This window comes from Eublepharis macularius, chromosome 5 (assembly GCF_028583425.1).
Source record: "Eublepharis macularius isolate TG4126 chromosome 5, MPM_Emac_v1.0, whole genome shotgun sequence".
Taxonomy (NCBI): Eukaryota; Metazoa; Chordata; class Lepidosauria; order Squamata; family Eublepharidae; genus Eublepharis; species Eublepharis macularius.
This window is the reverse complement of record NC_072794.1, coordinates 55,568,933-55,641,021: the sequence shown is the minus strand read 5'-3', so window position 1 is coordinate 55,641,021 and position 72,089 is coordinate 55,568,933. Positions and strand designations below refer to the sequence as shown.

The following is a 72,089-nucleotide window of genomic DNA, read 5'->3' as shown; positions in this document are numbered from 1 at the left end:
CAGTGGTATCTCATCCGACACTTGCTAATACGACTAGATATATTTCCCGACACGTGCATAGGAGTAGCACACGTGTTCATCATGGGGTAGAAATGAACACAGGCTGGTATGATCATATGTGATTTATGCACTCGTTGTACTCGTATTTTTCGTATCGTGTAGTCCTGCTCTCTGTTTAGGAATTTGGCATCTGTTTCTAATCAATTCCATTTTAAACAAATAGAAATTTGAATATAGGGGTAGGAAGGGAGGCTCTGCAAAAGCTCACAGTTTCACTCTTTAGGTGCTCAGGGGCATACAACATCTTCCCAAACCTTCCTGTCTTCATGCCAGAGCACCAACCTTTTCTAGGGTTGCCAACTCCAAGTTAGGAAATTCCTAGAGATTTTGGGGTGGTGCCTGGGGACAGCATGGTTTGGGGAGGAGAGGGACCTCACCAGCGTATAATACCATAGCGTCCCCCCTCCTACTATCTGTAATTCTGTGATATCTCCAGGCTCCATCTAGTGGTTGGCAACCTTAGGTGTGTATCAAAAACAACTGCAAGGGTTAAGGTTATGAATGAGTGCATTGATTTCTCTTCAAAGAGAAATGAAAGAGAAATTCCTCTTTTAAAAGAGGAAAAAGAGACCAAAAGGAATCAATTGCTATATCTAAAAAGTGATTTTTGGAAGAAGAAATTCCCTTCCATTTATCAACACTAGTGCAAGGCTTTTCTGTGTTTGAAGTCGCATTTACTCATATGAACCAAATCTGCATTCTAAAGAGGTATAATCAATGTACAACTTTACTACCCTGCCTGTTGTTTGTGAAAGCTAGGCAGAAATGACAGATTTATTAGAAGATACCAATTGTAATATCACCATATGTGCACATTCTAAGTGAATAGTTTACTCAAAAGGAAGTAAGGTGTTCATAAACTCAATCCTGAGTGTTCATAAACTCAATATTACAAATTAAAAGACAAATGTAGTGACTAAGTGATTTTTTACCATCAGGGATATATGTGGATTCAAATCCCAGGGTAAAGATACTTGGTTAAACACTCCCAATGTAGCTTCAAAGTAGAACAACAATCTGCCCTGAGCCTGCTGGTGCGGGGAGGGCGGAATACAAATAGAATAAAATAAATAAATAAATTTCGTGAAAGCAAGGAACTGAAGAAAATGATGTGATGCAAAAGGAAGGAGAAACTCTATCACACTAAATTTCTCACAAAAACAGGTTATGAAGAAGAATGAGAAATGTAGACACACTACCAAAAGGAAAGAGAGCTGGGAACGAAACACTTTTATAACAAGATGACTTCTGACAACAGAAAGTAGGTGACAGCATTTCAAAGTCCAAACATTCTATTTGTTGATGTGTTTACTACGCAGATGAAAGAATAGTATTGAGATCTTATAAAGAAGTATCAGCTGATGACTTTGAAACTGATAAATTTACTAAAACATTTTCCTGGTTAAAACCATCAGGGTGATTGTTGTGAGGATAATAATAACATACTTTGTAAACAGCTCTGAGTTGGCATTAAGTTGTCCTAAAGGATGGTATATACTGTAAATCAAATGTTATACTTAATCTAGTGCAGTGGTTCATATTCTCTTACTTTTCTGTTCCAATTCTTATGGCATTTTTAATCCCCCCTGCATTCTCAAATATTCACTAGGATTTTAAAACAGTATTTTTGTAATATATCTGAGCCTAATATACCCTTCAACTGAGGACTTCCAAACTGAATGGCAAATTGAATCCCAAACTGAAGTTGTGAAAGTTGTGAAAAAAAATTCTATGTCCCCACATAGAAGAACAGCCAATGACTAAAATTTTGATGAAATAAAAATTTATTTCTAACTTTCTCCTACTTTAACTGTGTATTTTTGTTGGAAGCCGCCCTGAGCGGCTTTCAACAAAAGGGAGGGATGTAAGTCGAACAAAATAAAAATAAATACTTCCATATAGCAACTCCCCCTTCCTCTCCTCACTTTTGAGAGAGACTCTACTCCTTAAGTACTGGAATAATCCTACCCCTCCCATTTTCTTGACCAATTCAGAGATAGATATGACAGCCTTAATGCTCAATTCAGTTCCCTTCATTATCATTTGTAAAATATCTCTTGCTGTCCCAGTAGGGATCCCATTCCCCCGGTGGGGGCGGAGGAGTCCCACCCCTGCTCTCACCTTTTGCCCCCCCCCCCCGCCACTGCTTACCTGGTTGCAGGGGGGGGAAGGCAGGAAATGGGCCTCCTGAGCACACTCTCAGGGTCAGCACAATGACATCACTGATGTCATCACACTGTCCCAAGAGTGCTCCTGCTTTGCAGAGGGCTGATTTGGGCCCCAAATGGGCCAAATTGAGTCATTCTGGAGCCCCAACTGGCCTGCTACAAAGTGTGTGTGCGGAAGTGATGTCATCACACCAGCACGGGACCGCACACAAGAAGCATCCCAGGAGCAACACCAAGGTAAGTACTGCCCCCCCCCCCCACCAGGAGGATAAGGGAACCCAGCAACCCTATATCCCAGGTTTTCTCTGCTTTTCTTCACTGTTTCTGAAACCTGTTTCCCCCCCAATTTTTTCCTTCTGAAACACCTTGATTTCATTTTTTCACCTGTGTATAATTCCTGTCCTATTTCTCATTGCTCACCTTACCATTTTGTTTTGGTACATGGTGTATGATGAACCTTTTTAAAAATTTGCATGCTAGCACAATATAAAACCAGCAAAATATTACACAAACGCTAGACAAGCCAGCAATGGCCAATCAGAATATCAGAAACAAGCAGCAAATCCTCTCCTTGCTGCCATCTGGAACAAGCAGCCTATCCTCTCCTTGCTGCCACCTGAGTACTTTGGGCACCATTTTCAAGCTCTGTGTGCACTGTGTGCACTCCAAATATTCCAAAAAGCAAGCCTGTTGGAATATTTGGGTGCCCTGGAGAGAAAGAGAAACCACTGACTTACTGTTGATCTGGGCTGAGAAGGTTCAGGGTGCTTCTCATCACCCATGTCCCCTGTCCTGCTTCCAGAAGGACACCTAGCATGCTCTCTACAGGAACCAACAAAAGAGATACTCACCAGCAATGGCCCAGAATAGTCACTAGTCTTATCCAAAATTTACGACTAACGAATCAGAATGCAACTACAAAAGCATTTCTTGCCATTAACAATTTACTGGTGGTTAGGTGATTCTGAAGCAAGATAGGCCTCAGTACTGCCCCCCCCCCCTCACACACACACTTTCTGTGAATGAAATCTGTGCACAGTAGTAATGAATTTGGTCTTGACATAAAGAATATAAAGACAGGAAAATTATTTATTGATGAACCGAACAGGACAAGAAAACAGTGTAAGCATGCTTTAACGAACCACAACAATAAATTTCCAAAGCAATATTACCTGCAATAAACCATGATCATAGCTATGCTGAATTTTTTAGTAGCAGTCTGTAATTCAACAAGGGAAGGAAGGACAAAACAGCCAATGAAAAGAACCAATTAAAACAACAAACAAATGTAGAAAAGCAGCTAGCCAATCAAAGACTAGGCAAGTACTCAAGGTATGGTTCACTGGTGGGCTTTGGGGGCAGTAAGCAATACAGTGCATGTGCAAATGGATTGCGTTTGAGAGAGTGCACCATTGCACAAACACAGATACACAAAAAGGGGAGGGGGAACCTCCGCCATTGAACAGTCTTAGGTGGGTAGCCGTGTTGATCTGCAGTAGAACAGCAGGATTTGAGTCCAGTGGCACTTTATAGGTGTCCAAAGAAGGGAGCTCTGACTCTTGAAAACTTTTATCCTGAAAATCTTCATGGTCTCTAAGGTGCCACTGGACTCAAATCAAACTGAACAGTCTGTAAGGGAAGGGAGGACACATACAGTAAGGAATGACAGACCTGAGCCTGCTGTGATCAAAGGTGCTCCAGAAGCAAGGAAACCCCGAACAATGCTGGGATCTGAAAGACACCCAAGTACAAGAGCATGAAGCCCTCTACTGCTCCTTCTATTTGCTACTGACTACTATTTTTTTCCTCAGGTACCACAGTATCAGTGGGCCCCATTTTCTGTAGAAGAGGAGATCAACTGATATTCTGGTGCCTGCATTCTATGGAAATCTGAGAAGCAGCAGAAAGGAAAATCTGGAAGACAGCTTTAACCGTAGTTAGAGGACGCAGCATAAAAGTGAAGGCGATCAGAAAGACCCAACAGCCTTACAGAACTTTTGTTTGAGGAGACAAAGTGGACCTTGTGATTCTGAGGAGTTATTTGAGCACACGTACATAGGATTGGACTGCAAAGTTGCAGTCTGAAAAACCTGTGCAACCATTTCCATTCCATTCCATAGAGGGCTTGAGCTTCTGTTTCTTGAACAGCATGCCAAATGCCAAACTGCTATCAAAGCTGAAGGGAACATCAAAAGCAATTTATGATATGGACTGAGGGATTTGGCAAAGGCCACAGAGCTTGCTGCAATCTGTCAGACTCTATGATGTTACCTCCCAACAATGCAGAGAGATACATGGGCCAAAAAATTTAAGATCAAAATTCCCAAGTCATTATAATTATTACAGCAAAGTAAAGCACTTTCAGTGCAACCCTAAACGGAGTTACACTCTTCTACGCCCACTGAAAATCAATGGGTTGAGATGGGAGTAACTTTGCTTAGGACTGCAAAGTCTCTTTCTTGTCGTCTTTGCCATGGTTTAAACAGATGTAATGTAGTCAAAATAGAATTCCCTACACACTTTGCAGAGAGACTGCAGAAACTAATTATGACACACAATGATTTGAAAATGCAAATGCTATTAAGCGTGCTGCTTATATTATAAAGAAAATAAATGTTTCCTATGAAAACTACATGTTCCAGATGTTTAATTGTGTATATATTATTTAAATACTACTTATGAGAATTCAGTGAGTACATACATGATTCATGTCACTTTTGAGTATAGCTTCAGTTGGAACGTAAGGTCACCAACAAAACATAGATAAAACTTAGTATAAACGTCCGGTTTGTTTTCCCCAGCTGGTATGTTTCTGTGAACTTTACTTGCAAAAGCCTTTATTCCTGTCCAAGAGGCTTTTTGCTAGTGCAAAACTCTATGAAGAACAAGTGACAATTCACTTCATCAGGAGTTGCTGAAAACGACCCATGAAACTGCTTCATAGCAACAGCAAACATATTTATACAATCTGTTAAAACAGACTCAATGCAATGAAATTCAGGTAGATTCAGGAGAGGAAAACTATTGACCCAAACAAACAACATTTTGTTTTACAAATTTTAGCTACTCCAAGGCAAAATATACAACAGAAAATCAATTTCTCAAATAAGTAATGTCTTTGAGAGCAAACAAAATAACTTTTATGGCATAAAGCAAAATATTCTGAATAAAAGAGTGGCTAAGAATCTTTGGCATTCTAGCCAAAAAATATTAAATTGTTGTATATCTCACAATCAGTGAAAAGTGATTCCATTTCAATAAAATTGTGCAAACCTAAACAACCATAAGTATGTATTTAATATCTCCTATTGAAATCAGTGGGACTTAGAAACTGAACTTTGCCCCCCATTTAATTCCACCACATCTTGGGTACAACATGGAAGAAATACCATGACTAAAGCACAGCACCTCATCAGCAGGTATCCATTCTGTCTTTACTGTCTTACTGATATTAAAAAAAAATACTTATCAAAACATAAATAATCAAAATAAATAAAAATGTCTAGGGGTATGCTGACATTTCAGCGCTACAGAAAAGTGTCACACATAGGCGTGTCGTTGGCACTGAAAGAGGCAGGAGAAGATGAGACTGGGGAAGGTAACTAAGAGTCTCTCTACACAATACTTTTGACACATGTTCTTCACATGTCGGGAGAAGCAATATTAGCTGGGAAGCGTAGTTTTAAATGACAAAGCCGGCAGAGATCGCTCTGGAGGGGATGAATTCTTTCACAGCCCTCCACTGCCTCTGGTGTCTCTCCTACCGGAGACTTTGCCCTGCAAGGCTTGGTTAATTCAAAGTTTTAAGCAGTGAGGGCAGCAGGGTAAAAGGTCTGGAAGGGGAGACAGTCCAACATGCCAGAGGCGGCAGAAGGTTGCAAGAAAATCTGTCCTCTCCAGAGCAATCTCTGCTGGCTCTGTCTTTCAAAACTACACTTCCCGGCTAACATTGTGTCTCCTGACACTTGAAGGACCTGCATCTTGTGTAGAGAGACTCTAAGGGGACCATTAATGTATAACAAGCACCATTTGAAAGCTTCGTATCTGGATAACAACATTGTAAGAACAGTAACAACCATTTCAACACCTCTGTGCTTAACTAGAAAACTATTCATTAACAGAAATCATCTGGACAATCCAAGGGAAAACCTAGGAAATCAGGTGGGACCTGGAGATCTGGAATGACAACTGATTTCCAGTTTGACTGTAGAAAATGGCTACTTTGGAAGGTGGACTCTATGGCATTATACCCTGCTGAGACCCTCCCCCAATCCCATCCTCCAAATATCCAGGAATTTTCCATCCTGAATCTGGCAACGCTAGGAAAACAGGGGCGACCAGACTCACCTGGTCTCCCTGAGTGGGCCCAGCGCTGGCGGGCCAGGGGCCGTCACGGAGAGGGAGACCCCCGGGAGGTATAGGGCCCTACCAACTCCCCCCCGCCCACCTTGTCCTTCATAGACGATGAGGACCCCCCCGGTATTCACCTCCCCCGCAAGGTCCACAAGCGCATATTGGACGGCTTTTACATAGACGTCCTTTCCCTGCTAAGGCCTGAGGCGGAGGATGGTAGGTCCGCCCCCTCGTCAAAGCGGGAGAAAAAAGGGGCAAAAAAAGGATGCAGCAGAACGCACCTTCTCCAACTGGTTGGAGGGTTTTACGGTTTATTTAGGGGTAGTCCAGGCCGCCTATCCTGACGGGGGCTGACACCTCACTAATCATTTGGGGAACGTGCTCAGGGCCCGGGCTCTAGCGGGGGATCTTGCGGCTTTGGATTATGATGAGGCCTTTCGAAAACGGGCCTCCCATAACCCCCGGACGCAGTAGGACCTCATCAACCAAAAGTTATGGCTCTGGTTGGTGGGTCCCCACATGAAGGGCATAGGGGAGGGATCCCGCTCCGGCCATTGGCCCCCTCGGAGGGACAGGGGCAGAGGCTTATGCTGGGAATACAACCAGGGAAAATGCCAGCGGCCCAGGTGCCGTTTCAAGCACAACTGTGATGCCTGCGGGGGCGCCCACTCCCGCCCTGCTTGCCCCCGCGGGCCCGCCACGTCCCAGTCCTTTCGAGGCGGCCGGCCCTCCAGCAACAACGCTCGTAAGGATGGAGGGTTGGGCACCGCAGCTTCCCAGTCCGACGGCGGCGGAAACTAGCCCCTCCTGCGGGCTTCTTGGCCTTGCCCACACACCCATTAGGCTAAGAGCCATTATCCCCCTCCTAGCGCGATATCCCGATAGGCAGGCTGCTAGTTTTTTAAGGGAGGGTTTTTCACTCGGGTTCCGCATCCCCTTCACTGGTCCCCGGGTGGCCACCTCAGCGGGCAACCTAAAATCGGCCAGGGAGCTGCCCCATGTGGTGGCGGCAAAAATTGCCAAGGAGGTTGCCGCGGGCCGGGTGGCGGGGCCATTCCCCAGCCCCCCGTTGCCCAACCTCAGGGTTTCCCTGCTGGGGGTTGTTGCCAAGAAAACCCCTGGCAAGTACCGCCTCATACACCACCTCTCCTACCCGTGGGGCTCCTCAGTAAATGAGACCATCCCGCTAGAGCTGTGCTCGGTTAGGTATGCGTCTTTCGACTATGCGGTCAGGTTAGTCAAAGCCTGCGGGCAGGGTGCCCTTATGGCAAAATGTGATGTCCAGTTGGCTTTCCGTTTGCTGCCGGTCCACCCCGGCGACCAGTGTCTGTTAGGGTTCAAATTCCAGGGCATGTGGTACGTGGACAAGGCCATGCCGATGGGATGTTCCGTAGCCTGCTCAGCCTTCGAGACTTTTAGCACGTTCCTGGAATGGGCTGCCAAGGAACGCATGGGGGCCCCCTTTATCACTCATTATCTCGATGACTTTATGATCATGGCTCCACCTAACAGCTCGGCATGCGCTGATCGCCTGCATATCTTTCAGGTGCTGGCTGCAGAATTGGGGGTCCCCGTGGCCCAGGAAAAAACAGAGGGCCCGGCATCTCGCCTTACTTATCTGGGCATCGAGCTGGATTCAGTAGCAGGGCTCTCTCGGCTTCCTTCACACAAGCTCAGGCACCTTCAGGAGCTAATCGTGGGGACACTGGCCTGGGAGAAATGTACCCTTAGGGAGCTACAGTCCATCATTGGTCACCTCAATTTTGCCTGCAGGGTCGTTTCCTCGGGACGGGCCTTCTGCGCGCGGCTCTCTTGGGCCTGCCAGGGGGTGGTCACCCCCCATCACCACATTCGCCTCACCAGGGGGATCAAAGCGGATCTTGAGGTCTGGCTTCGATTCTTGTCCACCTTCAATGGGGTTTCCCTCTGGCAGGACCCCCTTGACCTGGGCTCCGCGCTCCAGGTCCATTCTGATGCAGCCGGCAGTCTGGGGTTTGGGGTTTACTTCAAGGGGCGTTGGTGCGCCCAACGATAGCCACCCTCATGGGAAGGGTTGGGGATCCTTCGGGACCTCACATTCCTCGAGTTTTTCCCCATCCTGGTGGCGGTTTCCATTTGGGGGGAGGTGCTGCGGGACAGGCGGGTCGTGTTCTGGTGCGACAACCAGGCTACTGTCCGAGTCATCAACAAGCAGTCCTCTCGCTCTGAGCGGGTCATGCAGCTGGTGCGCCGTTTCGTCTTGGTCTGTCTGGCAGCTAACGTTACCTTCTCGGCCCGTCACGTAGCAGGTGTGGACAATGGCCTTGCAGATGCATTGTCTCGATTCCAGATGGAGAGGTTCTTTGCACTGGCTCCAGAGGCTCAACGCACCCCCGATCCATTTCAGGAGGAACTATGGCTGGCTGGAGAGACATTGTGATGCAGGGAGTACTTAGTTCGGTGGCTCCGACCACATTCAAGTCCTACTCGGCTGCGGTGGAGCGCTTCGGGGCATTTACTTGGGGGGCTGGGGGTGGGGCTTTACGGCCCCCCCCTCTCATGATGAGGTGCTCCGGTACCTGGCCCATCTGCGGGCCCTGGGGCGGGGGCCCTGCACCATGCGGCATGACTTAGCAGCAGTCTCCTTCTTTTGCAAAACGCTAGGTTTCCCTGACCCATGCTGCGGCTTTATCCCCCGCAGGGCCATAGAGGGCTGGGCTAGGCTGGCCCCTCCCCCTCCTGAAAAAGGCGGCCCATTTCCCTATCCATCCTGCGCTGCATATTACGGGTGCTACCTGACCTTTGCTGGTCCTCCTTTGAGGTGCTGCTATTTCACACGGCCTTCTCCTTGGCCTTTTTTGGGGCCCTCCGAGTGAGCGAGCTGGTGGCAGGTTCCCAGGCTCACACAAACGGCAGGGCCCTGTCCTTCACGGACGTGTCCTGTTCCCCCCTGCTGGTGCTCATTACTATTCGACGTTCCAAGATGGACCAACGCGGCAAGGGGGCTGCCATCTGCCTGCGGACCACCCGGCGGGGGTCAGTGTGCCCAGTGCGGGCAGTGGGGGCTTATTTGTGCGTCCGTCCTCACCAGCAGGGCCCCTTCCTCATCCACAGGGATCTCTCTCCCCTCACCCGCTATCAGTTTGCTTCCCTCCTGCGGGCCTGCCTGGAGTTGGCCAGGCTCCCCCCCTCCTAGTTCGGCACGCATTCCTTCCGCATCGGAGCCGCCACAGAGGCAGCTGGCCTTGGGCTGCCGGACAAGGCCATCATGGCCATCGGGCGCTGGAGGTCTCGGGCCTTTCATTCTTACATCCGCCCACACTGGGTAAGTGGGCACTGACGTGGTGGTTGTTTGATTGTTCTTTTCACAGGGCCAATGAAGTCAGTCTGGATTTGCGGGCACAGCATAGTCCATTGGGCTGGGAAGTATGCGGCATCATCTGGCTGGGGCTGCCACCTGGGCTTGGAAGATCGCCTGTGTATCCACTGGATGGGCGTGCAGGGCATGCTCTGGGACTCCCTTCTCCCGATGCTGGTTCGTCAGGCCCGGCGGCTGGGCCCTCCAGATGCATTGATCATCCAACTTGGGGAGAACAACTTGGGCAAGCGTGAGGGGCCGGATCTGCAGCGGGCCATGTGTGCTGACCTGGTCAATTTGCGAGGACTCTTCCCTCAGACGGCCTTGATCTGGTCGGACTTACTCCAGAGGCAGGTCTGGCGGGGGGCGCGGTGCCCCAAGAAAGTTGATGGCACAGAGGGTTGCTCGGGACATGCGTTGCCACGTCGAGGAAGCCAACGGTCGTTTCATCGCACACTGGGACATTTCTTACCGCATCGCCCCCCTCTTCTCCCCTGATGGCGTTCACCTGTCAAGTTGGGGGCAGGACATTTAGCTTGTCGCGCACAGGGCTGGGCACAGCAGGCAGGAGGCTCACTGGTACTGCAGGGCTGAACACAGCAGGCAGGAGTTCAGGATTACCAGACAGCAAACCGGGGTCCAGGAGTCAGGCCAGGTGTCAGGATCAGGCTATCAGTCAGAGAGAGAGAGGGGCAGGCAGAAGAGTAGTCAATAGGCAGGCCAAGGTCAAAGTCCAAGCAAGCAGCAGAGCAGGGTACACGAACGTCCAGGTAGCAGGGAGTGGCGAGCTGAGTTGCTTCCATGCTTCGGTCTTCCCAGCGTCTTCCTTTATTGCTGTCCTAATGAGGGGCAGCTGTTGCCTCTCCCTCGAACAGCCCAGTCCGGCGTTGTGCTAGTAGCCGGCCACTCCTCCGCCTTTCCAGGAACGCTGCCTTATCTCTAAGTTTCCTCCTTTCAGCTGGCCCCAGAGGCTCGGATTTCGCTCTTGCCCTGGGGGAGTCTTTGTCTCTTACAGCCTCTGTGGAGGTTTCTGGCTGTTCCTCGTCCCTGACAGTCTCTGCAGAAGCTCCAGGCTGTTCCTGCTGAATTCCCTCTGGAGCAGCAGCAGTAGTTTCTGGCTGCTCCTCCTCTCCCATAGCTTCTGCAGGGGCTTCCAACTCCAGAGGAGATCCTGCTGGCCCTTCCTGCTCATCTTCTGAGGAGGACTCTGAGGAGGACTCTGAGGCACTAGGTAAGGTGGCCAGTTGGGGCTGGGGCTGACTCATGACATAGCTCCAAGACCTGCGGGATGGCCCGTTGAACTGGTGTCAGCAGTAGGAGTGTTGGCGGGAGCCACAGGTGGCTCTGGTGGCGGTGGTCATTGGGTCAGATCCCTTTTGGGGGGAGCTGGGGGCCTCCGTGCCCTATGCTCCCCGTTAAGGAGATTCCCATAAGGAGTCTTGGGAGTGAGGCATGGGGATGCATGCCCAGCTCAGGGGCTGCCACGGCATCCTCACTCCCAGGTGGCAGGGGAATCACCCAGGGGTGTACACCCAGGTGATCTCCCCTTAAATGTCACTCCTTGGTTTTCCCTCCCCCAGCATGGGTCTTGGGGGGGGGGTCGAGGCTCATCGACTGGCAGACGGGTCAGCCGATGCTTTATGGGATCTGATCCACATGCGGCGCCAATACTCCTTGTTTGCTGCTGTCAATAAAGTTGTGGCCATATTTTATCCAAACCTGTGTGTGGTCTCGGTTTGTTGCGGGTCCCCCTGCTCCCTCCACTCGGCCTAGGCAGCAAACGGGGGCGACCAGACTCACCTGGCGCCCGGTTGCCGCCGGCGGGCTGGGAGGGAGACGGGGAACAGCAACGGCTGGGTGCCGGCTCGCCTGGGATGCACGGGCGGGCCGGCGCCCAATCAGATTCAAATTCCAGAGCCGGCCAATCACGGTGGCCCAGGCCGGTTCTGGGAGGGGCGGGGATTGACCACGGACCTCAGGTCCGCAGTTTCCACTCAGGTCCGGCAGCTGGGTATTTATCCAGCTGCCGTCCCTGCCCTCCTCACTTCAGCTCGGTCGGCGGTCACCCACCCACCTCTCCCTCTTCTTCTTGTTTTCTCTTTCTGTCACAACCTTGGGCGGTGGTCATTGGGTCTGATCCCTTTTGGGGGGAGCTGGAGGCCTCCGTGCCCCAGGCTCCCCGTTAAGGAGATTCCCATAAGGAGTCTTGGGAGTGAGGCATGGGGATGCATGCCCAGCTCGGGGGCTGCCACGGCATCCTCACTCCCAGGTAGCAGGGGAATCACCCAGGGGTGTACACCCAGGTGATCTCCCCTTAAATGTCACTCCTTGGTTTTCCCTCCCCCAGCATGGGTCTTGGGGGCGGGGTTGAGGCTCATCGGCTGGCAGACGGGTCAGCCAATGCTTTATGGGATCTGACCCACATGTGGCGCCAATACTCCTTTTTTGCTGCTGTCAAGAAAGTTGTGGCCATATTTTATCCAAACCTGTGTGTGGTCTCAGTTTGTTGAGAGTCCCCCTGCTCCCTCCACTCGGCCTAGGCGGCAAATATATTCTAGTGCAATCAAATAACAAAACTCCTACCTTAATCCATAACGTTTTGGTGGACTAGTTCCTCCTGTATCCTTGCAACAACAACTACTATTTGAATGTAGGATGTATATTTCCAAATCACCGTGTTGCAAAATTGTTGTCAAACTGTTTGATATCAACTGTGCCAGCAAGAAGCATTCTGCCATAAATCCTGCTGCTGAAAAATACAGTCAGACACAACATGCACCACCACTACAGATCTACATCTGTTTTTTTATAACAAAGAGGGTTTTCTAGAATTGTCTTGCAACAACTCAGGATGCCGCTTTAGCTGCAGGCCCCAGTCCACTATTTGTACCTCTGCAGCTGAAAGCAACCCCAAAGGACTAAGCTGACAGAAAGTAATGCTCACAAGGCCCTTAGCCATCGAAATGTAAAGTACTTAAAAACAATCACACAAGAAGATGATTTATTAATTACGATAGTACATTTGACTTATTTACTATCGCTGCACTTCATGTATATAACATGCCCTTGTGATCTCAAAAAGACCTTGCCTTCATAGTCTGTTAACAATACCTTTGAGAATAACTATCCTTTTCCCTTTTTTTGTCTCTTGTCATCTTTTGCTCCACTTGCTTTTCTATTATTCTCTGAATTCCTATTGTCTAAATTCTACTTTCTGTTCTTTTATCTGAAGGGTAACCTTCAGCCTATATTCTAAGTAGGTGTCGAGGCTTCTGTAGTGGAGGAATTTAAGACAGCCACATCTCCTTGGGCAACAGAAGTAGAGACAGCAGGAGAATCAAGGAAAATACACTGTTAGATTAATTCCCTTCAGAGAAATCACAATGCCAAACCATTCCTTCCAGCTACTGCGCTAGTAACAGGGAATATTTATTCATTGGTAGATGAGTTTCAGCAGACAATCCACATCAGAATTTGAATTTCCTGCTCTGACTGAGGTTTCTGAGCTCTTTGAGAGGGAGAGAGCAGGAAGTCAGTAATCTAAGTACTAAGAGCTTAATCCAAGAGTTCAGTACCTTCCAAAAGTACTTGTTATGTCATCAGTTCCCTGGGCATCTTGACCTCTCCCAAAAGCTTTTACAGAGTCTTTGGGCATGCACCAGTCTAAAACCAGTTTTACATCAGCTGTACACTTGTTATGCACATTCAATCTGCTCCATCTGCACTGTACCATGGATTGGTATATGGATTGAAATATAGAATCCATACGATAGCTTATACGATAGCTCATATGATAGCTGATTCTGTAGCTCATACAATCAATAATTTCAATAATCAGTTTGAAACATTTTATATTTAGAAATTTAACTTCTATCTCAATGGCCTTAGGCAAGTAAAGAGATTTTTAAATGGATAAGAGTTATGCTGATGTCTTCATCCACGCTTTAATAACTTCTAGGATGAATTACTAGAACACATTCTCAGTGGACCCGGCCCTGAGGACTGTCCAGTAATCAGTACAGAATGCTGTGATGAGTAGCCAGAAGCAGGTAAATCCATTACATCTGAAATTGCACCAACACCAACACCAGGATTACTGAAGTAAACACACTGTCAGGAAGGCTCTCATACTTACATCATTCTACAGAATGTGTAAAACAGAAATATTCAGGAAATCAGGTTACAGTATAATGGAATGGTTCAGAACTCTTATAAATTAAACAGGATTTCACCCTATTACATTATTGCACACGCTATTGTTTATTGTATGTATTATCTTGCTCTTACTACCTATTTTGGTAATCCATTCTCTACATTGTTTATATTAAGTCATATTTTATACTTTTTTATTTGCATTGTTTTCTGATTTTGTAATCCTAGTCCTATTGCATTGTTTATTGGATGATTTATGATGTTTGATTGCATTGTTTTTATATATTGTAATCTGCTTTGAGTTTCAGTGAGAAAGGCAAACTATAAATCAAGTAAATTAATAAAATACTATATTTCTGTTTTACACATTCTGCAGAACGATGTAAGTGTGAAAGCCTTCCTGACTACTGTTTGGGACCATTTTGTATTATTAGGAAGTGCCTTCATCATATGAACATTCTTGACTTTTTAATTTGTTGGTAAAAGCTTCATCTAAATACTAACTTGCCCATAAAGGTCTATGCAGCAGTACCAGAGCCATCTAAGCTTTAGAATATGCTTTAGAATCCAAGCTTTAGAATATTGACTTATTGATTATTTATAATGTATTTATAATTATTTATAATGTACTATTTGTTTTTGGATTGCAATTTTATACAGATTATATTAATGACTTGGTAATGGAGGATATGATTTTATCTAATTATTCTTCTTATAGCAAGCCACTTTGAAGTACATTATATACATTTTTAAAAATTATAACAGAGTGCTATAAAGTGGTAAAAGTATTAAATTATGATCTGGGAGATCCAGAGTGTTGTCAACAGTGCACTGGAAGTGAAAGCATCATGTCTCTGGTTATGTCATTTCCGTGGTGATGTCACCACATGGGAAGGAAGAGCTCCTGCTCCCCTGCCCAAAGCCGTTACCCCTGTCAAAATAGCACAGGGAGAGGGTATTTCCCTGGTTTTACTGTTCCATGTACACAGAATACTCCACATGGAACAGCAAAAGCAGAACCACATCCCTCGCCATTTTGGAAAACGGCTTGAGAGAAGGGAGGAGCTTTTCCTTCCCTCATAGTGACATTCTGAGGCTGTTTAGGCTTTATTTTTTAACAACCATTCCCCATAGCTGCTTTGTGGCTGCAGGGAACCCAGGTTGGGTTTGGGGAACCCAGAACCAACTCTATAAAAACCTGCACACATAGTTTAACCCCTAGATGCATTGCAACTGGCAGAGATGTTCTGAAGAATACCCCTCCCTTGCTTTGATATGAAGGCAGTTCATAATCTGAACTCCTTTCCCCTCTACTTGAAAGAGAAATCTGGAAGTACATAGACAAAAACTGAACAAAGAGAAATATAAGACAATTTCTGTACTAGCACTAAGGCTTTCATTAGGGAGGATTTGGGAAGCATGCAAGTGAAAAGCAGAATCTAGTGAGATTCCAGGCCCAACACCAATTCTAATCTAAATAAAGACAGACTATAAAACTCAAACTGTTTGTCTGACAGAAGAAAGCTTGGTTTACTTCCAGCCGAACAAGCTCTCTGGGTGAATATTCCTCAGGAGGGAAGAAAGACAAGATTTCACAAGCAGCAGTTCCTTTGAAATTTCAGTTACAGTCTGCATATTTTATTAAAATGTCATTTTAATAGATTTTCACGCAATATTATTTATTATGGGGGTAAATATAAGCATATGTTTTTCAGTAAGAAAACAGTATGATTTATGTATATAGAAGGTAAGCACTGCATAATTATACTGGAATATTTGTATATGTGCCCTACATTTACATTCTTAGTTGGATCAAGAAATCCTATCCATATTTTGGGAGACAGGTAAGGGAAATAAATCCAAAAATTTTAATGAGAACGGATGTGTGAACATACTAAATCTTCACCTTAAAGAGGCATTCATTGTAATCTTAGTGATAGGTTTAAACACAATGTATCATAATTAAGAAATGGCATAAACAAGACAGTGATACCAAATTAGGTAACAGTAATTTGACACTACCCTTTTAATACTCTATCAATACTTCAGGTGACAGCATACATTAAGCACATTAAAAACTCGCCTTTTTTAAATGACCCTTTCAAAACAAGTATTGGTTAATACTTCCGAGGCCATTTTACACCCAGTGCTATACAACTTTTAAACAATTGCTGGAGTATAGAACTTCAAGGGAATAAAAAGGGGCATAAGAAAGGACCAGAAGTTTTCTCTGATTTGGCAACTACTGCATTATTAGTACCTTTGAAACAGGAGAAAACTAGTTATTATATAAAATAGCTTCAGGGAGCAGCTTCAGAACACTAAGAGACAGTCCACAGGCAATTTTCTAAAAGAAAAGAACCCTTTCCTTAGTGCTGTCCTCCTTTTTAATATTTTAAGCCACATGCCTTGGGTGCTGTATGTATTACTTCTCCACTCAGTATAAAATTCTTGCCTTTGATGGGGCTGCCTTTGTTTTAGGGCCCTGATGCTGCTCTCTGCTATGGGCACCACAACTAGTTGCTCTACCCACTGGGACTTAACACACCTTGTTTAGGTAGTAGAACTGGGGGGTTGAGGGAAGAGAGATTGTTTTCCTTGTATATGTTCCTTTGTTCTTCAGTGTTGGGGTATGGAAAAGTTTTCTTGTGATATCTTGTGCTTTGTTCTCTGCTGGTTGCTCTTTACAGCTAAAAGAATGGCAGATAAACTAAGAAAAAAGACGAAGGCTGATGCGGTGCCTTTATTGCTCCCTGTCACATCTGCCTGATCGGGGGGGGGGGGGCAGGTAGCTGACTCTTCTGCCACTTACTTTGGTGTAAAAAAGGAGGAGCTCTCCTCCTGTCAGTAGAGGCAAGAAAGCTACACATTTACGCAGAAAGAGGTTCCTGCTTGGTAGCTTTAGGAACAATGGTTGAAAGTAGTACCCAGCTGTCATACAACCCCACACAAACTGTACTGGGGGGGAACTAGCATGATTAATTAATAATTAAAACTTCCTATGAAATGAAAATAACTGCCGCCAAATGCTTTGGCCTTGCCACTGGCCTCTGCTGCAGCAGGATAAGTCTGCCTCATCTCTGAATCTAATGTAACTGGATCACTCCCAAGGCAAAGACGCAGTAGAATTTCTGGTGATTCTGGGGATCAAAGGAGGCCTCATTAAGGCAAAAAAATTAAAGTCTTATGAAGAAACAGGTGGCATAACAGGTGATTCTTATTCTTACAAACCCTAATAGCAAACACTTTGGTTTAGCAGTGGGAACAAAGAAGATATTGGATTTAAAGAGTTACCTCAGGTGTTCCAAAGGTCTGAGAAATGGGCACGCTGAATGAGTTGCTTGGACTAATTCCTTTGAACAGAAGACGTGCATAACATACTATAACTTGCTTCTGACTTTCCTCTCCAGTCTGAGGGAACTGATTGCTCCTTTGATTTTATCTTATTCTAAACCAGATTCTCTCCTCCCATCTTTCTCTTGTTAATACAAACACACATACACATATATACACATACATATGTGCAACGATCTTATGGATGTACACAATACGCATCTGATGACATGAGCTCTGACTCAAAAAACTGATGCTGAAGTAAATTCTGTTAGTCTCTAAGGTGCCACACACACACATATATATACACGTACATAAGTGCAACAATCTTATGGCTGTTCACTTCATGCATCTGATGATGTAAGCTCTAAAAAAAACTGATGCTTAAGTAAATTCTGTTAATCTCTAAGGTGCCAGCGGACCCTGTTTTATTTTCCACTCAGTCCAACTCCTTCCTTACAGCACATGCAGTTGTTCAAGAAACACAAATTAAAGGCTTCCTTGGGTGTGTGGAATGTCACACAGATACTAAAACATGTTTTAAATTATATGAAATACAGAGTAGCTTTAATGAAGATGACGTTCCTAAAGATTTGTGGAGGACTGAGTGAAGTAGACTCAAGAGATGAGGGATGAGGAAACCTCAAATTATTTGCTCTTTAAGGAGAGGTCAGACTTAAATTTGGGCTGACTGCTGCACAAAGGCTATGGTGGTTAAAGTAGTGACCAGGAGTAGGCTGCAAAATCAGGCTTCAGGGCAGCAGACTAGGCCTGATATTCAAGGGGTTGCTACAGATAGCAGCTGTAGCCATCTAGCAGAATATTTGCAAACTGAGCTTAGAGGAAAAGATACAGGCAGCTTGTGTCAGGGAATCCATGCTGCAGAATTCCTCAGTGGGCAAAGGCAAGATAAAACGTTGCAAGATTTGTGGCAGAGGGCGAAAACTGGAACCACAATTAGAATATACCGTCCTTCCCAGCCCCAAGTGTGTGGCTGTAGATTTTCATTATGCAGGGCTATGAGCCCAGCATGAATCAAAATACAATCTTGAATTTGCCCAGATAAAACAAAGACAATTTTTCCATTACTCTTCCAAAATTAAAGTCCAAAGCACACATATAAAAGCTACATCTGGGCTGCGTCACTTCAGACTGCAGATGAGGGCTCATATGTTTGAACGTTCCTACCATACAGAAAACCAGCATGTTGGGGAGACAGGTAGGGTTCCCAGGTGCTTGCCGGTGGCAGGCAAATTCCTGGGGCTTTGCCCCCTCATGCAAAGATCTACATGCTGCCGGCACGAGGTATGTGTCAGGTCCCCAACCCTTCCAATGAGAGGATGAGGGACCTGGCAACTCTAGAGACAGGTCCAACTGAAATATCCTTTACAGACTATGTGCAGGGAAATGATGAAGTGTTCAGTCATATGAGTACCACCTGCATAAGGGGTATACTTTAGACACAGGGTTAGATTTCCAGCATTTTCACCCACTCACCCAATTCCCCTCTTTACCCAATACTGCGACAAAGGTTCACCCTACCTTCAAGCAACTTGAAAATAACTTACAACAAATGTTACTTAAATTAATTGGACTTAGGGTATTTTGTATTTTGATATGGAAAAGATTATTTGCTTAGGTTATTCGATTATTTCTTGCGAATATTGAGTATCAGGAATCTGAGCCACTTACCCTCAACTGTTTGATGTGTCTATACTGAATTAGAGGCAAACAAAAGGAATTATAATCTAAACATTCTGTTTAAAGTGCCTAGTTGGGAAAATTAGATAGAGAGCGAGAGCAAGCAAGAATTATATAAATTATTATGCAACATATTTTTCTCAAATGGAACTCAAACTGCACAATCTTTGTCTCATAGTTGAGGCTACTTTAATTCTTTCCATTTTACTTTCCAAAAGGTATCTCTACTAAGCAGCAAAGAGAATGGCAAAGAGATAATGCAAGGGAAACAAAATGTTTCATCTAAATAATGCATAGTTTCCATTACAACTATATAACCTACAATTATGTACTCCTTAAATCTCTGTATTTTGTTACAGCACTCATAACAACAAAGACTTGATATATAGATTCTCTCTGCCGGCCATTACCAATTGAGTGAAAAAATATGCATTTATGAAGCTTTATTAGTAAGATGTGAATAATTCAAAGAGCTACTGCCATGAAAAAACAGTAGAGTATCTTCTTATTTGCATATAAATGAAATGATGCTTTAGTGTCAGGGATGAAAATTAAATAATATAAAGTTTTACAATGCAGTCCTGACACTGTCATAAATATTAAGGTCATAAGTTGAGATTTTCTAACATCTCATCTTATCTTCGGTTGCAAAAGTGTGACTGAGAGGCCAAATCCTGCTTTGCCATATCTGTCTGACTAGTCAGAGTCCAATGCATGAATTAACATGGGTAATATAAGCGGATTCAGTGCTATATTTGATAGCAGAGAACGAAGTGCCAGATGCTAATCCATAAAAATAGGAAGATACTGAAGATATTCTTTTGGGAAAGTGACAGGTTGTATACATTGAATAGAAAAAACAACAATAAAAAACCTTTCAGCATTCTGTGGATTTAATTTAAAAAGCATTATTTAAAAAGTGAGGCAGATTTAAAGTGATCAAAGGAAGAGGAAGTCCTGATCCAAACAGGGATTTTGAACATCTATCCTGCTACATTCCATATTAACATTTTTGCAATCCCAGATTCTCAAAGAAGTTCAACAAAAAGAGTCGGGACATCTTAAAAACTAAAACTTTACGATCTCAACATCTTTTCAGTTTGTTTTTTAGCCTGCAGAAGTCTTACAGTCATCCCTCTAGTGGTTTCCAGTAAGCCTGCCTGGGTCCGCGGGGGGGGGGGGGCGCTCTGGTCACCTGCTGGTGTCAAAAGGCAAAGTTCCAAAAGGACTGGCAAGTGAAGCCTCAGTGAAAGCTACCACCAGCCTCTCTTAACTAAACCTTCAGCCATGAAACCAAGAGGCAAGTTCCCAGCCTTACCAGGTTTTAAACAGGAAGTCAGCCCTGCACTTGGCAGGTTGAGAAACACATGAACAGGGTAGCATGTAGCAAAATGGCCAAAGAACTGGATTAGGATTGAAGTACAGTTCTCAATAACTCCACACCAAATTAAAAAAGGAATTTATTTTAAAAAACTGCAAAAGCAAACAAAATAAACATAGAAATATGAGGAGAAGCACAAAACAACTGACAATTTAAACTAGATTATATTCACTAGAAGTCGCTGAACTTTTTCCAGATGTTACCTTCAGCAAGTTTCAGAGTCCAAAAGGAGACCTTAGTCCAGAGGTCCCAAAGACAAAAGTGCAAAGGTTGCTAGCACAGGAATCCACCAATGGCATAGAATTCAAGAACAGGAGCCTATGCAAGTATGGGTGCAGAAACAGGTCCCCCCACCACCACTTCCCTAGAGACTGAGACACAACTTTTTATTCAAGACCAGCCACCTGCAGCTGGCTGAAACTCTGCCAATTAGAAGGTCCAAAACCTCTGATGACAGGCTCAACCGTGGCCTGTCCTCATAGGCGGGGGGGGGGGGGACTCATCATCCCAACCCCATAAGGCTACATGCTAACAAGCCAGGGGGCTGGTGCCAGCCTCCTTCAAGCTTTGTCCTTGACAGCTGTTTCAGGTTTGTTCCTGTGGCTCAAGGCCACTTATCTGGCTGGAATAAACAGTACTGATACTGATCAGCCCCAATCTCTGAAATGGAAAAAAAAGTCTCAAAATCTTAACTCAAGATATTTTAACTTAAAAAGAAATGAATTGGATAAGTGAATTTCACTACAATCCCTCAGGGATCAATCATGCAGAAACGTTCTAATTGTCTGTTTTCAAAGTAGGATCTAACCTCCAAAGTGCTAGGGTGCAAAACCTTTAGGATCTTCACTCTTTTTTGTACCTGACAAAGTGAGCTTTGATTCATGAAAGCTTATAAACTGGAAATTTTTTGTTGATCTTTAAGGTGTGTAGACTGGAATTTTGTTCTGTCACTGCCCATCTAGAAACTAAAAGAATGGGTTTTCCTGCTGCATAGCATGTACTCACCACCATAGGCAGTCATGCAGCATACTATAGATGGGGCTCTATCAAAACAATTCTAAAACAAAGTTACACTCTTCTACATAGAAGCCAATGGCTTTGAAGCATGTATCTATATTTGTGATTGCATTGTATATCCTCCAGTACTCAGAGGATGTGCAGGTAATCTCAGGGTTGGTTTTTGTCCCGGCTTTCCATAAAACAAAAATATCAATTTACTTATTGCTTAAAATATGCTTAAGTATGTAAGTAGGTATAAACTATTTAAATCTAGAGGCAATTTAAAATAAATAAATGAAATACACTTTTAATGGGAATCAGATAATTTAGTTACAAAGACAGAAAGAATATGTTTCTATATTTTATCTGTATCTCAAGGTTCTAATAGCCAGTCTGTTTTCAAAGCTGAATCCAATCTCCAGGGACCCAATGGACAAAAGCAAGAAGGGTCAATACTATAGGAAGAATCCTATTTCAGAAGAATCACTGTATAGCCAAAAAATTCTTTAGGTAAGTCCAGCCTTGCTCCTTATTAGGAAAAGCTGTCAGGATTGGGGAAAAGGTATCACTGGCTATGCACCCCTTTGTGACATGAACCAACTGATGCCTTGCAACATATAGTGATAGTAGGAGAGAGGGCTTGTGACAAGCCAATCTGAGAAGACCAGTAGGAAGGTTATCCAATTTTCCACATTAATTCAAAATAACTACTTTAAGGCCACAATCCTATGCAAACTGATAAGGGAGTAACCCTCAATCAATTCACACTAACTTCCAAGCAAACATGCATAGATTGGGCTACAAGAGCTGAACCACCAGTGAACATAACTAGGATAGAATACCTAAGTTTCATCTTTTCTAGGGTATCTTGCCAAACAGCCAAGTGATGCCAGACAACCTTGAATGCTTAAATATCAATGGCAGCAATTAGTACAAATAGGATAAAGAGGTAGAAACTATATTTTGCTTTATAAGTAACAAGAGAGGACTTCCCGTAGTTAGGTAAATGACAGGCAAATATAATATACCCAAAGGTAACTTATATGCCATATTATTTCCATCAAACCAAGAAATAATTTTGATTTTTGTAATGTCAGCAGGCACACTGATCAGTTATACAACTCTTTTGGACCGTTCAAACCCATTACATGTTACATCAGTACAATTCAATACAGGTGATCAGCAATGTTATTCCCATGTGGGGGAGGGGATGCAGAATAGTGGTTTACCTAAAAATACCAAGTGCATTTATGACAGAGGTGAGATTCATACAAAGGACTTTCTAAACAGACTTTCCCCCTATACATTATACCAGATCTATAGTTTTACTTTTGCTTGGTTTGTATACATTCACATAGTACTAGAAATTTTAAAAGCCAGTTGGTTCAACAGCACTTCATTTGAGCAAATAGGGAGGATTAATAAAATTGATTAGAGTAAGCAATTCTTTGGTTCCATTCAAATGAATTTGGAGTGTAGGAACAGTTACAAAAACAAGATGTTCTTTTATGTTCTTACAAGCGGGGGCCTCTGAGACACTCACAGGGAAATTCCTCATTGTCCTCTAACTTCTGACACCCACCGCAGCCGCCCTTCTCTACCCTTTCCTCTGTCACCACCTCCTCCTCCCATATTTTCCCTTCCATACCCTACTTCTCCCTGCTTACCCCCTACACTGTTCCCCCCTTCTCCTTGCCCTCCTACTACCCCCTTTCCTGAGTCTGTCCTCACCACTCTACATGCCCACCCATCTCCCTCCACATTGCTTTTCCTTCCCTTTTGTTCCCCTCAACACCATTCTGACTAGCCTCCCATTATCCTCCCTATCATGCAGTTCCCCCCACCCCAGCTAGCCAGCCAACCTGTCCTGCTGCTGCCACTTGCCTTCTGTGGCAGCTTCCCTTATCCTGCTACCTCAAACAGTGGGGTAGCGGGGGAGACAGTGACAGCAGAGTGGGTACCACATCTAATAGTATGTATTATTTATGACACACAAATCTTATAGGTTGCCCAAAGAACTCTGACAGGATCTATTTTTTAACACCTCCAAAGCTGGCAGTTTGCTTTCTCAACACAGAACATGTTCCAGTCTGACGCAGTGGTTAGTGTTGGATTAATATCTTGGTAATTTTTCTGTTGCCTCCATTTGTCTTGAAGGTGTTCTTAACAAGTAGGTAAGGCTATTGTACTTTGGTCACATATGGAGAAGACAAGACTCTCTGGAAAAGCCAATAATGCTAGGAAAAGTTGAAGACTGTAGGAAAAGAGGAAGATCCAAAATAATATGTCTTGACTCAACAAAGGAAGCCACAGCCTTCAGTTTGTAAGATCTGAGCCAGTCTGTTAATGGTCTTTCATTCATAGCGTAGCCAGCTTGACAGCACACAGAACATACACAACACAACATACTTTATTTCTTTTCATAATGGATTTTTTCTATTGTTCTGAATTTTTGAAAATGAACTTCAATTAACTTTGGTTTCTTCAAAAATGTTTTTGCCGATTTTATATGCTGCAGCATTAATTATTCAAATTGTGATTTTTAATATTTTCCCCAATCTGAGACTGTGCACTCTACTGCATTTGGAGGGATTCAAAACGTCTCCCCAGATTTGTTTTCACTGAGTATCTGAAAGGGGGTGGAGCATGGAGGGGAGAAGAGGAAGGCTCAACGTAAAAGCGAACTAAGCGAATTCTCGATTTTTCAATAATAAACTGCTGGCCACAGATAACAAAGATTACAACGTCCTTCAATGGAAATAAAAAGATCGACACTACTGTTAAGAGAACACCCTAAACGCTTTTGGAGAATTACCTACATATCTCCTGTCATTCGCCCCATGTATACCCAAAACGTCTCCAACCTCGCAGAAGGGCCTACCAACAAGTCGGTGCAAGCCCCTTCCGGGGCTAGCGCCGAGCCCGCTTACAAAAGGAAACGACAGCCCTCAATTTGGGTTCAACTGTCCGCGCCCGCTCGCTGTACTTCTGGGAGAAAGTGGGCGGCAATTCGGACCAGCCTATTGCCATCCCCGTTTCTTCAGGAGCTTGCTGGATTGGGTGAGTCGGCTGCGTCAAACGGGCTCCTGGATTGGCCATCGGGGGATTGTCCGCTGAAGGCGGCATCATCAAGTCAGATAGGAGTCTGGTGGCTTAGAGGGGAGTGAACGCGCGCGAAGAAGTTTCCTCTCAGAGAGCGGCGGCGGCAGCTTTTCTTCTTTCTCAGGTAGTCCTAGAACAACCCTCTGCTGCTCTCCGTTTCCCGCCAAATTCGTGAGGCGCGTTTTCTCCAAGCTTATCTGAATGGAGCCTAGGGCGGCAGAACCCTGAATAGTGTGGCTTATAGCAGAGGCCCTTGAGTCTGACCAGGTCCCGCCCTAGTTTAACCAGGCTAGTTACTGTGGGGCTGCTGAGGGGACGCCGCCGCCTCAGTCGTAGCTCCTCCTCTTCCCCCACCCCCGCAGCAAGGTCCGTAAGTACACCAGACAAAGGTAGAGCAGCAGCTTGTATTCTTTTTGTGCTTTATAAGTGCTCTAGCCTTCCTAAAGAAATCCCGCTGACGTCACGAGTTGCTATTCCCAGGTAGAAGCGCGCATAGGATTGTAGGCAGGCTACTCTGTCATTGTTCTTGTTACTATGCTCTTGAAACTTGCTGAGTGCCTTTGGGGCAAGTTACGCTGCCTCCGTCTATCCGGAAGAACTCTGACTCTCGAAATCTCACACTCTGAAAATCTTCCAGATCTCTAAGGTGCCGCTGGACTCGGATCCTGCTGTTCTACTGAAGACCAGCACGGCTATCCGTCTAACCTGTCCCACAGCATGGTTAGGGTAAAAGTAGGGGAATGATATAGGCTATGTTGAGTTGATTGACGAAAGAGTAGGACACGAATTACTGTTAAATAAATACATTGGGTGTAGAAGGCTGTTACGGACTTTCTCAGTTTGCAGAGAATTTAGATGAGAGAACATTGAAAACATGCTCCACCAGTAGTCTGAAGTAGTAAGCTCATTCTCCATCATGTGCGTTGCAGACTTTCAGTAGGCATATTTTCTTCTTGAGGAGTCAGATGATTCTAAACTCATTGTCAATTGCTTCCAGTGTCTTAATTCAGAGTTTTCCAAGTTTTTGAGCTCGGGCCTTGCTTCAGAACTAGCTCTATCTTCTGGCTGCATGTCATGAGTTCTACTGGTTAACATGCTGATGTTTTCATGTGCAGCTGTATGCATCCTGCTGCTGCATGTGAAGACCTGTGGCACTAATGCAGTGTTAATATTATAAAAGTAGTAGAAGAGGATGTTGAAATTCCTTCCTAAAAATACTTATCAGGAACTGTCTGTAGGATAAAACTTCACTTTGTACCTGGGCTCTCATCTTCCCAAATCAGGTTAGGATGAGCCAGTTTGGTGTAGTGGTTAAAAGTGTAGGACTCTAATCTGGAGAACTGGGTTTGATCCCCCACTCCTCCCCTTGAAGCCAGCTGGGTGACCTTGCATCAGTCACAACTTCTAGGAGCTCTCTCAGCCCCTCCCACCTCACAGGGTGATTGTTGTGAGGATAATAACAACATACTTTATAAACTGCTCTGAGTGGGCATTAAGTTGTCCTGAAGGGTGGTATATAAATCAAATGTTATGATGATGATGATGATATGATCTGTGAGGTTCTTTTCCTATGTGACTCTGAACTAACTCATTTTTGGCTATTGGGAGGAAATGGCCTCTGCTTATCTCTGGTCCTCACTGTTTTTCAGAGATTACACCCACTTGGACTCTTCATAGGATTTCACTGTCAGTGGCTTATAGTGCAACCCTATGCTATAGTGCAATCCTAACTATTTAGAAAAAAACCCTACTTTGTTCAACTGAGCTTACGCTCAGGTAACTTTGTATAGAATTCCAGCCATAACTGTACCATTGATTGCCTGCAGATTTGTGTTTTTGGAAATAATAACACAAATGATATTGCCTTATTTCTCTTGAAGTAAAAGGAATAACTTTCTAGTTTTAAAAAAACGGATAGTAGTTAAATCTACAAAAGATTGGCTAGAAGGAAATCTGGCAATTACTTAGAAGGTAGTCTGACTGGTTTTTGCTTGGCCGGAGACCTGCAGGCTTTACAAAACCTTTTGTTTAGAATTGTAAACATATTCTAATTTGTAAATCTATATTGTACAGACTTTTATGATTAATGGCCACACACACCCCAGCTATGCACATGATCAGGACAACAATTTGAATTTTACAGGAGAAAAAAATGACAGAAAGCATAGTATTCTAGATATTTGGACAGCACTGTGTTCAGTGATTTTAAAAATAGTTTCACATCATGTACAAACTAAATGACAAAGTTTATGGTAACTTGTGCCTAGTTTTTTTTAATATTTATGCTTGCAAGCTTCAGTTTAAATGTAGTGGAAAGCTTGTATTTGACCAGGAGTCTTGCTACAAGGAGCTACCGTGTAAAGTTAACCTGCTCTGACAAGCCCCAGATGTTCTCTCCAGACCAGTGACTTGATGGAGCTCAAACAATGATCATGGAAGTATGATTTCCATTTTTTGAACAGTAATAGATGAGTTTATTTGTCCTGCAACAGAAGCTGAGAAGACAGACAAATTTAAGTGCAGTTACTAAATAGTTAAGAGGTAGCAGAATTGGTCCTAAAGCTGTGTCAGAGTAATATACAAGCATACATCTTAATGTTAATGTTGTTTCCTAGTGGTTTTTATATCTTGGCAATTTCCATTTCTTTCCAAAGGTAATCAAATCTCTTTTGTTTCATACAATTTTCTTGCAGTTCATTAGCGGACTGTTGGATTTTTAACATTTAAAAATGTTTAAAATTTTGTAATGTGCATTTATATGCTAGACTAATATAATTAAAATAGATCGCCTCTTGGGCATTTGTCTGTGTAAGCCGATAGTAGACCGAAATGAAGATGGTTAATCAAAATTTCAGGGTTAAACTTATTTCAATAGCTGGACATTGATTTAACCATTACTAAACTAATATGTTTGATCTGCAATACTAGTATTCTTCTGTTTAGATTTTAGATTAGATCTAATGCTCTGCATCTTTTCAAACTTCTGTTCATTTCTTCAAACTAACGTTTATTATTTTAAAATATTTGTACCCTGTATTGACCTTTACTTTCTTTAGGGTACATTTTTCTTTTAATCTGTCCCTTAACCCTCTGGGTAGTCTGCTGCCACCAGGAATATTTTATTCCGAGATTTTTTATTTAAATTTTCCCTTTGGTAACGTTCCCAAAGCGTCAGGCTCCTTCGTGGTTTTATGTGGCCCTGAGGATAGGAATGGGATATAGCAGGGGTGGCCAAACTGTGGCTCGGGAGCCACATGTGGCTCTTCTAGACATACTGTGCGGCTCCCGGAGGTCTCTGAGTATCACTGTGGCCATACATTTTATTTTAGTTTAGTTTATTTCCCTCCCTCACTTTCCTCCTTTCTTTCCATGTCTTTCCCTCCCTTTTCCTTTTTTCCTTCCTTCTTTCTTTCCATGTCTTTCATATTTTCAATAAAAATAAAAAGCAATTTCCTCATCTGAAGTCACTTCAGTGCATCATGTCTTGTGGCTCTCAAACATCTGACATTTATTCTATGCGGCTCTTACATTAAGCAAGTTTGGCCACCCCTGGGATATAGCAGTTGTAGCTACACTGGGAGATAACAAAACAAGATAAACTTTTATTTAGTCAAGCGTATCGGTTTCATAAAAGTAATTCTCGGTTCTTAAAGTTACTTCATTTACTCTCATTCGCACAGATCTCTTCTAAGGCTTCACACACAGTTAGCCTCTTTCACTAGACTCAATAGTTCTCTCACAAATACTTCAATATACTCAGGCAGCACACAGCTAGCCTCTCTTTCTCTGACTGAAACTTTTCTCTCTGCACTCCCTCTCAAACTGCCTTCGCTCTGCCCACACTCTCAGTCATCAACCAATCATATCACTCACTCATCCCTCTCTCACCCCCACTCTTCACCTAGCTCAAACCAAGCATTTAAAGACACATGCACACATTTACTTGGAATCATTACATACCCCTTTCTGTAAAACTCAGGGTAGCTTACAATAACTTTTAAAGAGATCATTAAAACAATAAAATTACACCAATATAATATCCAATACATTTTCACATACAGTTCAATATAGAACATCAAGCATAATTAATGATATCCAGCAAGAACAGAGGGAATCAGGCACATCCCCAAATTAGTAATAAGCCCTGCAAATGAACACAGCATTACATGCCTACCTAAATGTTCCAGAGAGGATGGGCAAGTCATGCTTTAGGTTAGGGGCAATTCTGTGGAAGGCTGGCAAACAAGCCACAGAGGGACACACCACCCAGCAAGAAGGAACAACTAGCAGGAACTGGTGTAGAGCACAGTTTATATGTGGGTTCATACAGAGAGAAGAGATCCTTCAGCTGTGTGTGTTTACATGAACTAGAATCTGGGAGAACCAGGTTTGAATCCCCCCTCTGCTATGAAGCTTGCTGGGTGACCTAGGACCTGTTACTCTCAGTCTAACCTACCACATAGGGTTGTTGAAAGGATAGAATGGAAAAGGGGGAGAGGACAACTAGGAGGAACTGGTGTGGAGCACAGCTTATGTGTGGGCTCATACAGAGAGAAGAGATCCTTCAGCTATGTCCCCCTGAGGTCCTTGGAGGAAGGATGGGATAAATCAGCATGACCAAACCAGCTGAGCCTAAAAAGGAAGCTGTCATAATAATGCAGATGCAAGAGAGCGTTCCTAGCAATGCCATCCACCTATTTCTCCAGGAGCATCCCCAAACTCCTCATAATGCCAATCATAATGCATCAATAATCTAGCAGATCAGCCAGCTCCAAAATGCTGGCTTTTCCAACAAAATCAGCTCCATTTTGCCTGGATTCAGTTTCATCTTGTTCCCTTCATCCATTTGACAAATCTTGACAATGACAGCTGCTTAAGGAGCTTAGTTATAGATATGTAGAGGTGAGTGTTATCATCCAGCGTACTGTTGACCCCTAAACCTTAATCTGCAGACCGTCTCATTTAACAGCCTAAAATAAACTATGAAAAGTCTGAAGGTGAAAGGTGGAGAGGTGGCATTTTATAATCCTGTGCAGAGGACTGATAGAAACTTTGAGTCTAACTGGACAAAAAATATAAAGAAAGATGCCTGTAATACTCCAATTAAATGGAATCGTACTTAGCCATTTTTCATGAACAAAAATTGTAGGGTCCTATTGCGGAAACAGCACAGATAGCAGCAAGCTATATCTCTGGCATCATTGCTCTTATTTCTTCTCAATTCCCCCCAGCCATTTTTTAAGAGTGGGGGCATTCAGACTAAGGATAGTCATAGCCCATCTTATCTGGATTTTCCCCAGTCTTGTGTTTTGACCACCAAAAGAGAAGAAGGTTACAAACCAATATGGCTTACGTATGTTGCATTAAAAGCTGTGGAATGGGATCAGCAAAAGTTGCTTAACTGGGTTATGGATAGGGTTACTCACAGTCCTGTGCTTTTATTGGATGCTAAATGTATGGAAAGGGGCAGCTGAAGCTTTTCATGTCATAGAGGTAAATAACATCCCATTAAATCTCTATTAAAAGGACATGTTACTTTTCATCCAGGGATTTGATAGCCATAGGTATGAACCGTGCTATATAAATGTTGTACAGTGTAGATCTTTGTCTTTTGTTCTGTGCTGAAAGAAAATCAAAGATAAAGCAGTACCTTTTCCCTTAAATATTTGTCATTGTGCCTACTGAAACTTAATTTGCTATCATTTGAAACTTATTTTATTACCAGACTATGTTAGACAATTCATCACTTTGCCACGAACCTCTTTTAATGATTTTGGGCTGATGACTGTCTCACAATCTAAGCTAAGTCATAGGGTTCTTGTGAGGATAACAGAAAGGGGGAAACCATGTATGCTGTGAGCTCCTTGAGTAAAAGTGTGGAATGAAAATAAAATGTGAATTTGAAAGAGGAAAAATGTTCATTCTACCAGTTATTTTTGTTTTCATCTTTAATTAATGGAAATTGACCCAAGACACTAATATTTCCCCCAAACATTTAAAAAAGGTGCTTATGTTCCAATGAAAAAATAAGGTAAATTTTAGGATACTAAAATTCCTGTAATTGAATAAAATTAAATTCCACTTGGAATAAAAGGTTTGTAGGAAACAACAAAATGAAGCATAGCCCATTAAAAGGGAGGAGAAAGCTACAATCACATCTTCCATTTCCTGCCACTTTAAAAAAAATTATATTTCAAATTCGAAGACTGTCTCTTATTATAACTTGAACTCTCTATTGAGCAAAATCTTGATTTTCCTGAAGCCACTAATCACTGAATCAACATAATCTTTGAATTACAGCACAACTTTGCCAGTACAAGCCTTGTTGAAAGTGTCCATCTAAAATTATAATCATCTATTTGTAATAGGCACACAGGGATATTTTTAGTATTCATTTCAAAAGGTAATCTTTGGGGTGATGTGATAATCAGAGGACTCCACCAAGTGTCCACAGCAGTTAAAGTAATGTAATGTCAATATAAATTACTAGCATTCCTGCACATTTAGGATATAAGACCTGGTGATACTAGCCCATTGATTTCAAAGGGCTTAGATTGGACTAACTCTGCTTAGGATTGCACATTTAGACTAGCAATTTCTATATGAACCCTAGTTCATGGGTAACTGGTATAGGAAAAGGAAAGCTTCATGCACCAAGGGTGGGAAATACTATGTTCAGTGGTAGACTATTTGTGGTTGACCTTCCTAGAGCTCTCCTAGCTCAGTCAGTTTTAATCAAAGTCTACCTTTAATCTGAATAGTAGAACTTTATTGCTTCAGCATTCACAGTCCCTACAAATGACCTTCCAGTTCTCACAAGCCTGCTCCTGGGCTGCAGTTGTCAGACCCCTTTTCTGTATTTTACCTCCCTTTATTTTGCCTCATCCACACAAGAAAAGGTAACTGTTTCTGAGGTCAGAGGCAGGGGCTGTTGGGAAAATGCAGTCCCTAATCTCAGCATTACCATTACAATAATGTCCTTTGTGATGTAATCACTTGACAATGAATGTCTCAACTGGGTCCATCTAATCATTGCACATCTTCCAAATAGCAGTTGGACAGTGATACTTCTCAAATGCTAATGAAATGGGTTGACTCTGGACTGGACCATGTAATGAAAGGTGAAGGAATATTTTTTCATTATCTGCTTCCTGAGATATCCACGGTCTAAGAGAAGTATTTTAATAGCATTTGTGTAAGTGGTTATTCATTAACATGAGAACTGAATACTTCAGTACAAGGCAAAAAGTACTTCAGCAATGTCCTATGTTCTAAGTACACATACTAAAAATATATGGAATTAGTACTTATCACAGAGAGGTTAATTGGCTAGGCAAAGTGCTGTTTTCAAGTTGATCAGATTCCTTGAAACTAAACAGACAGTTTGGTGTAGTGGTTAAGAGCAGCAGGACTCTAATTTGGAGAACTGGGTTTGATTCCCCATTCCTCATTTTGAAACCAGCTGAGTGACCTTGGGTCAGTCACAGCTTTCTAGAGCTCCCTCAGCCCCGCCCACTTCACCGGGTGATTGTCATGAGGATAATAACACACTTTGTAAACCACTCTGAATGGATGTTAAATTGTTCTGAAGTGCGGTTTATAAATTAAATGTTGTTGCTGTTAAAATGCCTTGTTCTCTGGGATGTCTCAATTATTTTTCTTCCTTGCCTGCTTGTGCTTCAAAAAAATTTTCTATTAAATAATTTAGCCTGGATTAAAAAAATCAAAATAATATAAAATATACTACTTTTCTCTAGGACAGTGGTTACCTTTGCGTGTATCCTCTCTGAAGGCATTGGATGTACTCCCACCTCCATGCCACACACATTTATATGAGAAATTTATGATTGTTGGTGATAGAGAATGTTATGTATATAAAACACCCATCTAACTTGGATCAGCACACAGACTCCATATGGATGTTCCAGGTGGCTTTCTGTGGTCTTCCCTTTCTTTTGATAGTTGTCTTAAATGGTTAGGCAAAAAGATATTCCCCTCTTGGAAGAATATGGGGGGAGGAAATGAAGACTGGCACCATAGCTAGGACAGGTGCACCAGAGTAATGATTTATATGGCTGCTTATACCATTTAATGTGTTTTTCTCAGACCAGAGAAAGTGAAGAACATCCTGAACTGAGTGCATGATTTGGACACCTTGATGTGAGGGTATATAGTTGTGAGCAATTTCTAATTATCACTGGGAATCTTGAGTAGTTGGCAATCCTATTCCTAATCATGATAATGTTTTTGAAAGAGTGATTTTTACAACATTTCCCTCTGATTTTTTTCATACTTCAGTAGAAATAGCTTGCATTTTCAGGAGCAGGTGCTGATTGCCATTATTGCTAGGTGTATTGAAGGTAGTGAGTATTTGCAAATACTGCTCAAGTAAGTGAGGTTGCATCTAACTAAGAATGTGAAATAAAATTATTTATGCAAAATAAGGATGCCCATATGGAATAATTTTGTATATATAGCTATTGCTGTATTTTGTAACTTGTCTAAATTCATTACTTAGCATTTTATACTACACTGTCAGATTTTCATTGCACTAATGTGCTTCTTAAAGTGCCTATAAAACGTGGCTTTAAGAAGAACAGGGACCACGCTAGTACTTCAAACTTGACACTTTTTATTTGCTTTTTTTATTAGTATGTTAGAAAAACATGACAAACAGGGTTTGGTGGTGATTCAGCTAACCCATAAATGGGATAAAGGCCTACTTGGGGAAAACTTCAGTGTCATTATGGTCACAGATTTGGACACTTTTTTTAAAAAAAAGATGGTACTTGTGGTATCTAATTCAATTTAAATTTGGAAAACTTTGTTCTTTCACTTACAATAACTTTAGGAGACCTATAGTGTAATCCAGGCTTATGTTTTTCCTGCTTTTGGTTGGCAACCTCCTAGCAGATGGAACTCACATCCACTTTTGTATTTGGGCCAATGAAAGGGGGGCACGGAAATGACATTGTGTCAATGTCAAATCAAGGTGAAAAACAGTATGTGGTATCAGGTAATGCCCTGGACTTCTCCATAAACTCTTAAGTTAATATCATAGAGACATTCCTTCTGCCAGTTGCCCTACATCCAACACTCCCAGGAATGCCAGACGATGGCCTGGCAACCCTAGTGTATGCAAAGTTACTCCCACTGATTTCAGTGGGCTTAGACTGAAGTAACTGTATAAGTGTGTTTCTAATGCATCAAAAACTGACTTTCCCCCTACTTTCTGAATGAAATGAGCAACTGTTGTAAAATTTAAGAAATATTTTCACAAAACATCAAAATGACAGGTTATTGTGCAGTACAAGTTTTGTTTTATTGGTAACTTGTATTAGTAGAAATTGCTGACCAAATATGAGTGGTTTGTCACTGGAAAAGCCGACTCCTTTATTGTACAACTGGTTCGATCTGGGATATAGCAATATTTTTAAAACTGATTAATATGAAAAGACCAGAGTTATTAAAGACCAGAGTTATTTATTGAATATTGAAAGCAGTGGTGGAGAATATCCTCATCCTAGATAAGATTCTATATTCATTTATTTAAAAATAAGTTTTAAGTAGATGGCATATATAACAGTTTCTTGTATAAAGTATTTCTTATGAAATTCAGTTTAAATATGAAATTTTAAATTATTCATGTCAAATTTCTCACAAGGTGATATTGCTTAAAAGTAACTAGGGGTGCCACCTGCTGGCTGGTAAAGCAACAGACTTTTCCAACAGTTTACAAAAGGAGCAGTTTCCCACTACAAATATCCATTCTAGCTTCTGCTACTTCAACATTTAGATGTTTTAGTAGTACCTAGTAATAAATCAAAATAATTTTAAAACTTTCTATTGCCAATAACAAGCCCTTTTGTTATTCTAGCAATTTGCTTTATGTTGTTACATTAAATAAGTTCTGCTGATTTTCTTTAATGCTTTTCTGCGCTACAGTGCAAAGTACTTCAAAGACCTGGTCATTTGTATACTTATTTAGAGTTAATCTCATTAAACCATGTGGGACTTCTCAGTGGACCGAATTAAGCTATGTAATGTACATAATATGTTTTAAAGGGATTGGATCCACTTGTCCTGGATTGTTTGTGTGGTGTTGGCTTTTTCAGAGCAGGTTAGTAACTTGGGGTTCTCATGGATCCATCCTTGCAGTTTGAAAAACAGGTTGGTACACTGACCAAGAGAGCCTTCTACCAGCTACGTCTGGTTTGCTAACTTTCTCTTTTCTTGGACTCAGCCAATTGATCCATGATTTTGTAATCTCATAATTGATTACTATAACATGCTTTACATTGAGTGCCCTTGAAGATAATCTAGAAAGGGCAGCTAATCCAGAACGCAGCAGCCCAATTATTGTCCGGAGATAGCTGATTGGTGCATTTTGAAAAAGCAACATCAAGTGCCAGTTTGTTTCTGACTTCAATTCCAAGTGCTGGTTATAACTTTTAAAGCCCCTCCCTGCCAGGGTTTGCATATCTAAAGTTCTGTCTTCTCAAGCTACAGTCATCTGCTAGTTGTTCCCCCACTAGGATGGTGCCTGGCTTTGGTCGCAGCCTGGGCCTTTTCCATTGTGGCCTCTACTCTGTTGAATTGGGCTCCCAGAAGACATGATGGGAGCTCCCTTTTTGGAGATTTTCAGGAGGTACTGCATGGTTTTTTCCAGGGTATTTGATGATGGTGTATGAACAGCAGGCATTGGAGTTGGGTATTTGAGCATTTTTTTATTTTATTTGGTTTTAATTTTTAATGTTTTGATTATGTTTAAGCTGCTTTTAGACAAGAGGAAAGGCATAAACGTTTAAATAAATGCATATACCATTCAATTTCCCCAAACATCTTTGTCATCTACTTCACTATTTTGTGGGGTCGCTCTTTGTGCAGAAGCTGTTGAGGAAAGGAAAAGATTTATTTGAACCTGTCTGGTCCTGGAGAGCATAGCCCTCTGATCCTGAAAAGATCTTGTCACTTACTATTCTCACAGTCTTGTTGTTGGCTTTTTGATAGCTTTGCAATGGAGGCAGCTCATGAGGATGAATCTCTCTTGCATTGTGAAGATCCATGTAAGAAATATGAACACAACAAGAAACTGACAGGTATGAATTTTAACACATTGTCTGATAAAGTGGCCTATAATTCATGAACATTTATACAATAAACCTACTAGTCTTTAAGATGCTGCAAGAATCTTTGTTTTAGCTGCAATAGATCAAGATACCTACCTCTCTAACACATCATGTTGTCCTTTTTGTTGCTCATTTCCTTAGTGCTCATTTTCTTGTCCACTTGGGTTCCTTCAGTACCAGTAGTCTGGCATACAGTGGGGATGGTTAGGTTCTTTTAACACAACTCATATAAATTTGATTGGAGCTGAGGGATAACTTTATACTATAATACAGACAAACCTGTAGAGAAAGTCAGACTTTAAAGTGTTTGACCATTTTAAATGTACCTGTTAACTTCCTTATGTTCCAAAAAATCCTTCTTATATTTAAGCTCATTCAAAATAAGTAATATGGGAGTGATAGGACAAAGTGATGAGGTCAAAGCGTTTGTACGAATATATGACTCCAATCAAAATAACTGCTTGAACTTTCAAAACTTGAAGCAATAGATTATTGGAATCTTTGGCTGTTTCCCCATTGAAGAGTTGACTCCATATGATAAACTGGTTTTGAAGCTAGCCTCAGTTTCAAAAGCCTTTTCCCCATATAATGTGGGAGACTGCTGCTAGGTAAATACAAGTTGACAGCCTTCTTGCTCTGTAGCTGGTCATGCAATATGTTTGACTTTATTTGGTCTCATACACTCTTGCTATTGCTTATAAAAATATTTGTTGTGGGAAAAACAATGCATTACAGCTTTCTAGACTTTAGAATGGAAGTAGCTGAATTAAGATATATGCCATTGGGTTCTTATGCATTTATGGGGGGTGGGTTGTTGTTAGTATCTTGGGCTAGTTAAATGCAATAATACACACCTTCCAAGTGTACATATATGAACATGAAAAAGTTTCCCAACTTGTCGCTGCTTATGACCCAGATGTTTTCACACTTGACTGTCAAATGTTCTTTATATCATATATATGTTTGTTTAAAACCTACTGAGGTGGCAAGAGCTGCCCTTTATAAAATGATAATATTGAAGCACTTAAAAGACTGTTGTTAGAGGGTTTTGTATAAGTTTCAGAACAAACAAGCTCTTGTCAGAGCTAGGGGTGTGCAAGCCAAAAATTTTCGGCTATAGCCGAAAGTAGAAAGCCGAAAGAAAATTCTCTATCGTTAAAGCTGAAAGCCGAAACAAGAATCTCTTTCGGGATTCGGGATTCGGGATTCTTTCGGCATTATTTCGGCATTCTTTCGGCTTTTTTCTATGGGAAAATGCCTCCGTCTTCCAGGACGCCTGGAGGAGGCATTTTCCCACCGAATAAGCCCAAAATTGGTGGGGACCTTCCTCTAACCCTTCTCTAACAACCACCCAAGTTTCAGACAGATTGGACTTTGGGGGGCCACGTTATGGCCCCCCAAAGCAGGTCCCCCCATCCTCCCATAAAGGAGCATCTTCTTCATTATTTCCTATGGGGAAAAAATGAAGAAGCAGGCTTCCTTTGCCAGGGGTGGCATTTTGCATGCAAAATGCCCCCTTACCCTCAGGGGCCCTTCTCCCACCCCTCCTCCCACCCCCCACCAAGGCTCAGCCTGCTCCCACTTGGGGGGGCCATTTCATGGCCTCCCCAAGTAGGTGCTCTAATCTCTACCACTGACAGCTGGGGGAGGCTTGTGTTGCCAGGGGTGGCATTTTGCATGCAAAATGCCCCCCAACCCTCTGGGGCCCTTCTCCCACCCCTCCTCCCACCCCCCACCAAGGCTCAGCCTGCTCCCACTTGGGGGGGCCATTTCATGGCCTCCCCAAGTAGGTGCTCTAATCTCTACCACTGACAGCTGGGGGAGGCTTGTGTTGCCAGGGGTGGCATTTTGCATGCAAAATGCCCCCCAGCCCTCTGGGGCCCTTCTCCCACCCTTCCTCCCACCCCACACCAAGGCTCAGACTGCTCCCACTTGGGGGGGCCATTTCATGGCCTCCCCAAGTAGGTCCTCTCAGCCCCTAAAGTCCACCCCTTACAGCCCCACACAAACCCAATTCCCCCCCAGCTGCCGCACACAGACCCAAATCCCCACATTAGCCCCTCACAGACCCAAATCCACCCCCACCTGCCCCACACCCATAACCCCAGGAACAGGCTGGCAAAGGCCAGCCCTCTCCCTTTGTTCCCTATGCTGGGAACTTCTAAACTCTCTTTCCCTGGGCAATTCTGCACAGCCCAGGGGTGCCACAATGGTGGGCACACTTCTGAGTGCCAGCTGGTCCCTGTGAAAGAACACCTGAACCACAGACACCCTCCCTCAAATTCCCCCACCACCTACAGAGATAGCTGGCCAGCCAGCCCCATTGTTCCCTATGATGGGAACCAACTGCACAACAAAGAATAAAACAAGAACAACACAAAATAAAGTTTTTAAAAAATTATTTTCTCCCTTCCAAAGTACAAGTAGGCAAAGCATTATGACACATTACACCAGCAGTCCCCCACACAGAAAAATAACACAACTCACTTAACATCAGAGAATCACAAAGCACGATTCCTGTCAAAAACACTTTATTTCTTGAACAGCTTTAGGTTACACAGCAGGGGGGAACACCAAAGGGCTTGGCAGCAGTATCTTACACAAAAATAACACAACTCACTTAACATCAGAGAATCACAAAAGCACAATTCCTGTCAAAAACACTTTATTTCTTGAACAGCTTTAGGCTACACAGCAGGGGGGGGACACCAAAGGGCATGGAAGCAGTATCTTACACAAAAATAACACAACTCACTTCACATTAAAGAATCACCCCCAAAAAATTGCTGTCAAAAGCACTTTATTTCTGTAACTGCTTTAGGTTACACAGTAGGAAGGCACCACAGAGCAGGAAAGCAGTGTACTACACAAAAATAACACAACTCACTTCACATCAGAGAATCACACAAACACAATTGCTGTCAAAAACGGTGAAGTGGGTTGTATTATTTTTTGTAGTACATTGCTATCATGCCCTTTTGTGCCCTCCTACTGTGTAACCTAAAGCTGTTCAAGAAATAAAGTGTTTTTGCCAGGAATTGTGTTTTTGTGATTCTCTGATGTTAAGTGAGTTGTGTTATTTTTGTGTAAGATACTGCTTCCATGCCCTTTGGTGTTCCCCCCCTGCTGTGTAGCCTAAAGCTGTTCAAGAAATAAAGTGTTTTTGACAGGAATTGTGCTTTTGTGATTCTCTGATGTTAAGTGAGTTGTGTTATTTTTGTGTAAGATACTGCTGCCATGCCCTTTGGTGTTCCCCCCCTGCTGTGTAGCCTAAAGCTGTTCAAGAAATAAAGTGTTTTTGACAGGAATCGTGCTTTGTGATTCTCTGATGTTAAGTGAGTTGTGTTATTTTTGTGTAAGATACTGCTGCCATGCCCTTTGGTGTTCCCCCCCTGCTGTGTAGCCTAAAGCTGTTCAAGAAATAAAGTGTTTTTGACAGGAATCGTGCTTTGTGATTCTCTGATGTTAAGTGAGTTGTGTTATTTTTCTGTGTGGGGGACTGCTGGTGTTATGTGTCATAATGCTTTGCCTACTTGTACTTTGGAAGGGAGAAAATAATTTTTAAAAAACTTTATTTTGTGTTGTTCTTGTTTTATTCTTTGTTGTGCAGTTGGTTCCCATCATAGGGAACAATGGGGCTGGCTGGCCAGCCATCTCTGTAGGTGGTGGGGGAATTTGAGGGAGGGTGTCTGTGGTTCAGGTGCTCTTTCACAGGGACCAGCTGGCACTCAGAAGTGTGCCCACCATTGTGGCACCCCTGGGCTGTGCAGAATTGCCCAGGGAAAGAGAGTTTAGAAGTTCCCAGCATAGGGAACAAAGGGAGAGGGCTGGCCTTTGCCAGCCTGTTCCTGGGGTTATGGGTGTGGGGCAGGTGGGGGTGGATTTGGGTCTGTGAGGGGCTAATGTGGGGATTTGGGTCTGTGTGTGGCAGCTGGGGGGAATTGGGTTTGTGTGGAGCTGTAAGGGGTGGACTTTAGGGGCTGAGAGGACCTACTTGGGGAGGCCATGAAATGGCCCCCCCAAGTGGGAGCAGGCTGAGCCTTGGTGTGGGGTGGGAGGAAGGGTGGGAGAAGGGCCCCAGAGGGCTGGGGGGCATTTTGCATGCAAAATGCCACCCCTGGCAACACAAGCCTCCCCCAGCTGTCAGTGGTAGAGATTAGAGCACCTACTTGGGGAGGCCATGAAATGGCCCCCCCAAGTGGGAGCAGGCTGAGCCTTGGTGGAGGGTGGGAGGAGGGGTGGGAGAAGGGCCCCAGAGGGTTGGGGGGCATTTTGCATGCAAAATGCCACCCCTGGCAACACAAGCCTCCCCCAGCTGTCAGTGGTAGAGATTAGAGCACCTACTTGGGGAGGCCATGAAATGGCCTCCCCAAGTGGGAGCAGGCTGAGCCTTGGTGGGGGGTGGGAGGAGGGGTGGGAGAAGGGCCCCTGAGGGTAAGGGGGCATTTTGCATGCAAAATGCCACCCCTGGCAAAGGAAGCCTGCTTCTTCATTTTTTCCCCATAGGAAATAATGAAGAAGATGCTCCTTTATGGGAGGATGGGGGGACCTGCTTTGGGGGGCCATAACATGGCCCCCCAAAGTCCAATCTGTCTGAAACTTGGGTGGTTGTTAGAGAAGGGTTAGAGGAAGGTCCCCACCAATTTTGGGCTTATTCGGTGGGAAGATGCCTCCCCCAGACGTCCGGGAAGACGGAGGCATTTTCCCATTGAAAAGCCGAATGAAAGACGAAAGAATCCCGAAACGTTTCGGCTTTTTTCTTTCGGCTACCCGAAACGTTTCGGGATTCCCCGAAACGTTTCGGCATTCCCTGAAAGAAGCCGAAACACTTTTGTTTCGGCATTCTTTCGGCATTCTGAATGCCGAAACGCACATCCCTAGTCAGAGCGTATTTAGACATGTAATAGCATCTATGGCTCCTGCTTATGTTACCTTGGTTTTGCAGAAAGATGTAATGTAACATCCTTGCCATGCCATCTAGTGACAGGAGCATGAAAAGCAGCAACTTTTATCAGATGTACTCCTGGAGACTCCCACAATTAAAGCATGAGTATTTTTGAAGTATTCTCCGTAATATCCTAGAATGAGAGAAATCTTTTAATGTTTTTATGTCTTAACAGGAGCAAGTACAGATATTGAGAAGCTTTATCAAGCAGTGCCACAGCTTGGAAATGTGTTCAAGATTAAGGGGAAAATTGGTGAAGGTAAATGTGGTGATGTTTGCTTTACTGTTCTTAGAAAATATAGATTAAGCTAACTTTTATGAAAATAGGGCATCTGTTCATCTGACTGCCTTTGTTGCTTTCTTGATTATGCATGCCAATATTAACTTTATGAACTGTAGAGTGCTGTTATCAAAACAAAGGTGTTTTATTAAAATATAAAATTAGCCATTTCTTTTAAACTACAGAATGCTAAATGTATATTAAATAAACTTACCTTTTTACAGGTACATTTAGTTCCGTTTACTTGGCCATAGCCCAATTACGAGGAGGCCATGAAGAAAAGGTGGCTTTGAAACACCTGGTACCTACCAGTCATCCTTTACGAATTGCTGCTGAACTTCAATGTCTTATAGTAGCTGGGTAGGTCTAGAAATGTGAAAAAAATCATCTTTCATTAGAAACTCAACAGTCTCTTCAGCGGTTGTTCTGATGTATTATTTTTTAAAATTATCCCATTTATATCCCGGTATAGATATGTTATATGTACATTGTATAGCCAGATCAGCTTGATGCAACAGGAGGTGTACAGCTCTGTTCTTAGTTAACATTTTAATGAACTACCAGTGGCATGGTAGACACACGCACACTACATCAAACATAATTCATGCTATATTTACCAGTGAAGTATGTTGATAATGTGTACTGGCAGAGCTACATGTACTATACAGGAAAATCTTTTTTTCCAATTCCATGCCAAAGTAATCAATATTCTGCATAATTTTTGCATAGTTCTTGCTTGAGCCCTTTGTGTGGATTAAATCCTCCCAGTCCATTCCATTGTTGCAAGAAATATGTTCTGCCGCCTCAGGAGCCTCCTCTAGTGGAAGAGCTTCTTGTGTCAGCAGAAGTCTCTTTCCACTGGAGGAATGTGCTGGCCTTGGAAATATGGACAGGAAGGATCCAAGCCTATTTCAGTAAGGAGCCACAATTAGTATGCTGAGGTTTTTTTCCTGGACACAACACAATGGAGTATGGGGATATCATGTTGACAACATGGACCTGGTATGTGGAGAATAACATTAGGTTTTTTCCTCATCCTTTTAGGGGACAGGATAACGTCATGGGAGTTAAATATTGCATTAGAAAAAATGATCATGTGGTTATTGTTATGCCATACCTGGAACATGAATCATTTTTGGTGAGTCTCAAACTTTTTTTTTTAAGAATTAAAATTACAAATCATGTCCTAGTTATTTATTTTACCATTCTTACAGGACATCTTGAACTCTCTCTCTTTTGAAGAAGTAAGAGAGTATATGTTCAATCTCATTAAAGCATTGAAGCGTATTCATCATTTTGGCATTGTTCACCGTGATATCAAGCCTAGTAACTTCCTATATAACAGACAACTGAAAGAGTAAGTCTATTTCACTTTGACTGTGTTATGGTCTCATATGGGGAGTATAGTTTCAGGTGCATAGCCATATTGCTCTGCAGTAGAACAGCAAGATCTAGTCCAGCAGCATCTTAAAGACCAACAAGATTTTCAAGGTATAAGCTTTCCTACTCTGAAAATCTTGTTGGTCTTTAAGCTGCACCCACTGGACTCATATGGGGAACATAGTAAACTTAGTTATTTCTGTGGTCCAGAAGCACATGTACCTAGTCAGTAAAGCTAAGGCCACCTTGAGTGTTTAGTGGCAGATGCAGGATTATGAACTGCTGCCAAACAGCTGCAAATCAGCAGGGGAGGATGTGATTTCAACAGTCAGGGGAAGGGAGTGTTTAACCCTTTGCCTGCCTGCCACTCCCTCCTGTTTTCTAAATCTGTACGTGCTACAGGGAAGGGCTTGCAGAGGAAAAATAGAGGGAGGTTAATCTTTATAGCCCTCAACCCTGGTTTATGTGCTGCAAACTCCCCCTCCCCCCACTTAGCATATCTTTGGTGGCAGCAGCTCTCAGTCATTATCTGCAACCATACTACATCCCTAAATTAATGTCTGTTATTGTCAGACAATAAACCAATCTGAAGTACTTCCCATTCTAATTGTCAGGGAACAGTCAGGTTGATATTTCATAGTCTTTATTGAGGGCTCGCTGATTCCTGCTATTCTTCAGTATTTTATCTCCTTCACCATTCATCCAAAGAGAACTGGAAATTCCCTTTAAGATTCCTCATATTATCCCATCAGAAGCTAATCTTCAGTGATATTGCACATATATTTTGAAGTAAAGAATCTTGCTTTATTCCCTCCCCCCAAATTATGGTTCAACAAGTGAGTGGAAATAACTGACTTTTCACAAAGGGCGCCAAAAGGATGCTATTTAAATCAAATATATGTATTTGGAATACAGGCTACAGCACAGTCAGGCATACAGACTTCATTTCTTTCTTCAAGACAGCAGCTAAAGTACATAAGGAGCCATCAGAAACTGCTAGTTTTTGTGGCAGAGATAAACCCAAGTACACATGAATTATAAATTTTAAATTGTTACTGGTGTGTCTCTCCTAAATTGTCTTTTAGGTATGCCTTGGTTGACTTTGGTTTGGCACAAGGAACTCCCGATACAAAAATAGATCTTCTGAAAGTTGCTCAGTCTGAAGCCCAGCAGGGAAGTTTTCCATATAAGCCTCATCTAACTTTGGGAAGTCAAGGTTCTGTCATTTCCACGGCACCTAGACAGCTACTTCATCAGCCAGCCACAAAAACGGCTACTAAAAGGCCTGGTTCCTTTTCACAAACACCTCTTAAACAAGGACACAAAAGAAAGGTTCTGTACTACTTCCTTAATTTTTGTTTGTTAATACACTTAATACATTGCTTCATCCAACAGGGGGAGATGTAATACTAGAATAAAATTTCAATCTGTGGTTCAGAATAGTTGCGCTTATATAATAAAAATTGTTTATAAAATCATGCAACTCACCAAACTGAAACTAGTTTCTCTGTAGTAATTACTCTTAGCACAGCATTTGCCTGAGGGGCTTACCAAGGTACTGTAAATTATAAAATAAATTTTTACAGAATAACAAAAAATCCTACATCTGGATCCTTCAATTGCAAATGCTTCTCTGTCCTGAGGTGTATTGCTTCAAATATTAGGCTCAGTGTACACTATCATTATAATAATAACAACAACAACATTCGATTTATATCCTGCCCTTCAGGACAGCTTAACACTCACAGCAATTTACAAAGTGTGTTGTTATTATCCTCACAACAATCATCCTGTGAGGTGGGTGGGGCTGAGAGCTCTGGAAGAGCTGTGACTAACCCAAGGTCACCCTGGCTTCAAGTGGAGGAGTGAGGAATCAAACCCAGTTATCCAGATTAGAGTCCCATCATACTTAACTAGTACACTAAACTGGCTATTATAGTTATATGCTTATTTAACCACATGTGCATATCAACAACCTGCAGTCACTTGTGTTTTATTATGTGAATGTATAGGAAGAGATGGATGTTGATGTTTCAGATGTTACTTTGTACACTTCCAATACATGACCCTAGAGAATACATTCAGTAGGTAAACAACATGCATGGATTAGTCTTTAATACCCTCCTATTCATGGAATTAATGTTATTAAAGCAAGAAAACAGTGCCTTCTGTATTTCCAAGGCATTTTTATCAGACTATATTTGCAATCTAGTGTATACTATTCCCCATGAACTAACCTGAAGTTAGAAATCACCATTCTGCTTTCTGAAGTGTTTTAGAATAATGGAAAAAATCCATATCACTGACTCCATAATATGCAAGTTATTATATGCATACCATAACTGACTTGTTTGCTTTAGCTTTCACCCCCGTCCCATCCCTGAAGTAGTAAGAGGGGGGATAAAGTGCAGTGTGGATAGAACAGCTAGAAAAAGAATGAAGTCCAGTATAAAAATATGTACTGAAGCCAGGAGTGTTTGGCCCGGATCCTACACAGCACAAGCAGAACTGTTCTGTATAAACAGAAACTCTTCTGTCTCTCCTTTCCCATTACAGTTAAGTTTGCCTACTGGAATTGTGCCCTTGTGGGCCAGTAGACCCCCTGGGAACATCATAAGAGGGGGAAGTAGGTGAAACTCACCCTTCTCCCACAAGTGGGAAGTGCCTACCACTAACAGAAAGGAAGTTTAGAATCCAAGCCTGCATGGTTGTCCACAATTTACTGATTCCTATTCTATCAAACCTGATCTTCTCAGAAGCTAAGCTGGGTCGACCTAAGTTAGTAATTAGATGGGAAACCTCCCACAAAGACTAGGGTTGCAGAGGTGGGTAATGGCAAACCACTTTATTTAGTGTCTTTCCTTGAAAACCCCATCAGGAGTTGCTATAAGTCATCTATGACTTGATGGCACTTTCCTCCACCACCATTCTGTCTATAAGGGCAATTCAACTATTTTAAAGGACCATCAGAATGCCCATGTAAGCATAATTCATATTCCAGCTATTTCATTTCCAAAATGAGTTGTTTCTTTCCTGAAACGGGGAAGTAGTAGTAAATTACAAAATTAGAATTTTAGATGTGTATCTTAGTTCCATAGTTCAGTCTTTTTAAATAGTGGTTCTCTGTATATAATTCAGCCTCATCTATCTAAATTGCCAAAGTGTATGGAAATGCTGTGTGAATTTTGAAAACATACTCTTAACTTTTGGATAGCCAAGGACCTTACAGTGAATTTTGAGGAACAGGACTCTTGTTTACATGAATTTTTATAAAGAAAATGTATAGCAGTACAAATGCTTGCCCCTTTCTGCTAAGTGAGGCATGATTCACTATGCAAGTATGCTTAGTATTTAGTCTAGACTATGTGCTCTGTACAAGAAGTTAGTTCACTGAGTTGCTTGCATGCAGCTGATTTTTGTGGTATCTCACTTAACACTTTTTAGAAGATAGATTACAGTTGACAGTGTGTTAATGATAGACTCCTTCTTGTCCACTTTCTGACATTGTAGGAGGGCTCTGAGTGCCATTCTGTTCAGCGATCTGTCTTTGGTGAGAGAAATTTCAATGTCCGAAGTTCCACATTTCACGACAACTCTACAGTTAAAGTAAACTTTGCTTTAAATTGATTAAGTGATTGATATAACACATTTACAATTAATTGTGTATTAAGACTAGATTAAGCTAATTACATGGAATGTAAACTGCATGTTAGTTACTCTTTTTCTAGCAATGTACCAGTATAACTAGAGATGGCACAAAAAAAACTGTGGTCAAGAGAGACAGAGAAGTTTTATTTTAAAAAAAATTGTTTTACTTGAATTTGCCAACTATGTCCTAGATAATAGAGAAGAAGACTGAATGCGCATGTTTTTGTCTTTACAAAACTCTTTCCCTATTGTTAAAATATTCTGGATATTAGTAGCAGTTAGTAAAATGTCTAATTTCATTTAGATCCCCTTAAAATCAGAATAGCAGCCCAAATAACCCAGTTTAGCCCAAACTTGTGAGAGCTTGGGAGCTAAGCAGGGTTGGCCATGGCCAGTACTTGGGCGGAAGACCACCAAGGAAGACAGGGGATGCTGTGCAGAGGAAGGCAGCAGCAAGCCACCTTTGCTCATTTCTTGCCTGGAACACCGCATGGATGGGGTCTCCATAAGTTAGTCGTGACTTGATGGCCCATACTCCTTATTCTTTTAAAAACAGAATTCTTGAAATACCTTGCTATGTTTAATAGCCATTGGGATTTATGCTAGCAAGTCTTATGAATTTGGCAAGTTGCCTCAATAAATGTTACTTAATGCAATTTTTATTTCTTTAAGAATAGCTATAATCAGAGTTGTGATTAAATGTGTCTTATATTAAAAATATAACTTGCAGCTCATAAAGCATCCCAGGGCGACAGATATTGCATCTAGAAAACTATCAACAAAGAAGAAAACTTCTACTCTGAACAGTGGCTTAACCAAAAAAGCTGCCAGCGCTTGTCCAGCTAATTTAACCTGTGATTGTTATGCAAAAGATAGAGTCTGCAATATTTGTCTCTCAAGGTAATTATCCTTGATATGTGAAAGCCAAACTGTGCTGTAAAGAATGTTAGAAGCGTAGAGTAACTGGACAAATATTAAGTGCAAGATAGCATAAGACCTATGCAGAAATGCATACTAAATGCTAATTTTGTCCTGACTGTTTCATACAGGTGTTCACTTTCAGTACTGCTATTCTCAGAATGCACATATTCCGATTGTTATAGTTGCTTGAATAATTTTATGTAGAAGATCTATAACATTGGTAGTATGGGAATGCCAGGTATACTTTGGCTTGTATATTTTATTTATTTATAAATTTATACCACGCCTTACTGCCATCTTCAGGGCCACCGAAACCGCTAATGGATTAAAAACATGCACAATTCAAATGTGTGTTAAAAACCATTAAAACCAAATAAAAACACAAAACCAAAGCTAAAATACCAAAACAATAATTAAAACTTAGTTGGGATCACTGAGGGAACACAAGTTGAAATAAAAAAATCCTTGCCTGCTGGTGGAAGACAGCAGCAGAAAGGGACAGACTAATTTCTCTAGGAAGAGGGTTCCAGAGTTTTGATGCAACCACTGAGGAGGCCCTCCCAGGTTGCTACCTAGAGGGCACCCAAAGTATAGTTATGAATGTCAATTTTACTGACAACATACAACAGTAAATAACACTTGTAATGTTTTGTGTCCGAGCTGTTCATTTTCTGGGGTTTGATGAATGGGATTTGCACACAAGAGCAGGCTCCTCACAACTACAGGCTAATCTGGCTGTCCTAGCTAGCAGCACAAATCTTGAGCACATGCAGTTATCTGAGTGAAGGTCTGTATTAGCGAGAGAAATGTAAATCTTCGAGCTGCATGTGAAGCTTCACTCCCAGCATTGCAGAAATCTAATACTGATGATAGAATGACTGTCTTTGAATCCAGAAGAGAGAGTGTGTTGGCTTCTTGACTGGGAGGAATAAATGAGAAACAAGGAAAGGAAACAAGGAAACTACAGACTAACACGGCTAACTCCTCTGGAAGGAAAGGTTCTGTTATCTTGCAGAATGTTCAGTAATGTTACTGCATAAAAGCATACCTTAAAGAGCACTTTGCTATCATACCACAAAAAAGCTCATATTTTCCTAAATCTGTGTTTCCTGTTTTAACTCCCAAGGCGTCAGCAGGTTGCCCCAAGGGCAGGCACACCTGGATTCAGAGCACCAGAGGTATTAACCAAGTGCCCTACTCAAACTACAGGTAAAGTAGATCCAGTAGGAACTAGATACGTCTTATCTAAAATTATTGAAATAATTTCCTCTAGATTACATATTTGCTACCTGAAATAAAAGTAAATTAGAGACGTGTGTTTTATTTGAGAAACAGTATCAGGACTTTCTCTTCTGTCTGCTATTAAATAGAGGGGAAGTTAGAAAATTCATACACATTTGGCTTGGATCCATTAAAAAATTTATAATGCATTCACTAATTTTGCTTCAGAGATTTTGAGAGATCATATTCCATTGTTATGGCTCTTAGAAAAAGCATAATTAATGTAACATGCTTACAAACAGCTTTTTAAAAATACTATAAAAACTAACATGTAATGTTTAAGTCAGTGAGTGTCAAATGAGCACCATTAGTATTACTGGTGCATAAGTATTTCCCCCTAAATTTCCATAGGGCAGCTTGTGTGCATTGGGAAGAGGCTGTCTAGCCTTCTAGATCAGTACTGCATAATACACATGAAGCAGACTGTGAGAACTGAGTATTCCTTTTGTTTTTCCTTCTGCTTGACACCAGAACAGAGACATTCAAGAATGATTGCAGGGGTGGCGAGAGTGGGAAACGTCACAATCCTTTCAGGCCAATCTCCCTTTCCTCCCACTGTGTCACTCTTTAGTGACAGCTGCCCAAAGAGAGAAGTGCCTGGAGGAAGCTGTAGTGGTGTTTTTCTTAGGATCCCACTATGTCTTGATGAAATTCCTTCGTTCTCTGCAAGGACTCCCGCTGAGCACCTGGAGCTTTCTGATAGGCCTGTCACTCTCCAGATAATCCATTATTCTATTATTATTTTTTATTCAGGGAAAGGGGGCACCAGAAATGGAAATTTGTCCAGGATGTAAGGATACATGCAGTTTCTCTCTGTAATTATTCACTAAGTTCTATTCTAAAACATACCAATGCAAGAGTACAGAGAGTAACGAACGACAATAACAAGGACAGAATCTAAGAAAATGAAACAATCAAGATAATCTAATGTACACTGGCACATTAATACATGTCCTCTTCCCTTCTGAGGGATGTGGGGGGGGAACCTGACAGGAGTCATTGTAGGAGATGCCCTTGGCAACAGCTGCTGTGCTCTCCCTCACATGCTCTTGCTTCCTAGTTTCCTTTCCTCCTTGCTCCTTCCTCACTACAGGATATTTTTAACCCCATCCTTCCCAGTTACATGGAAGGTAGAATAGCCAGTCCACATTCTGTTGCCTGCCAAACTTCATTAACCAGCCTTGAGAAATTATGCATCAGTGTGTTTAACAACTGAGGATGTGAAATCCCATTAATCTTGGCTTCCTGTGACACCCCAGATCTCTAGCTCTAAACTCTGACTGCTCCCAGCCTATTACTCAGTATATCAGTTCCACCCCACCCCCTGCTTCCACTCCATTCACTGAGTGAACAGATTTCATGTTATTGCTGGAGCTCATAGATGTGTGAGTTTCCTTAAGGGGCAAGTGGCTTTCATTTACAACAGGAAGAAGCAAGAATTTTCCCCGGCAAAAAATTACACAAGTTATCATTCCTCCATTGGGCTACAATAACAGGCAAGCTGTAGTGCGATTGCAACAGAACCTACTTTCTCTCCCTTTCCCCCATTAGTAGTTTGGAAGTTCATGCCTGTCAGAAGTAGCAACTATTTCAGTTCTCTGCTGTCTACCTATAGTGGGAGAGTAGTAAATACAATTCGGACTTTCCCTTGTCCAAGTCTGACACTGCCCAGCTTGTGATGCTGGCTTATTCTTCCTCTTCCGTCTTAGAAGTACAATGATGGTTGGCAAATGTTCTTGAATCTAAAATGTGTCAATCATGCTTGGTCTTTCCCTTCTCGCATGTCATTTATACTTCATCAAATATGAAAAACAATCACTGGTAACAGCTAGCATTGATGGAACCAAAACACAATTATGTGCAAATTCATTAAAATCAGTGTGTCTTAATTATATGGATCATGTTTCTTAATAAGCATTAGGAACTTTAGGGCACAGTCCCCCAAATTAAACATATTTAAGTCCTGCTGATTTTCAGTGGGAGTGTTCAACATATGTTTAACACTTTTCCACTGAAGTGTTCAGTCTATTGAAGTGAGGGAAGAAACCCACACGTAGGATCTTGCTGACGGCTTGTGGAGTTCTGAATTGGGACAATGCTGCAGAGTTCCCATTTAAACATTTTGACAAGCATATTGTTTTTAATATTCCATTCTAAATACTAGCCAGTATGTGTACTGGTTAGTGCGTTGGACTAGGATCTGGGTGGCCTGGATGCTATCATGACACTGGTTGCATTTGCAATAAGGCTGTAACTATTGGCTGTAACTTGTGTCACAATTATACACATGTAGCTTCGCTTAGATCAGTAGTCCTCTTTCATGTACAGCAAGATTTTTTTCTGACCTTAAAACAACATATAATAACAAATGTCTGAGCAAGTGTATTTTAAAATATACTTGTGAGCTCCATTCCTCAGTATTTTAAAAATAGGGGAGAAAAGTTTTAGGTGGGGTAGCCATGTTTGTCTGCAGTAGAACAGAACAGCAGGATTTCAGTCCAGAGGCTTGGAGACCAACAAGATCTTCAGAGTGTAAGCTTTCGAGAATCGGAGCTCTGTTCTTCAGATGCTTCATAGGGGAGAAAAGCTGAAGTTATATGTTTTTAATTGCAGCAATTGACATATGGGCTGCAGGGATCATCTTTCTTTCTTTGTTGAGTGGCCGGTATCCATTTTATAAAGCAAGTGATGATTTAACAGCTTTGGCACAGATCATGACTATTCGTGGATCCAAGGAAACTATTCAGGCTGCTAAAACATTTGGTATGCAAATTTTGTGTTCTTTTTATAGTTAAATGTATGTTCAATCTGTTTGTAGTTATTAGTTTGGTTTCTATAGAATATTTCCCCAGCTGCTGCTTTAACTTCATATAAAGTGGCATTGGAATTCTTTGTTTTAAACACCAGAGGATATATCCTACCAGCATTTTAACTGGTGAAGGGAGAAGAGATGGACCCTTGACCACTGAAAGTGCTGAAGATGGTGGGACTCGTGGGGAGGGACAAAAACCTCAGAGGAGGGATGGTTACTACAGGGATCAGGGAAATGGGAAGAGACAGAGCAGAAATCTGGTAGGCTCCAACCCCAGGCTCAGAGCTCTTTGGATTTATCTGTTTTATTTTTTCATCAAAGAAATCACAGCAGCTCAGCTAATGGTTAGTCATGTATTAAACATATTATTATACATTAAGTTCATAAATATACATTTATGCTTAGTCAGTCATGGCCAGTGACTGCATTGTTATCGTCACACATAAAGAACACCTTCATGCACCATAAAGTGTATTGGTAATCAGCCATTTGTAGTGTTTTAGAAATCAATTCCTAACTAAAGTACTTGAATAACCATTCTGCACATTATCGAACAAACAAACAGAAGATTGGTTTTGTATTTACAAATGTATTAATGAAAATAAAAGCACTTGAGTAAATTAATTTGTTTAGTATGTCGTAAAGCAGATGATGTTCCTAGAAATTCATATTTTAGAGAGGAACACAGCCTTTTTTTTTTAACCACTTCTTCTGTTTCAGTATAGGTAAGCATGCATAGAATAATGCCATCAGTATGGAGAAGCTAGGACTCCAGTCATCTGCTCTAATGTGAGGTTTTGCTGCATTAGGCCTCAGTCTGTTTCATCTGGCCTTGCCCCAATGTCGCTACCTGTTTTGTGTTTCATTGCAAAGTAGTAATGTGACAGATACATATCCTGGCCATCAAGCCTCCTGTGTAAAAGATGCTTTAGCATACGGGGAAAAAACTTGCAGAAGGAAAATGCCACATTCCTATAAAAGGGTTGGAAAGTAACAAATGAGCTACATTCGTTGGCAGCTGTGTAGCACTATTAACTTTAATGAATGTGTGTATATATCAATCTTTGTGTTATTATTAGAATTGTGTATTTTGAAAACCACAGTTGCATACTGAGTAACGAACAGTCTAACCATCATGCTTTTCACGCAGGTAAATCAATATTATGCAGCAAAGAAATCCCAGCACAGGATTTAAGAAAACTGTGTGAAAGGCTGAGAGGAAAATGTATTAACTCTGATACTTCGATAGGTGATGTACAGATTAACCTTTCTCGGGAGCATGCGTTATCAGCTGAAATAAGCAATAATTCAGAGTCTGTGTTGCAGACACCCCAAAACGACACCCACTATCAGAAGAAAAATTGTCATGGAGGTGATGGCATAGATATTAGGACTTCAGAAAAAGCAGCTGATCTAAAGGGATGGGACAATATTCCTGATGACGCCTATGATCTCCTTGATAGGCTATTAGACCTAAATCCTGCTACAAGAATAACTGCAAAGGATGCCTTGCTCCATCCTTTTTTCAAAAATATGAACCCATGAAAAGCCACAACTCATTTTCCTTCACTTACTGCATAGAGAAGTAACACTAGAAGTATTTGCCATCGACAGATCCTTTAAATCAAAGCCCCAACCAGGATCTTTTTGTCATTTGTTTGGTGTCATAACAGCATGCAGCTTGCTGTACCTATAAAGATGATCAACTATTAAATATGCTTCTGATGGAAGACTGACCACAGACAGTTTATTGTTGGATCAGATTTTTTTCATGGTAATGTACCTAATAATTTCTGATTCTGTTGCACCACTGAGATACTCCCACCAGCATGTTTCCTGTAGTCAGCACACCTTTGCACCTCAGAGCAAGGCAAGTGAGGTATGCACACTGTCAGAAACAGCCTGCCTGAAAATCTCTTGTACTGTGTTGTTTGTGACTCCAAGGAGTACACATTTCTTGTATCCCAGCTTCAGATCCCTGTTCATATGTACCTTAAATGGCTGGCCAATATCTGATTGATAAAGGAAATTTTCATTCTTTAATTGTCTGTGCTTCACTCTTGCAGATGTAAAGGATTACTTAGTGGAATAGAGAACTTGCAATATTTGGTGAATAACACATTTGCATTGTTTCTATGAAAGAAACAGTTTTGAAGTTCTAGTGATCCAAAGTATTGTGTCCTTCTGAATAATCTCATTGTGGATGATGTAAACAACTGAAAGTCATAACTACCTTAGTATATCAATGTTCAAATGTTTCCTGCTTAGGTTCCCATTGTCCTGTTCATTTAGCTATCGATGTAATTTTCATGTTCAAGCACCTAGGTAGAACATTAATGGCAATTGAAAAGGCCAAGATTTAGGGCATCTTGTAAAGCTATGCTTTGTATGAATTGTTTGGTGAAATGAGGGGGAAAAATGGTATTACCTGTATTCTTGGAACTGCTTTTCTCATAGAGAAGTGTGACACCTTTTCATCTCTGCTCCATAAACATTTGGGATGTGTACAATTGCTTTACATTATATACAATCTAAATTTGCTTATGTAAAAAGCACCTTGTATATTTTGCCAGGGTCTATCAGCCACTCACTCATTGATTCTTTCATATAGTATGTCTAATGATTGTATGTCTGAATTGTGTCAACTTTTAGTTTTGCAATAAAGGCCAAAATAAGTTTTTGTTTTTTCAATAAAGGTGAAATATATCATGTCAAAATATTAATAGGGAAGGAATTTGTCCAGTAGAAATTTAATTTTTGTGTTGCTTTGTTATACCAAAACAGAATACTGATCATTAAGGCCATGGTTTTGAACTCTCTAGTCTTTATTTATGACAAGCTTGCATAAGACTGGACTACAAATTAGTTGAAAAGAGCTCCTGTCTCAAACATTCATTGCAGGCTCTGTACTAATTGTACCTGGAGGGAAAATATCTGATCTGATTTTGGTAAAGCTGAGAGAGAAGATACTTATATGGTGACTTTCTCTGTAGTAGTTCTTCATATATGAGTAATGTATTAGTTATCATTTATCTCAAATGTTTGTTGTATTAGTTACCATTAAAACAAATATAAGCAAGCATTTCTACAAGTGCATAATTCACAAAGAACAGAAAACAAATATTAGACTAACACCTTCTTTCTCTTCTTTCACATCCTTGTTTATTCTTAATTGTCCTTTGAAATATTTTAACTGCATCTTTAAAAAAAAAACTAATAAAAACCAGCTTTTCATATGAATCCTTTCTTATCTTTCATCCTTAACCCTTAGAAAGTTATCCTAAAGCTCACCTCCCTGCTGGCTAGGCCTTTTCAGCTTCGGTATAGTTTGGTGGCTGCTGGTCACCTCCCCCTCTGAGCTGGATGAGCCTCCCACTCCTTTCTCCCCCACCTACCATATCTGGAGGATCTTTTCATTTGCAGTGAGCAGCGATTCCACCCCAGCATAGAGAAGCTGGCCAGCAGCTGCGGGAGGTCCTGAAGTGGTCACAGCATCTACCACTTGTATTCTCCCTAAACAAGGTTTGGTTGGCAACCCAGGCCACACCAGGCCGCTCAGTGCCCCCAGCATTGCTGGAGAGTCTACAGTCCTGCAACCTTCCTGAAGGGGAAGAAGAGTCATGTATGAGGAGGGCGATGGCTTTGGCCCTGCTCTAGCCATAGCTGGAGCTGCCGCTGTGGTGTGCCCATGTCCCAGTGGGGTGGCAGCGGTGGTTCTGCTGCTGCAGGTGCTACTAGCAGCCAGATGATGAGGATAATAACATTCAATTATATACTGCCCTTCAGGACAACTTAACGCCCATTCAGAGTGGTTTACAAAGTGTGTTGTTACTATCCACACAACAATCACCCTGTGAGGTGGATGGTGCTGAGAGAGCTGTGACTAATTCAGAGTCTCCCAGCTTGCTTCAAACAGAGGAGTGGGGAATCAAACTCAGTTCTCCAGATTAAAGTCCTGCTGCTGTTAACCACTACACCAAACTGGTGATGAAAGGCCTTCCTGCGGGAAATTGCTCCTCAATTGCATCTGGATGTTCTGCTGCTGCCGTGGCTGCACGGAGCTCTGATCCTGTGAGGGAGACAGTTGTGGGGTTATGTGCCTTCCAGAGGAGGGGAGTTATGAGAGCAAGCACCCAGTCACTCCAACCCACAGCCACACTCTCTCCTCTGCAGCTAGGAGCTCTTCTTTCAAAACAGCTGTGTTGAGCGTGGCTCCTTGGGCAGACGTCTTGGGCAGGCATGGGCTGTGTCGGTTTGTGGGCAGAGGCCACACCCCACCCACTGGCGAGCCTCAACCACAGAGTCAAGTATTTGAGGGTGCCACCGGTGAGGAGTGAGGGTCCCAAGCGACCTATCAGTGTACCCTTGCCCCTCCCTGAGCCAGACTCAGGACCGGTTACCTGTACAGTAACTTGAAAGGGAGTTATTAGACATTCAAGATTTAGCTCTCCTCTTGTATGTGAGTGCAAGGTACACCCCAAATTTTGTCAAGTCCCCCCTACATGTTCTTGCCCTGCCACCATGTCCACTCTCTCCTGCCTTGCACTCCAAGTCCCTGTGACAGAGGGCTCTCAAGTAGAGCCTCCACCCATATCCCTGCTTACTTGGGTTCATGGGCACACTGGCCAGAGGTATGTAGGGTGGGTGGGGTAATGATTGGGTACTGGAGAGGGGGCTCGGCCACGGTAATGGCACAAGTGGATTGGGCACTGTGGTAGTTGGTATCCTATGCTCTGCTGGGCCACGTAGGTGGGTCTGGGGCAGGGTAACTTGTCCCTTACAATGGGCTCCCATGGGCTATGCCATCTTTTTTGAGGCGTAAATTTCTGCTGCTGCTGGGGGCATTCCTTTGCCTGAAAGTTTAGGGAGTGGACTAATTCGCATCCTGTCTGCCAGCACACAGAACAAGGAATTACATCCCAGTTCCGCCTGCACCCAGCCACCTTTGCCAAGTGCAGGCTGGGGACCTGGCCAGGGCGGTACCAGACTGCTGCGCCATCATAGGAGGGGGGTTACAACAGCGTATGTGCAAGATACATCATCATAATTCCTAGTCAGCTTCCTGAGCACTTTTGCGCCCCCCCTCTACCACAGGATTGTGCTGTAAATTTCACCTTCAATTGCATCTACCATGGTCACCTTAAGCAGTGTTCAGTCAGTAATTTCCATTTTTTACATAGAAGCAATTTCAAAATTAATGTCTGGGCCACCAATTCTGTGTGTTCCTGCATTATAATTTTGTATAATCTATTAAGTTAAAGTGTATTATGGAAGGTCTTTTCCCATTACCTCTTAAATTGCTCTTATTTTTTCCCAAAAAGGAACAATTTTTGAAGACTACCAAATATGAGTATCCTCAGCAGAAAATGTTTGTCAGCACTGCTAGCATTTGCCATCGTGTATTTAAAGATATTCAATTGCAGTTATTTGATCTCTCAAACACCTATAGGCCACTTTAAATATATTTTCTGTAGAGTGAATAAATAATAGGGTGGATTCCCAACAGTTATTTTTCACTGATGAAAAAGGGAGGAGGGGGCCCTTTGGACTACCCAAAAAAGGGGTCATGGAACCTGCATGAAGAGTTATGTGAGGTGGGTGTGTGTGGTAAAGAAGATAATTGGATGTGATGGTGAGAAAAACTGGCTGAATCCTATTTAATATTTATGTAAATTCCATGTAGTTCCATGTATCTTAATGTTGATAATGAAACTTTTCCATATAAGGTGTGAAGAATTGTGCAGAGCTGCAGAGGAAAAGTAGTTTTTAATGGCGTAATACTTAATTCAAGATATTTAGAAGAGTAAAGTGATGGAGTTTCTTTTACTGCTTTTGGCATTAGCTGTTAAAGATAAATGTTTGCAGATGTCAGAATATTGATTGCAGAAAATTGTGAAACCCACAAAACCCTGGGGCCTTGGTCTTAGTAATTTCTGCTGTTTATGTAATTGTAATTTCAGCTCAGCGTGTTACAGATAACTTACTCATCTAAAAGAACTGTGGCCAAATTTGGCAGGCTTGTCTGACAGTGCTTGTAGATGTATTGTTTCTTTCTCCTTTTTCACATGTAGGCTATGGACTTACTGGGATATTAGCTGACACCAAGCAAAAATGAATTCATGATGTTCATGATGAATTCTGAAAACTTCATGATGAATTCATGATGTTTATGATGAATTCTGAAAAATTAAGCAATGAATATGTATTTCTGTGCTTTCACTTTTCTGTAATGTATGTTATCAAATCATCTGCCTGAATGTCCCCAAAGTGAATGATTGTGTGGGGTTTTATTCAGTTACAAAGGGGCCAAGTCACACACACAAACCTCATAATGGAGTACCTCTGTTTTGTTTCAGCGTTCTGAAGAAAGCATCACATATCTTTGCTAATGGCGGCATCAGGGCAAACTTATCCTTTTGCTTATCATTTCTGGGCACTGGTGCCAGTCATTCCCCTACTACACCAACCCATAACTACTTTATCTTTTAACAGTAACTTACACCACCTGACAGCTATGCAACATAACAGTGGCATAAAGATAAGTTCTCGGCTAATGGTGGATTCTTGTGCAACAGATGCAATTCCTGGTCCTCTCCCCTCTCTGGAAGTACAGGCAAGTCCTCCTCCAGTCCCTGATGCTTGCTCTGAGGAGGACAGTCAGACCCATAGGCAAAAACAGAATGAATGGACAGACAACCAGGACAGATGGCACTTAAAAGTGCCAAATTCTTTGACACAAAATGGAATCTAGCCAGCTGAAGGCTAGTCCTTGCTTCCTAAAGCTTCCTGTTAACTTCTATTCAGATAACTGCTGATTGAGGTGGCTCACTACTGTCCTTTAAAGCATCACCATTTTTCTTAAAGCATCTGCTTGTGCCTGAAGTATGGACATTTTGCTTAAACTGCCTTGGAAACAAGCTTTGGAATAACCCCAAATCTTAAAAAAAACAATAGCTATGGGTATTCTTATCTTAGGTAATTTCAGCAGCTTAGCTAAAGTCCTGACCTGACCAGGATAGCCCCATCTCATCAGATCTCAGAATCTAAGTAGAGTCAGCCTTGGTTAGTACTCAAATGGGAAACCATCAAGGAAGGGTTGCTATACAGAGCCAGGCAAAAGGCAAAACACCTCCGAACATCTCTTGCCTTGAAAACCCTATGGGGTCACCATAAGTCAGCTGCAACTTGCTAGCAACAACAACAAAATCAGAGTCCTGAACTACAGGGGGAGGAAACTGATTGTTTACGCTGAAGACACACCTACATTTCATGTATATCCACCTTGTAAATAATAAGATAGCACAGCAATTTCTCCCCAATATTTTGTTGACTTGCTGGGTCTGTTATAATTGAAGGTGAATGCTGTTTCTAGATTGATTTGTCACACTCGTAGTAGAATGTAACATATCTACAAAAGAGGACAAGCATGAGAATAGTTCATTCTCATAAATAACTCTTCTTTGGATTCTAGTCTACAGCTGGAAGCGCAGTCTATTGCTCTGAAAAGGATAGTAGTAAATTGGAAAGAAACCAAAGAGCAGCAAAAATGATCGAGGACTTGGGAAGTGTGACATAAGAATTTGGAGCTTGGGAAACAAGCTACATAATCCTGAGAAAAGACAGCTGGGGCAGCTATAAGTATATAAATAACCAAATGGCTGTAAAGGAGAGGAAAGGGTGCATTCTTTCTGTTAATAATTTAACAGTATATTGTGCCCAAATGGTCCATTCCAGACCTCCTCTCCACTAACTTCTCATTCTTAATTTATCTTTTTCCTTAATTTAATGGTCAGCAGGAAGTTGATAAAACTGCTTCCTCTAGAGCAAGAGCTTAAAATGCAAGTGAAAAAAACAAAATGATTGGTATACATAGTGACAGAGAGGAAGGAAATAGATTCAAGAAAACCATATTAAGTTATTTTTATGTTTTCCTAACCAAACTAAAGTTCAGGTTACACTGTAGTTTCTGCTCTCAACCTGTATAGTTATGGTACAACCAATAAACTCTTGATCTGCAGGTGACCACCAGGGTTACCCGTGTTGCCTTGGTAAATGCTGAGCGATTTTGAAAGCTATTCCTGGGGAGGGTGGAGTTTGGGGAGAATGTGATGTCACTTCCAGCGGATGCTCTAGGAATTCCCCTAATCTCTATGGTAAAGACTGGATAAATTCCTAAAGTGTTGCTGTAGAGGTCATTTTCCTCCCCCTTCTTAATTTCTTTAGGGCAGAGATTGGGGCCATGGGCAGGCAAACAGTAAGCATAGTGACCACATACATGTAGTTTGCATAGTTCAAGGGTAAGTAATGTGAAGAAAGACATGAACATCAGACTAAGAAAATATGAAAGTATGTTAATTTAATAATGTATCTATGGGCCAAACTACAAGTGACGCCTGACACAGGTTGGACACTTGTCAGCTTCCCTCAAGTTTTGATGGGAAATGTAGGCAGCTTGGCGGAATGTTGGACAAGTTACAGTTGAAAAGTCTATTGAACAGTAGTCGGAGAGCCAAGCTGCAAGACCAGGATGCCTACATTTCCCATCAAAATTTGAGGGAGGCTGACAAGTGTCCAACCTGTGTCATTCGTCACTTGTAGCTTGGCCCTACTTCTATTGATTGAACAGACCAAAAAGTCATGTGGTGGTGGTGGTGGTGGTGGTGGAGGAGGAGGAAAGTGCCATGAAATCATGTCAATTCAGAAATCCAAAAGCACAAAAGATGGTAAATTCAGTTGATCCTGACCCAACAGGTAGATCTGGAGTAGCCATGCTCTAGTATAGACACCACAGCACTGAAGAAGATGCTTCAACATTTCCTCAGTGCACAACTCATAAAACGAAAACGATGTTCAATCATGATGCAAAATATTCCTGCATGGGCAAGGAACAGACGCTTTCATAGATGCAGGTATCACAGCAAATATTACTGCTAAACTAATATATGGCATGCTCACTAACAAATCCACCATACATAAGATAAATATGAAGGTTCGTGCATGTGGACAATGTCAACTATTACCAATATGTGGACAATTCCAAACACAGCTTCCAGACAAAAACTACTTTCTACATTGCAGCAGATGACATTGTGAAGTATGTTATGTGGTTTTACCACACAGACATGTTTCATGTATGAAAACTAGCTGAAGAGGAATTAGAATGTTTAGAAACATGCTACAATTGAGAAGGCCCTAGCTCATGGATTTCACCCAGGGTTCCCAGCCTCCAGGTGCTGGCTGGAGACTTCCTGGAATTACAAGCGATCCCCAGAGCAATAGAGATCAGTTCCCCTGGAGTAAGTGACTGCTTTGGAATACAAACTCTATGCCATAATACTCAAATAAGGTACCTCCTCAAACTCACCCTCTCCAGGCTCCACCTCCCAAATATCCAGGAATTTCTCAGCCTGGAGCTGGCAATCCCACTTCTCACAAAGTGTAGTTGCTCCCAAACCCAAACAACCAGGACAAATTAGACTCAGTTGGATATGCAGCTGCCCAACTAAGCTATAAAGCAAGGACCTCACACGCACAGTGGATGACATTGCAAACCAGAATGGAGCAAAGGTATTCTCCAAACTTGTTTTTAAAACATTGGTGTTTGGTGCTTCATACAGCTAAGTTTTGGCTCCTGCTGCAGAAATGCTTCTGAATGTGAACCAAGAACGCTGCTCTGGACTAGCCAGGGTGCTCAGTCTCTGTTATGACATGGTTGTGTTTGGGACAGCACACAGACCTGAAGCTGTACTAGACTGACTTAAACAATGCGATCTCATATTAAATCCTGACAAATGTGAATATAATAAAGACAAACTAGACTGGGGGTGGGGAGTTTTCTTAACCAGTGAAAGAAAATGGAATCCATGCAGATCCAAATGCTTCATTTGAACCTGGGGCAAATCCACACACCCTCGGAGCGTCCCGGCATTGCGCTAAATGTTCACTAAACACCCGGAAGTATAGCATCTTTCTAGCACGATTTCTGAAATCGCGCTAGAAAGACGCTATACTTCCGGGTGTTTAGCGAACGTTTAGCGCAACACCGGGATGAGCCGAGGGCATGTGGATTTGCCCCCAGTTTTCTTGGCCTTGCTACGTGCTATGGACATTTCATCTGCAGCCTTGAAAGGGTAATATATAATAAATAAGTGTAGATCTACTTAAGCAAGCACAACTTGGGTATCACAGATCTGCAGCAACTACTTTTAATATCTTGTTCTGGGATTTTTCAGGCTAAGGGGAGATATTGTACCTTTACAAATACCAATTTCAAGTCATTCTGCGTAAACTATAATATGGTTGGTTTGCAAAAGATTTTTCTGTCTGTTCAAAGGAGCTTTTATTTATTAGCCATTACATTTTGATCTGAATTTTCATGCTCCATGTGGCATTATCCCCAACGTCTTAGATTATCTAAATCTTTAAAAAAAGTAACTGTCCCTAGTTCCAGCTACCATCATGTTTTGACTTTACATTTCCAATAATGCTGCCTGTATTCAAAAGAAAAACCCAACATCACTTTATTATACTGTGGGGAAGACCAAAAACCAGCAAATGTGGCTGAATGTCCCCAGAGCATCATTATTCTCTATGACTGGAAAGACTTGAAAGTTTGAAACTCTTTATAAAACTTCTTTGTTTTCTTGCTTTTTTACATGATATTCCTACACAAATGCTTTCAGAAGGGAAAAAAAAGACACCTGTCTTTAAAAATTAGGTTTAATTTGTATTTCTGCATTTCTATTATCTTTAGGTCTCAGATTGTTAATGTTTTTTCCTCCACTTTTTTCAGTCCATGGGAGTAAAGAGGAACTTACTGCAAATGTTCATTCTTCTTGGTGGGTGGAAAACATCTGGGAAAGTTTTTCTCAGCACATCCACCTTTAGAGGTAGGGCCAAAATTCTTCCCAATCTCAAGAAGCCAATAGGATTTTTAAAAAACTCATTTAAAACAAGAAGTAAGCCCCCTCCCCATACACACATACTACTGATATAACACATCAATCAATGGGAAAGGATCTGCAAAGAAAATAAAAAGAATATTGAGAATTTCTGAAATGAAGATGTGAAGATGTGGCAGCTCAAATAAATAAATAGATTTCCCTTTATTTTGGTACCACTATTCCTTTCTCTAACTGGAAGAAGACATCGTTTAAAGGGATGTCCAGTAGCAGTAGCCTGGGTGGAATCCCACTTGTGGTTAAAGGAACTTCTGCAAGAATGTTCTACCAAAGGCAGCTTTAGCTAAAACGAACTTCAAATTTAAAACACAATATTTAGTACTTTTCTATTTTACGCTTTGTTTGAAGTCATTCTCCCTTCCTTGATTTTATGCCCAGAATTAATCTTGTGAGGTAGGTCAGGCTGAAAGAGAGTGATGGCCCAAGGTCACCAAGCAACTTCACGCAGAGTGGGGTCTTCCAAATCCTAGTCCAACTCTCTAACCACTACCAACAAACATATATTTAACAATGATTACACATGTGCTAAATGCATGGTGGGGTGGGAGAAACCCCAACTCAACTCTCATTCAACATGTGACCATACTCATGTTCAAAATGGTGGGGGGAATGGTCTCTTGAGCACACAGAGAGGCAAGAATGGCTTTGTCAATTCCCGCTTTCCACACTGCATTCTTCTGTAGATAGAAGAGAGCTGTTGAGGAGGAGGCAGGCTGTTCATCTTATCCCTAGAAACATGTGCCTGCCTAGGAGACATGTCTCCATCAGTAAGAAAAGCAGTCCCCCCACCCACCCTCCAGGGCCCTCTTCTATCTACAAAACCACACTGGGTGGAAGGCAGGGATCAACAAAGCTGCTCCTACTTCTCTGCATGCTGCATGCCTGAGAATCCATTATCCCCCTCTCCACACACACACAGCATTTTGAAGGTAATTGCTGTCACATGTTAAATGAGGGTTGAGTTAGGGTTTCATCCAACCTACTTCACATTTAGCACACATGGAATCTGGCTCTAAGACTACGTTCTGTACAGGAAAATGACTACGACAGCACCTTAGTTTTGACACGGCTTGCACACCAATGTAACTGCAACTTTGGAATCAGTGTCAAGATGTCAGAAAAATGTCTGGCCCACAGGTCATCTTGATTAGTGCTCTGAGGACCAGTTTGAAATCCCAGTTTGGGAACCTATGCCAACTGGAAACGTTAAGGGGGTTGTTCTCCTATCATATTCTGAAATGGTAATAAACACTGGAGAGGATGGGTACCTCACCCTGAGAGCCAGTGTGGTGTAGTAGCTAGAATAGCAGACTAGGATCTGGGAGACTTTAGGATATACTTTTTAAAATTTTATAATTTATTCATGCAGAAAATTACACAAATAAAAACACAATTAGACCCCCAGAGAATGTAAAAGAATGTACTAGCTTTGGACATAAGGACAGTCAAAAAGAAAACCAAAGTCTATGTCTTTTCTCCATGCTAGGATCCCTATGAGTTCCAAATAATCAAAGACAAGATTCCAGATTTCTTCAAAACTGCTCCACTGTGCACTATGATGTGAGCTACAGAAAAAGGGATTGTGCACAATTTTCTCCAAAACACAAATCTGCCAAAGTTTCTCATGCCATCTATCCAAAGAAGGTCCAGCTGGATCTCACCAAAAGGCAACAATCGTTGCTAACTTTAGGATATACTGATATCTATTTTGCAGTTCCTGAATGGACAGTGATAAATCTCAAGAATATGACAGACATGAGAGATTTAGAATGTCTCTATCCACCCATGGTTCCCATATAAAGAGACACCAATATATTTTATGTGAAGGGTTAAGCCAAAAAGCAGGAGATTGGGTCTGTATAAGTGGACCAAATGGAAATGTACATGACTATTTTCTCCAGCCAGCTCATGCTACTACTGCTACAGTCAGCCCACTGAATTAGCCATCTACAGAACCAAAAACAGCTTAGTTGAACCACAGATAAATTAGCTTTGCATAGTACTAAGGCATGAAGTCACAGGGTTCCCATGAAAATCCCCACCCCACCCCTGTCCACCACTTTACAATTTGCCTTGCATATCATGGCCTGGGTCCACCAGAGGTTTTCCATGGGTGAAAGGATTTCTGCTCGCAGAGCATGCCTTTCTTGCCTCTCTCCACTTGCGGCAGTCAAAAATGTTCCTCCATGCTGCTTTTTCCACCAGAGCAGCATCGGAGGGAATATTGTGGGTTGCAGCAGGAGGCAAGGCTGAAAAAAATAGTGTTTCACTGGTGGAAATCCTGCCCATGGAAAAGTTATGGAAGATGCAAGCCTGTAAGTACAGCAACTTAGCATACAATAAGTACTTTAAATATTGTACAGTAGAATGTACAATAATCCAAATAAAAGTTTTCCAACTGACAAAACAGTGGGATGAAACACTCTTCAAGGTTTTTTTGATACAATTGGACCAAAACTACTTTCTCTGGCTTAGTGTCAAACAATCAGAAAAGAAAGGAGGAATACACTATTTGAAATGCTTTGCTAAAGTTTCATTCCCTATGAAATTTATATGCCCTGTAATAAAACTAGTGGATAAATCAGACTATGTCAAAAATTTTATAAGGCATGCAGAGGTGTCATGACCTACAATCCTCTAGCATATATACAACAAATGTTTCCTTTTTCCTTGAGTTTTCCAGCTACAACATGCTGATTGTTGGTGAAAAAAATGTATCCAAAACAGCAACTCTCCTCACATTTAAGAAAATATGAAAAGGCAGAGGTGTAGAATTTATAACTTGTTTTAGTAACAGCACTGCAAGAAAAATGTGCGTATTTTTAAAAGATAATCTGGACTGCCTGTCAAAAGGTGTTAAGAAATGCTGTTTTAGCTTGAAAAACTTAGGCAGACTTGCCAAACACAGAGCATTGATCTAGCTTCCTGCTGTTTTTGAATCTCATTTGGCCATACTGTATCTTGTTCTGGGAAGCGTTATATAAATATAAACTTCTATTTAATATTTATTGCTTCAGTTTTCTTACATAACAGCACTTAAGAAGCTTGGCAAAGAACTGATCATGGGCACAGGGTGACTGCCTAAGTTGGTGATGCACCAGAAATTTTTCTACTGCGTTGTGTCTCAAAAACAACAGCAAAAATGACGTACCTCCTGAGCAAAAACAACAGCAAAAACAACAGCAAAAAAACCCCGTACCTCCTGAGGAGAGGGTGCCAGTACCCATGCCTTCTGACATGGCTATCACCACAGTGAGATGCACTGAGGTTCAGGGCAGGATCTGGATGAAGAATGTGGAAATGAGCATAGCAGTAGAAATAGTAGACTAACACACACCACTTGATTTCTAGTTTGATCTTTGCCTAATAAGCTTTGGATGAGATTTGCAAGCTCAAATTTATAAGCAGTACAAAGGATGTTCTGATATTAATTGATAGTATGAAGGAGTCGAACCCTTTTTGCTTTCAGTGCATATTTAAGAACATGATCTGAGCTGTTTCCAAATGGAGATTTTTCCCAACAGAATGTCCTATTATATAAATTTGAATACTATTTGTAAAAAGCTCTTTGAATGTCCACATTATGCGTTAGTAACTTGTCTCCTCCTTGTATCTTTCATATCATTTTCTTTTTTCTCTCTTTTCTTAACTTACAGGCCAGCCTTCTGCCAGGTTTATTTGCCAATTCAAAATGTCTCTGTTTAATATAATTCAGTTTTATTTCCATTTCTCTTATTGTTAACATATAAAACTGTTATTGTAAACTTATTTGATGAGTGATTGTATTACTACTTGGACCTATGTTTAATTTCTTCCCTTTTAATTTCCTTCATAGTATTTTGTATTTTCTCTTGTCTCTTCTTCTTCACCTTGATGTTATGTTGTATTAGATAGCATCTCATAAAGGCTTTGCTTGCATCCTGAACCATTCTCATATCAATATCTTTATTTGCATTGTTCAAAGAATTCTTTTAATTTTTTCTTATAGTCTGTCACAATTGTCTCTTTTTGTAGGAAGGCTTCATTTAATCTCCATCTAAATATATTGCATTATCTTTTACAAGTCATACTTATTGGGTTATGATTAGGGTTGCCAACTCCAAGTTTGGAAATTCCCAGAGATCTGGGGGGTGAAACCTGGAGAAACCTGGAGAAAGTGGGTTTGGGGGAGGGAAAAGACCTTGGCATGGCATGTCCATAGAGTCCACCCCCAGAAGTAACCATTTTCTCCAGGTGAACTGATCTCTGTGGCCTGGAGACCAGTTATAATTCCAGGAGATCTCCAGCCACTACCTGGAGGCTGGCAACCCTAATTATGATCTGAAAAGATTCTTGGTAAAATTTCCATCTTGGAAGCCTTTGTAACTAGGTCATAAGTAGTCAAAATCAAATCTATTCATGAGAATGATCAGTGTCTCTCTAAGAAATAAGTATACTCTTTAGAAGAACCAGTTTTCAATTTCCAAATGTCTACTAGGCCTAAATTATCCATTAATAACATCCCCATCTGTGGGGAGGGCGGGGTATAAATCGAATAAAATAAATAGATAACGAAATTAATTAATTAATTAATTAAAAATTTTTAAAAGCCTTCGGTAATTTACTTCGTGTATTTCCAATGTTTTTCTCTGAAGATACATCTATTTGCAGGGAGATCACTCCATTCCAATCCCCCATGAGACACCAGCTTTCAGAAGCTGGTGTCTCACCAGCTTTCTAATAGACTTTCCATAAGTTGTTTACAAAACAAGCCCTTCTTTTCATTTAGTGCATATAAATCCAAGAGTAATACCTTTGTTCCACCTGAAGTAATTTCTATACCTACAAATCTTCCTTGCTCATCAGATATCACCAACTCTCTTTTCAATTGTGGATTTATATACAATACTGCTCCATTTTTCTTTTTAAAATCAGCTGATACAAATTCTTTCCCCAAATCTTTATATACTAAATATTTTGTATCCTTTTTCTAATATGGGTCTCTTGTAGACAAGTAATATATTTTTTTGAAATGGTGAAGTACATTATTTCTCTTTTGGGGAGCATTTACCCTTTTATATTCCATGTTATAGATTTGTAATCCATATCTACATCTTTAGAAAAGTCCATCTTTACATCTTTTTTCTGGTTTTCCAGCTCCAATTGCAGCTGTTGTGGGTCTGTTTCAGGATCTTCTGGCATCTCTGTCTCCAGATCATCTTTTGCATCTTTCAAAAAAATTCCCTTGCTTTCAAGATAGAGTTGAATCTTAATCTCTGTTGTTTGAAGGTAAAAATTACTCCTTCAAGCTTGTCCCACCTGAATGAAATCTTTTTCTGTTTTAACTTCTCAATTAAGAAGGCATAATCTTTTAGCTTGCATAAAATTCTTATGGGTATTTCTTTCATAACAATTATATCCTTGTTATTTTTTGTTGGAAATGTTGTTATAAAACTTAGTGCCTCACTCTTCTCCTCACAAAATGAACCAGGGTGTCTCTTGCAATCTTCTTTGTAGAAGCAAAATGAGAATTAATTCTGTAGACATTATCAATTTCTGAATCCATGTCCTCTTGTTCTACTTGTAGTAGTTCTGCGAAAGCTTCTACAATCTTACCTCTAATATTTTCCCCAGGATTCTCTGGTATACCTCTAAACCTCTGGCAAAACTCCTCCTTCAGTTCCAAAAGTGCCAAATTATCCTATGTTCGTGAGAATTCTTGTTTTGTCATCTGTCTTACTGTCCAAAATTTCTATTTTTTCAGTGTTTTATTTAACGTCAACAATTATACTTCTTAATGAGTCATACAATTTTCTAGTTTGTTGTGCCATTTCATCTCACAGTTTTCCAAATTTATCATTAATTTTTGAAAATCTCTGATCCATTCTGTCTTAGAAAGCTTGCAATTTAGAATTTGTCTGGTCAAACAATTTTTAGATAAACTCTGGGGTAATCATTTTCTCAGAGGGTCTATCTGTAGAGCCCATCCTTTTTCTCATAGACATTGTGAAATTATAATCCAACAACCAAACCTCTTTGTTTAAGAACTTAAGTAAAAATACTCTCTTGATTTTCTCTTTATTAAGCAGCCAGACTATAAGATTCCACAGTCTTTTGGTTCAATCTACTGTGACAAAGCCACAGTTCAGAAGTTAAATTCAAATTACCTTGTAGACGTCTAGTAGGAGCTCTTTACAAATTGTACTTGTTTATATTTCACAATCCAGTCATCACAGTGGCTACAGTCAGCCTTTTTCAGCTTAGTCCTGAGTAGAATGGGCAAAAAATGCTCCAGGAACAGACTAAGACTCACACTTACACCAGGGTATCTCCCCATGTGGGTACCCAGCTGCAGCACCACTTTGCTGTTCCCTGTTGGTATTTGGCCATGTCAGCTGGGCACAGGCACAAGTGCAACATAAATTCTTGCACCAGTGCCTGGGGGGATGGTCCAGGTGGATGGCACAAGGTAGTCAGCTCCCAAATCTGCACTGAGCCTGGGAACACCCCCCCAGTGGCGGAAAGTATCAGGCGTGGAGCAGGAAACAATGCCTGCCCACCTTCACTAGCTGGGATTAGGAGTGTAGCATGAGGCAATGCCCACGTCCTTTCATCCGGCCGGGATCAGGCATAAAGCAGGTGGCAATGCCCACCTCTGCCTTCACCCAGACAGGATCAGGTGTGGAGCAGGATACAATGCCCACTCCCCTTCACCTGCCCGGGATCAGGTGCAGAGCAGGAGGCAAGGCCTGCCCCCCTTCACTCAGCCAGGATCAGATGTAGTGCAGGCATTAATGCTCCCCCTTCACCAGGCCAGGGACAGGCCCTGAGCAGGCAGCAGTGCCCCCCTTTACCCAGCTGGGATCAGGCCTGGAGCAGGCAGCAAAGCCTGTTCCCATTCCCTTGGCCAGGATCAGGCGCAGAACAGCCAGCAATGCCGTCCCCTCTTCACCCAGCTGGGATTAGGAGGGGAGTAGGAGGCAATGCCTGCCCCCCACCTTCACCCAGCTGAGATCAGCAGCGAAGCATGTGGCAATGCCCACTGCCCGCCTTCACCCAGGCAGGATCAGGCACGGAGTAGGAGGTAATGCCTGCTTCCCCTTTCACCCAGCCAGGATCAGGAGCAGAGCAGATGACCATGCCTGATCCCCACGTGCATCCAGCTGGAATCAGGCATGGAGCAGGTGGTAATACCCACCCCCTTCACCCAGCTGGGATCAGGAGTGGCCAGACTAACAGTGGATAACCACATCTAAGAGACAAAGATACCCACAAATATGTCAAATTTTAAAATATTTTTTAAAGTGTCATTGTGCAAAGTGATAATAAATACTGAATGAATATATAAATATATCAATACAACTATATACAAACTCTCAATACAAAATACTGGATGCAAGGATAACATTTAAATTCTTAATGGGCAACGGCCGCAAAAAAAGTTCAAGAGATCAAAGACTTCCAAAAGATTCCTTTTATGCACAGGTGCGAAGAAGCCAAAGTAATATGAACGAGTCTCTGGAAAAACGGTAAATGTTTGGTAAGTTTAAATTTTCTTATTTCTTTCTTCCTCCTTTTCTTTTGCAGATAGAAATAAAATGAATGGAACTCAAGGAGCCATGGACTCGACAAGGAACCAGCTCTCTAGAACACTTGTTTCTAAGTAGTAGCTTCATTAGGGGTCGGTAGACCTTGTCAACCTGCATCAACACTGACAACTGCAAAATCTCTCATGTCAGTAAGGCGCACCTACTGTGCTGGCCGTGCCTAAATATTTTAAATATATTTAAATATTTTAAAAATTGACTTATTTGTGAGTATCTCTGTCCCTTAGGTGTGGTTATCCACTGTTAGTGAGGCTGGTATTACTAAGGGAGCTTATGTCTATTGTAATATCTGGGATCAGGAGTAGAGCTGGTAGCAATGCCCATCCCCCGCCTTCACCAGGGCAGGGTCAGGCATGGAGTAGGAGGTAATGCCTGCTCCCCCCTTCACCCAGCCAGGATCAGGAGTGAAGCAGGTGGCAATGCCCACTCTCCCATCAACCTGCTGGAATCAGGCGCGGAGCTGGTGGCAATGCCCACCCCACCTTCACCTGTATGGAATCAGATACAGAGCAGGAGGCAATGTCTACCCCCCACCTTTACCCAGCCAGAATCAGGAGTGGAATAGGTGGCGATGCCTTCCCTCTGCCTTCACCTGGCTGAGATCAGGCGTGAAGCAGGAGGCAATGTCCAACCCCTCTTCACCCAGCTGGGATCAGGAGAAGAGGAAGCAGTAACGTTCATCCTCCACCTTCACCCAGTCGGGATCAGATGTGGAGCAGGAGGCAATGCCCTGCCAAGGATCAGGAGCAGAGCAGGTAGCAATGCCTGCCCCCCTTCACCCTGCCAGAATCAGGCACAGAGTAAGTTGCAATGCCTTCCCCCCTTCACCTGGCCGGGATCAGGCATGGAGCAGGCAGCAATGCCTGCCATGCCTTCACCTGCCCAGGATCAGGAGAACAAGTGGCAATGCCCGCCTCTCCTTCACCCTGCTGGAATCAGGCATGGAGTAGGTTGCAATGCCTAGCCCTCCTTTCACCCGGCTGAGATCAGGCGGGGAGCAGGCAGCAATGTCTGCCCCCTTCACCTGGCCGAATCAGGCACAGCACAGGAGGCAATGCCTGCCCCTTTCACCCATCTGGAATCAGTAGCAGAGCAGTTATCAGTTCCCACCCCCTTCAACCAGCGGGGACCAAGAGCGGAGCAGGTGGTAATGGAAATAGCTACCACCCAACCCTTTTGTGATATTTTTTTAGGGACGGTTTGATGATGGATTATATGAATTGTTTCTGTGCTGCTGCTTTTTGTCCTCTGCATTTTAGATTTTAAATTCTATATTATTGTCTATTGGTTTTAAAGTTGAAATGTTAAAGTTTTTTATAATGTGTATGTTGTAATCTGCCCTGAGCTTGCTGATGCAGGGAGAGTGGAATATAAATCAGATATAAACAAACAAACAAACAAACAAACAAACAAATAATACCCAGCCAGGATCAGTCATGGAAGAGGAGGCAATGCCCAGCTGCCCACTGTCCCTCCTCTTTCTAGAGCCTGTTGTATTTTTTCCCACAATGAGCTTTGTTACTAGTAATAATTATAAGACATGGAAAGAAATAAAAAAAGACTTATAAAGGTTGGAAAACTACTATTGTCTTTGCTGGGGAGAATATCTGTAATCAAGATGAATGTCCTATCTGGAATTGTTTTTGTTTCAGGCGACAATACACATATTGACATTTGATACACCATTTAAACAATGGCAGAAGAATATGTCCAAATTTGTATAGCAAGGGAAGAAAACACATGTTAAATATAAAATATTACAAAATGCAAAGAAAAGAGGGAGATCAGGCTTACCTGATTTGAAAATAGATGTTGATGCTTGCTGTTTGGTATTTTATTTTATTTATTTATTTTATTTATTTCAAATTTGTATTCTGCCCTCCCTGCACGCGGGCTCAGGGCGGATACCAACATATTAAAAATACAATTAAAATACAATAAAAATTCATATTCATTAAAAACAACACATTTTAAAAAGATGGTAGACAGCCTTCACAGGGAGGGTTTTATACACCCCTTTTTTACAGGCCGGAGGAGGCCCAGCCTCAGCCATATGCCTGGCGGAACAACTCTGTCTTGCAGGCCTGGCGAAAAGATAGTAAGTCCTGCCGGGCCCTGATTTCAGCAGACAGAGCATTTCACCAGGTGGAAGCCAGGACCAAAAAGGCCCTGGCTCTAGTCGAGGCTAGGCGGGCATCCCTGGGGCCAGGGACCACCAACAGCTGTTTATCCCCTGATCGGAGTGTCCTCTGGGGAATATATGGGGAGAGACGGTCCCGTAGATATGCTGGTATGGTTGAAGGAATGGTTAATGTAGAGAAATAAAAGGCTACTGGAGTTGGAAGATCATGACCTAGATTCAGATAGCATGCATATTTGTGGTATAAGGTTAAAATTAATGGGGAAACTATTTTGCTTACAATAGATAAAATTTAGAAGATGTTCTAGCTTTGTAAATTTGAATATGATTACACACTGATATGTTTCATAAATTGATTGTAAAATAATTAGTTAATTAAAGATAACTGATAAAATAAAATGTATGATAGATAATATTGAA

General features: G+C 42.0%; 1 protein-coding gene across 1 annotated transcript; it reads left to right on the top strand.

The window, feature by feature from the left end:
* Positions 1-24,630: 24,630 nt before the first annotated feature.
* CDC7 (cell division cycle 7) lies at positions 24,631-53,660 on the top strand. Its single transcript, XM_054980680.1, has 12 exons — positions 24,631-24,710; positions 35,597-35,685; positions 40,836-40,919; positions 41,165-41,300; positions 41,985-42,078; positions 42,155-42,297; positions 43,406-43,652; positions 45,831-45,926; positions 46,699-46,868; positions 48,016-48,098; positions 50,784-50,933; positions 52,133-53,660. Exons 2-12 carry the CDS (start codon positions 35,604-35,606, stop codon positions 52,525-52,527), a joined length of 1,680 nt encoding a protein of 559 aa, XP_054836655.1. The 5' UTR covers positions 24,631-24,710; positions 35,597-35,603; the 3' UTR covers positions 52,528-53,660.
* The last annotated feature ends 18,429 nt before the right edge of the window (positions 53,661-72,089 follow it).

Coding starts and splice junctions, on each gene's coding strand:
- CDC7 (XM_054980680.1), top strand. CDS start 35,604: ATGGAGGCAGCTCATGAGGATGAATCTCTCTTGCATTGTGAAGATCCA. Junction 42,079..42,154: donor TGGAACATGAATCATTTTTG/GTGAGTCTCAAA, acceptor CCATTCTTACAG/GACATCTTGAACTCTCTCTC. Junction 43,653..45,830: donor AACAAGGACACAAAAGAAAG/GTTCTGTACTAC, acceptor CTGACATTGTAG/GAGGGCTCTGAGTGCCATTC.